Genomic DNA, 60,948 nt, shown 5'->3' with positions numbered 1-60,948 from the left:
CTCCTGTGAAGCGCTTCTGTGATATTTCCTCTGGAAATTTTCCCTACACATCTTCCCTAAAATTAGGTGACTAAAAGTGAACACAATATTCCAAGTGTGATCTAACCAGTACTCCATACAGCTGCAACATAACCTTGCAGCTCTTAAGCTCAATCTCCCTGCTAATGAAAGCCAACATACTGTACACCTCTGTAACAACCTTATCAACCTGGGTGGCAACTTTGAGCGATCTATGGACTTGGACTCCAAGATCCCTCTGTTCCACCACACTGTCAAGAATCCTGCCTTTAACCCCATAGGTTGAACAAACAAAGGAGTTTGGTGAAATGAGAATCATTAGATAAATGCTATTGAGCGAACTGATAGTGCTATGGGCTGGCAAATCTCTGGGTACAGGTGGACTTCATCATAGAATTTTAAAAGGTGGCTAATGAGTTCATATTTGCATTAATGTTAATCTTCCAAGATTTATTAGATCAGGCAAATTTTCCTCAGACTGGAGAGTAACATATTTAATACTTCTGTTCTAGAAGGGAAAGATACATCATGGAAAATGAATCCCTTGAGTCAATGGCAATTAAACGTTTGTTTTTGAATCAATTAAGGAGATTATAACCACCATGTCAAAAAACTCGTGGTAATTGAAAAGAATCAGCATGCTAATATGAAAACAAAATGCTGTTTCACCAATTTATTCATAGAATTCCGAGAGTGCGGAAAGAGACCATTTGGTCGATCAAGTCCTGCACCAACCCTCAAGTGCATCCCACCCAGATCCAGACTGCCACCCTACTCCAGTAACCCTGCATTTAGCATGGCTAACTCACCTAGCTTGTACATCCAAGGACATTACACAATCCAGCATGGCTAATTCACCCAACCTACACATCTTTGGACTGTGGAGCCCCCAGTGGAAACTCACAAAGACATAGACACAACATACAAACTCCAAACAGATAGTCGACTCAAGGCTGAAATCAAACAGGTGTCTCTGGCCGTGAGAGGGAGCCACTGTGCTACCATGCCGTCCTAAAGGAATTCTATGAAAGAGTATGTAAATTGAAGCCTGTGGATATACTGAACTTGAATATCCTAAAGGTGTTTGACATGTTTTCACGAAAAGCAAATTGCACAGAGGGGCTCATGGTGTAAAGTATAGTTATAGAACATCAACTGACTGGCAGAAAACAGGATATGCAAGAATGGTTCTTTTGTCAAATTGGATGTATATTTGAAAGTATGGTGGGGTTCCAACAGGCATCTCTGCTGGCTCCTCAACTTTCTACAATTATATAGATGACTTACAGGAGGGGATCAAAGGTATGTGGTTACATTTGCAGGAAACACAAAAATAGATTGAGAAGTACATTGTGGGGATGACATATCAAGGATGCAGATTGTTAGATTGGTTAAATAAATAAGCAAAACTCTTGCAAGTGGTGTACAATATGGTAAAATGCAATTTATTACCTATTTGGAGAACAACCGCATAATTCTGAGATGCAGAGGGATCCAGGGGCCTTGCAAAGTCACAAGTTAGAATGCAAGCGCAGCAAGTGATTAGAAAGGCCAATGACATAAATGTAAGGAGATTATGCCTCAGTTACAGAGCATTGGTGGGACTACATCTTGAACACGGTGCTCAGTTTTGATATCCTTACCTAAGGAAGAATGAAAATGCCTTAAAGGCAATTCACAGAAGGTAAACTGGATTGACACCCACAATGAACAGACTGTCTTATGGGAAATCATTAGTCAGGCAGGTCTGACTTTCAACCAGAGTTTGGAATAGCAAGGGGTGATTTGATTGAAGTTTCTATGAGCCTGAATGGTCTTCAAAAGATGGATGTTGAAGGATGTTTACTTACTGTTGTGAACGAACAATTAGATCACCCATTTATAGAGTCATAGAGATGTACAACATAGAAACAGATCCTTCGGTCCAACCCGGCCATGCTGACCAGATAACCCAACCCAATCTAGTCCCACCAGCCAGCACTCGGCCCATATCCCTCCAAACCATTCCTATTCATATACCCATCCAAATGCTGGGGGATTGAACATTACCAAGAATGACTATTGCAGTGGTCAGAGCTTGAACAGTTCATTTACAGAACAAGTCTAAACGGTCTTTACCCTGTAAAGGTGTTGTGTGCCAGTTTGATACCAGTTGTGCTGTGGGCTACCCTGGTAAGCCTTGCCCTATCCAAATAGGTCACACTGCAAAAGAGAAGATAGGGAAATGTTATCTTTCGGTTACAATTTGTTTCTTCAAAGTCACAATAGAATATTTGGCAGGGATGAAGTGGTCTGTTATGTGCTGACTTCAGCAAAAGACTTTTTGACCCCTAATGGCACCAATGTCTTCCCAATTATGGGATGGGTGGAACTGTTCTGGGACAATAACCGCATCTCTTACTGAAAGACCCATCTATTGAACAGCCTCAAGGAAGTCACAAAGAGAGGCAGGCCTCTTATTTGCAAGGTCCCTCCCTTACCTACACTAAACTTGGTTATTATTTTGAATAAATTAAGTACTCCTCGTGCTGTAACTGTAGGAACATAGTCTCCCCTGAGTTTTGCACAGAATGGAAGCATCCAAAAGCTCTACAAAACAGGAATATCACACTTTGGGATATGCAGCTCTCAGTGACTTTTTTTTGTAGAAGGATTTTCAGGAGTTATTAGCCATCAAAACCGTATTGATATTATTTGTGGTCTCACCCTTTTGGGTAATGAGACAACTGCTGCTTTATTGAGATCAGGATTTAAAATTTGAATTTAGGCTGTTAGGAGCAACAGGTGTATGTAGGTTTTTATTAACCACAAAATGGCATTTCAATTTTAAATAATATAACAAAATGGCTTCAGGTTATGATTTGACATTGAACTTGAATTGCTGCTTTGCTGAGTTGGTTGGATTTAGAAATAAAAGAGAACAATGGAGTTTGCATAATGTGAATCATAAGCAATTTGGTATTCGAACTAATCTTGAACTAGCAAGCATGGGATGATTTTGCACGTAAAACAATCTGTTTCCCAGGAAATATCATTGGACTAACCTGCTGTCAATCATGTCACCTTATTACATTTTATTGGTCTTTTCTTGTCATTAAGGCTGTGCTGTCTCAAAAATAAATAATGAGTAATTTTCAAATGTAATTGTGTAATTTTGCCACGGAACATAAAGTTTTTAACCTGTGTTGCTGGACAAATCTGTGCTAGGCTGCCTTATTTCATTCAGCTCCCAGTGATTCTTTTGACCGATCTCGGGGGTCCAGACCTTCACCCTAACCTGCAGAACCCCGAACACTATGGATACACTTACCTCGGCCAGTCCACTCTAACCTGCACATCTCTGGACACTGCGGGTAAATTAGCATGGTCAACATACACTAACCAGACCATCCTCGGGCATTATCAGTAATTTAGCATGGCTGAGCCCCCCTAACCTGCACATCACTACACTGTGTGGGGAATGAAGCTCGGCCAAGGCCGGGGCTGCCACGAGGTTGGAATTCTCTCCCGGAAATGACAGTTGATGGTGCCCTCACCAAGATGGCCGCCCGCGCTCCCCGCCCCAAGACAGCGCCTGACCCTCACAAAGATGGCGCCCGGTTGCCAGGCAACCCGAGAGCTCCTTCCCCGGTGAAGTAAACACTGGGCCTGTGGGGCTTTTATTCGCGGCCTGCGGCCTCCCCCTAGGAGTTTATAAACTCCCCAGTCTCCCTCCTCCCGCGGTTCCCAATCCTACCCTGTCTCACTGTCTCCTCTCCCCGGGGGCAGGAGCCAGGTCTTGGCGCTCGGACCTGGCGACCTCCCCGGGATGTTTCTGAAACCTGGTCCTGTTCTGAAGAAGGATCCCCGGACCCGAAACACGTCCTCACATTTCTCTCAACACGAGCTGCCGGACCTGCTCAGCTTTTCCAGCGGTTTCTGTTTCTGTTTCTGTTCCTGTTCCTTCAGCCGCCGGCGCCATTCCTCTCCCACACTCAGTCACACTGGCTTCGTCCGGCCGCGGGACCTACACTGCACATGCGCCAGCAAACAAGGGGCGGGGTCCCGGTGTGATGTCATCGCTGGCTGAGGGGGCGTGGTTGGGGAGACCACCAAACAATCGGAGACAATGGGGGCGGGGCGATCGTTTTTCCGGCCCCCAGCCGCCAGAAAGGTGTTATTTAAAAAAGTTTCAAAGTAGTTTTTTCAAAACTTTTCAGCCAGTTGTGAAATGTTATTCTAGACCTCTGGAAGGGTCAAACATTAGGAAAGTTTCAAACATAAACAAAGGGATACTAAAAAATATAAATAAAAATAGGGAAGTTAACTTACAAAAGAAACCTCGCACTAAATATCAAAAAGGATGGATAAAGCTTCTGTTGGTATGTTAATGGGAACAGAGTCGCTGAGCTAAGTGTGGTACCTTGGAAGATGAGAACTGTGAGTTCATGGGGGAACACTGAAGTGGCAGAGATGATCTCAGTTTTTATGTTGGCAGACAACAGAACTATTCCTATTAGAATTGGCAAGTCTGAGGCTATAGAAAGAGTAGAACTTAAACAATCAACATTGAGAGGGTAAAGGTACACAGCAAGCTATTTGGATTGAGGACAGACAAGTCGACTGGTGCTGATGGCCTACATCCTGGGTCCTGAAGGAAGTGGCAGTGGAGATAGTGAATTCATTAGTTACAAAATTCCAAAAATCTCTGAACATGGGAAAGATTCATTGCGTTTATTTAAGACTTGATATATATATGTTCTTGATTGTCAAGGGGATCAAAGGTTACGGGAAGAAAGCTGGAGAATGGAGTTGAGAAACATCTCAGCCATGATTGAATGGTGGAGCAGACTCGATGCACTGAATTGCCTAATTTCTGCCCCTGTGTCATATGATCTTATGGTTCGATTGGATTGGAAAAATGCTAATGTAACACTTGTATTCAAAATGGGAGGGAGGCCATATGTGGGAAATTGCAGACCAGTTCGTTGAACATTTGTTATAGAGTCATGGAGATGGAGGACCGGAAAATTTGTGGCTGTAAGAGCTGCTCCTTTTTTGAGGTATTTTCAGTGTTGGAGGCGATTTCCTTGAATTCCAGGAACAGCTATTAATGTTTTATATGTTGATGCATTGTTTTGGAACTTTGGAGTAAAAAAAATCAAGACAACAGCAATTTCAAAATGGAGAAAGACAGCCAAAGGCAGTGAGCACATGGTCTGTAAGGGAGAGAGAAAGAAACGTATATTACTAACGGACACAGCAGTGAATCTGCATAGTTACTGCCTCTGCTGTTTGAAATCATGTCTCTCTGAACATCTTGGAAAAATTTAAAAACAGCAAAATTCACAGCTGATCTTGGAGGAAAATGTGTAGGAGAGCTCACAGCACAGGAACAGATTAGTGCACACTTTTTAACGTGTAACCTTGCTGTAAGTCTGCAGTAGTGAATAGAGTGGGTTTTTTCTTGATTATATGGTTTGAGATTTTAGAAGTTCACCAGCGAGTCCACAACAGGGAATGGCCAATCACCTGCTCCAAGCACAGGAAGGGATTCATCAATTCCTCCAGCCTGCAGACGCACTAGCGGGTCCACACCAGGCACAGCATGCTCACCTACTCTCAGTGTGGGAAGGGCATCACCCCCTCCTCCAACCTACGGAGGCACCAGTGAGTTCATGTGCCAGCAAAGGGTGATTGAAGGAACAAGGGCTGAGTGCCATTATTGACTGGACTATCAACCCAGTTCTGGCGGAATTGGAATTCAGTCAGAAATCTGGAGTTCAGAATCTAACAATGAAATCATTTTCTGGGGAAAGAAAACCATCTGATTCACTCATGTTAGAGTCTGTCTGCAACCCAATCTTGAGTCAGACTGGTTCTGTTTCCAAAGCAGGGATTTCAAAGTTTGTGAGAAGATTTGTAGCTCGGGTGCTCGTTGTTGTGGTTCTGTTCGCCGAGCTGGGAATTTGTGTTGCAGATGTTTCGTCCCCTGTCTAGGTGACATCCTCAGTGCTCGGGATCCTACTATGACGCGCTTCTGTGATGTTTCCTCCGGCATTTATAGTGACAATCAGAAGCGGCAGATACAAATCACTATAAATGCCGGAGGAAACATCACAGAGGCGCTTCACAGGAGGCTCCCAAGCACTGAGGATGTCACTTAGACAGGGGACGAAACGTCTGCAACACAAATTCCCAGCTCAGCAAACAGAACCACAACAATTAGGGATTTATAACATGTCACATGGATTGACTGCCTGAAGATTGTGTGCTTTTTGGGCAAAATATAATGTATCTGCAAATAAAATTCTGCAATTGCAATTTCACCCCAGAAACTGATTGGTGTGCATGTTAGTGTGTGTGTATGTGTGCAAAGAGCATGTGTTTGCATACGACCGTGCTTGGTAACGTATGTGAGTAATGGGGTACAAGCCTGTGTGAGTGGGATCACTTGTGGTGTGACATGAAACCAAGGTCCCTGTTGAGGCCATCCTCATGGGTTCCGAACTTGGCTATCAGTTATACAACACACATTGGAGAGGGCAGGGTGGGGCTTGTCTTACAATTTGCAGAAGGTGGGATGCTCTGGATGCTGTGATCCAGGGCAAACACATCCTAGAGGACATTCGTTCAGAGAGATGGAGCTGGAAGCCAGGCTGCACACATGTTGAGGGTAAAGTGGGAAAGTTAACCAGGCACTTTATTCTGGGAGACGGTCATTCCCCTCCGGAGAGAGCCTTTTGTTTGCATCAGTGGATAGGGTCAGGAGGGTGTAAGTGCAGGTCTGGCAGGTAAAGGGGATCTGATAGAGGGCTGCAGGTGGGAGGAGCTAACTGGTTGGGCAGTGGGAGTAAAAACAACATTGGGGAGGGGGAGGTGGTGGTAAGGGACAGAACAGTGACAGGGATGGTCTCCGTTCTCTGCAGTTGTCAGCAGGAGCACAGATGGCATTGGTGTCTGTTTGGTGATGGTATTCAGGAACCGATGTGCTCAGGGCTGGAGAAGTGGGAAAGGGAGGTTGCAGTGGGTGTGGTTCAACAATGTCAGGAGGAGAGAGCCTCTGCTGAGGGCACATGAGAAGTTACAAACTACTAGGACAAAGCAGAACATCAAAGCTCTGGGTGGCTCAGTGGTTCGTACGACTGCCTGACAATGTCAGGGACCTGGATTCGGTTCCACTCTTGAGCAGCTGTCTGTGTGGACTTTAACACGTTCTCACTCTTCTGTCTGCGTGAGTTAACTCTGGGTGCTCCAGTTTCTTCTCACAGTCTAAATATCTGCAGTTCAGGGTGGATCGGCCGTGCTGAAGTGTCCACATATGTGCAACTGAGGGTCGGTTAACCATGGGGAACTGTAGGAAAAATGGGTGGGTCTGGCTGGGATACTGTTTGGAAGGTCAGTCTGAATTTTATGGCCAAATGGCCTGTCGGGATTATATGATTCTACTGCATTAGCCAAGCATCTATTGAGAAACGATTGCCTCAGGTCTGCTGTGGGTGGAGTGGGTTCCAATTCATGAGACACTGACACCAGTTCTGAGGAAGGTGGGATTTGTGCTGTCAGTCCCCCAACCATTTGGTCCCCATCCACTCTCTCTCCTCACACTCTGTACTCACCAATTCTCTGTGCTCAGCCTTCTTCTCTCTCTTCCCCTCATTTTCTGCACCCGACCCTCTGTCCCCTGTAATTTTCTCTCTCTCTCTTTCGCTCTACCCCGCTCTCCTGTCCATTCTCTCCCCCCTCTACCCCGCTCCCCCGTCCATTCTCTCCTCCTCTCTACCCCGCTCCCCTGTCCATTCTCTCCCCCTTCTACCATTCCCCCATGCTTTCTCATGCCCTCTTTGATTGCTGTATCTCTTTCTCAGGAATTGGAGAGAATCAATAGTGATGACTCTACCTGGAAGACAGGGGTGTGCAAGAAATGGCTGATCTTTAAAATTAAGAACAGCTAAAATATATTAAGTTTTTTTAAAAGCTGCAGTCATGTTTCTGAAACTTGCATTGAAATAGACGCATAGAGTCATACAGCACAGAAACAGATCCTTTAGTCCAACTCGCCCATGCCCTCCAGATATCCTAAATTAATCTCGTGACCCATTTGACAGCATTTCGCCCATATCTCTCTCACACCTTCCTATTCAGATACCCATCCTGATGCCTTTCAAATGCTGTCATTGTACCAGCCTCCACCACTTCCTCTGGGCAGCTCATTCCATACACACACCACACTCTACATGAAAGTTACCCCTGAGGTCCCTTTTAAATCTTTCCCCTCTCACCCTAAACATATGCCGTCTAGTTTTGGACTTCCTCTACCCTGAGGAAAAGACATACAAAGCCGGACGAAATTCAAAAGGAATAAACTGTCGAGCCGCAGGGAAAAATAAAATTGTGGCTGCAGCTTTTTTTCTCCTGTTCAAATCAGTCGGTAACGCCAGCACCTCCACAGAGCATACTGCGCATGTGCTGCAGTGTCAGCAAAAGCACTGCGCATGTGCTGCGGTGTCAACAAAAACACTGAGCATGCTCGTCGCTGTCCGCGGAAACGGCGCTTGACTTTCTTCTGAAGGACCAATGGTGAGAGCCGGAGGACCGGAAGGAGCCTGGTCCTCCTGCCAATCAGAACCGCCTCTTTGTCTGAATGCGGAAGTTGGGCCGTGAGTTTCTGAAGTTGCTGTTGTTCCTCTCTCTCTTTGAATGAACTTCACCCCAGACTGCAACTCTGCCCAACATCTGTGGGTACCGCACTCTCTTTTCACCCACTTTTTCACTTCTCTTTCGTTCTGGGATTCAGTTGCTGACTTTACACAAACTGAAGGGAAAGGGAGTGAATCCAGGGAGGGGACAGACTCTGGAAAAGTTGGTCCAGGTCTGTGTCCCCGTTGGCAAACGCACAGCAAATGCAGTATCACAATGTAAAGTTAAAGCCTATTGCTTTAAAAAAAAAGGCAGAAAGGAGGTGCATGGTTTAAATGATAATATATTGGTATGTGGAGAAAGTGAGGACTGGAGATCAGAGTCAAGTGTGGCTGGAAAACACAGCAGGTCAGGCAGCATCCGAGGAGCAGGAGAGTCGACGTTACGGGCACGAGCCCTTCATCAGGAATGATGTGTGGATGGACAAAGGGGGCTCAGTGTCTTTCTACACCAGTCACTGCCAGTTGTCAGACAGGTGCAACAAGCAATCAGCAAGGCAAGTAGTATATTAGCAAGAGGAATTGAGTTCAAAAATGGGGATGACTTCCTGCAATTGTGGGAGAGGGGGAGGGGGAGGGGGTGGGAGAGGGGGAGGGGGGGGGGAGGGGGAGGGTCATTGAATATATTCAAGGCTGAGGTCATCTGACTTTTGAACAACAAAGAAGTGGATGGTTATAGGGGAAGGCAAGAAAATGGTTTTGAGACCATTACAGAATCATACAGCACAGAAATAGACCCTTCAGTCCAACTACTCTATGCTATGTTTGCATACTAAACTAATCCCATCTGCCAGTGTTTGGCCCATATCCCTCTGTCACAAAGCTGGTCCTTCTTCTCAAGGATGCTGTGTCCTTGTTTTTTTTCAGAGTGGTGGTAAAATGGCCCCTGGCTCCAAAACGGATGGTTTAGTACAGAAATGAAAAGGGTATTGGTTGGCTTTTTTGTTTGTACGTCAACAGATGAGACTCTAGGCCCAAGCTTTTATGTTTTTGAAGTGACCTGCATAATGAAAGACGAGTGATCTGTCGTGAAAGCTGAGGCCTTGTTTGAGTGAGTTCAGCAGTGGACAGTGTAAAGAAAAATGGTTAAACTCTCTCTCCTTCTGCCCTTCTAACTTCGACCTGTCAGCCTCTGTTTCAGTTTTACTGTATGTTTAAGGGGTTTGTTTATTGGGACTGTTGTGTACATTTGGAACAGCATAATTAAGTCTAGTTTAGACAGACTGAGTTCTGTGGTTATTCTATATTCTGTTCTTTGTGTTTCATTCTGTATTCTTGTGAATACATTTATCTGTTTTAAATCCTGGTAGTCAACCTAGCTAACTTTGGGTAATTTTCACTGTGCACTTACTGAAACAAATAGCAAAGTCACGGTCTGTGCTGCCTGCTTAAGAATGTTTTGAGTGGTCTGGCCTAGTCCATAACATGTCGAAACCTTTCCATTCATGTCCCTATCCAAATGTCTTTTAAACTGTACCTGCATCCCCACTTTCTCTGGACATTCATTCCACATACGAACCATTCTCTATGGGAAAACAAAGGTGTCCCTCCTGTCTTTTTAAAATCTTTCTCCACTCACCTTCAAAATTTGCTCCCTAACCTTGAAACCCCACTCCAAGGAGAGGGCACCCATCATTCACCTCATCTATACCCCTCATGATTTTATAAAGCTTGATAAGATCACCTCTCAACCTCCTATGCTCCAGTGAAAAAGGTCCCACACTATCCACCAAGATGTAGGTATATTCATATCCAGTTCAATGTTGGTGCAGATCTGTTCAATGTTGATGCAGGCTTGAAAGACCAAATGGCCTACTCCTGCTCCCAGTTCTCTTTCGCTATGTCCAGGACAGCAAGAGACCATAAGACCGAGGAGAAGAAATTAGGTCATTCAGCCAATCAGGTCTGCTCCACCATTCAATCATGGCTGACAAGTTTCTCAAGCCCATTCTCTTGCTTTCTCCCTGCAACCCTCAATCTCCTTGATACACAAGAACCTATTTATCTGTCTTGAATATACTCAGTGACTTGCCCAACACAGCCTCTGTGGCAATGAATTCCATAGGTTTCACACTCTCTGGCTACAAAGGTTTCCCCTTTATCTGCATTCTAAAAGATCTTCCCTTTACTCTAAGGCTGTGCCCTTGGGACCTAGTCTCTCCTACCAATGGAAACATCTTCCCAACATCCACCCTGTCCAGGCCAATCAGTATTCTGTATGTTTCAATGAGATCCCCCAAGCATGGGCTGTAAATCAGCGTAAACCAGACCCTTCAGGATACAGCACGGATTAGGTTCAGCAAAGTGAGGATGGAGGGAGAATGTGTGGGATGGAGTTTTCAGCGTTTAGGAAATAAGAGTTCTGGTCTCCTTCCTATCGGAAAGATGTCATGAAACTTGAAAGGCTTCAGAAAAGATTTACAAGGATGTTGCCAGGGTTGGAGGATTTGAGCTATAGGGAGAGGTTGAATAAGCTGGTGCTGTTTTCCGTGGACGTTGGAGGCTGAGGGGTGACCATATAGAGGTTTATAAAATCATAAGCGGCATGGATAGGATGAACAGACAAAGTCTTTTCCCTGGGGTGGGGGAGTCCAGAACCAGAGGGCAAAGGTTTAGGGTGAGGGGAAAGATGTAAAAGAAACCTAAGAGGCAACTTTTTCACTCTGGTTTGTGTATGGAATGATCTGCCAGAGGATGTGGTGGAGGCTGGTACAATTGCAACATTTAAAAGGCATCTGGATGGGTATATGAATAGGAAGGGTTTGGAGGGATATGGGCCGGGTGCTGGCAGGTGGGACTAGATTGGGTTGGGATATCTGGTCGGGTTGGACCGAAGGGTCTGTTTCCATGCTGTACATCTGTATGACTCTGATGTTTCATTTTCATATCATTATTCAGCTTCATTTCCAAGTCATTGTAACCAAATGAAGTTTTCCTCAATACACACTTAAGGCTCTCTGGCTGCCTGATGTGTCCTGGATAATATGTGATCAGCAGGCATCCGGCAATCTACAGGAGTTGTCATTTTTTTTAGATTATTTACAGTGTGGAAAAAGGCCCTTCGGCCCAACAAGTTCACACCAACCCACCAAAGCGCAACCCACCCAGACCTATTCTCCCACATTTACCCCTACACCCAACACTACGGGCAATTTAGCATGGCCAGTTCACCTAACCTGCACATTTTTGGACTGTGGGAGGAAACCGGAGCACCTGGAGGAAACCCACGCAGACATGGGGAGAATGACTGTGTGGAGTTTGCACAGTCGCCTAAGGCGGGAATCGAACCCAGGTCTCTGGCACTGTGAGGTAGCAGTGCTAACCACCGTGCTGCCCACATTATATTTATTTGACTGTACTGACCGCGATCACTTATTTTGTGAATTTTGTTGCAGGAAGACATGGGGAAAGAAATCTGAAACCAAATATCACATCAACCTCTGATGGAGCCACTTGATTCATTGGGAAAGGAATCAAGGAAATCATACCAAACATCATCTTCACTATCCTATCTACCTGCAACTCTGAAGGAATTATGAATCTGTACTCCAAGGTCTCTTTGTTCAGCAACACTCCCTAGGACCTTACCATTAAGTCCTGCTCTGATTGGTTTTTCAAAAATGCAGCACCTCGCATTTATCTGAATTAAACTCCATCTGCCACTCCTCACCCATTGGCCCATCTGATCAAGATTCTGTTTTAATCAAAAGTAAACTTCTTCACTGTCCACTATACCTCCAATTTTGGTGTCCTCTGCAAACTTACTCTACCTATGTTCACAGCCAAACCACTGATATAAATGATGAAAAGTAATGGACCCAGCACCAATCCTCGTAGCACACACTGGTCACAGGCCTCCTGTCTGAAAAGCACCCCTCCACCACCACTCCCTGTCTTCTACCTTTGAGCTAGAACTTTGAAAAAAATAATTCTGAGGTTAAAATGCCTCCCCTCGTTGTGGTTCTGTTCGCCAAGCTGGGAATTCGTGTTGCAGACGTTTCGTCCCCTGTCTAGGTGACATCCTCAGTGCTTGGGAGCCTCCTGTGAAGTGCATCTGTGATCTTTCCTCCGGCATTTATAGTGATTTGTATCTGCCGCTTCCAGTTGTCAGTTCCAGCTGTCCGCTGCAGTGGACAGATACAAATCACTTTAAATGCCGGAGGAGACATCACAGAAGTGCTTCACAGGAGGCTCCCAAGCACTGAGGATGTCACCTAGACAGGGGATGAAACATCTGCAACACAAATTCCCAGCTCGGCGAACAGAACCACAACAACGAACACCCGAGCTACAAATCTTCTCCCAAACTTTGAATGCCTCTCCTCCTCTTCTCCTGCTCACAGTACGCTGGCTGTAGCCAGCCAGCTGAGAGTCAGTCCTCAACGGAGGAGATTCCAATCTCCTGGGTTTTTTTTTTAAACTGAGGTGGCTAAATCTCTTGGTTAAACTTTTTTTAAATCCCCTCACTAACGCTACTGCGATAGTGCTTATTTTTTCCCCAGCACCCATGTTGTGTGTGGGGAGGTGTGAGATAGCAGACACATTCAATTTTGCTCAAAGCACACAATCTGCAGGCAGTCAATCCATTAATATTTTATACATTCCAACTTTGGAAGTAGAACCAGTCTGACTCAACATTAGGAGACAGGCAGGCTCTAACCTCACACCTTTAATACATTCTCTGAGCTGAAATGTCACTTTCAAATTACATTGAGAACGTTCCTTATAAGTCATTCTGGGATTTACATATTAATGAACTGAAACCTGCAACCCATTCTAAAAGATGAAAGACTTGATAGCAATCTAGATTTGTTCAATTCAGTTGTATGATAGAATGTGTACTAAAAAATTAGTATGTCGTGTGATCCTGCTCCACAACTACCTGATGAAGGAACAGCACTCCGAAAGCTAGTCCTTCCAAATAATATCAGATTATATTCCAATACCTTTGTCTGATTTTTACCTTTGTTTCTCATGAACACAGCCCACAATTTTTCCCGCAGGCAGTAACCTTTACAATGCTGATGAAATGAGATGATGATGAGATGAAAAACTTCAGTTTTAATTTTAATTCTGTGTCTTATGATCCTGCTCCACAGCTACCCGATGAAGGAGCGGTGCTCCAAAAGCTAATACTTCCAAATAAACCTGTTGGACTATAACCTGGTGTTGTGAGACTTTTAATCTTTGTTTCGAGCCCACACCTCCCACTGCTGCCAGTAAACCTTACAATGCTGATGAAACAATGAATCCGCACTCCTGAAAAATTTACAATTTCTCACAATTCTGCCACTCATTCACTTCTGATCCAGGACATTGGAAACTTCGTGCTGGAGGGTGAAAGAAATTAGCAGCTTTAAAGCAAAAACGTGTTGAATCTCAGAGCTTTCAATGAGAGTCTGAGTCAGACGGTGAATTCCGGTAACGTTTATTGCAACCCTGCTTCATTACAGTTTCAATTTTTCCCAGAAAAAAAAGTGCACGAAAAGTAGCGTTTTTTAAATAAAAAGCTCAAGGTCAAAGTGCACACACTCCCCATCCCCCACTTTCTTTACTATTGGTCAGCACCAAATTATCCCTTTGGAACTGGATCCCTGGTACAGCCTTCACCTGGAGGAAGTATTGCCTCACTCAGCAGTTTCAGCCTACACCCTGTATACAAGTTAGTTTCTCCAGCTCATATACAGGAGGGGGATGCAATCAAGAGTCAACCACACTGCTGTGGCTCTGGAGTCAGGGGTAGGCCAGACCAGGTAAAGGATGCAGCTGGAATAACTGAGTGATTCCTTTCCTGCAAAGGTAGCTTCATTCTCTAAAAAAGGACATGAGTGAATAAGGTGGGGTTTTTCTTCCCCTGAAAATGGTTTCATCATTTGATTCTGAACTCCAGATTTCAATTGCGCCATCTACCACGGTGGGATTCAAACCTGGGAGACCCCAGAACGGGGTTGATAGTCTAGTCAAAAATGGTACTTATCTGTCACTCCTTCAATTTCCCTGTGATGGCACGTGAACTCGTTGATGTCTCTGGAGGTCGGAGGAGCAGGTGAAGCCCTTCCTGCACTTGGAGCAGGTGAATGGCCTCTCCCCAGTGTGGATCCGCTGGTGGGTCAGCAGGTGGGAAGAGTTGGTAAATCCCTTCCCACACTCGGGGCAGGTGAATGGCCTCTCCCCAGTGTGGACCCGCTTATGCTGCCGCAAATTGCTCATATGATTGAATCCTTTCCCGCACACAGAGCAGGTGAATGGCCTTTCCCCTGTGTGGATCTGCTGGTGGTTCAGCAAGCTGGAAGAATCAATGAATCCCTTCCCACACTCGGGGCAGGTGAATGGCCTCTCCCCCGTGTGGACCCGCTCGTGCTTCCTCAAGTTGCTCACACGACGGAAAGCCTTCCCGCACTCTGAGCAACCGAACGGCCTCTCCCCAGTGTGGACCCGCTGGTGGGTCAGCAGTGCAGATGAATGCGTGAACCCCTTCCTGCACACCAAGCAGGTGAAGGGCTTCTCTCCCGTGTGGACCCACTGGTGCGCCCGCAGGTTGGAAGAATTTGTGAATCCCTTCCCACACACTGAGCAGATGAACGGCTTCTCCCCGCTGTGAACACGTCTGTGAATTTCCAGCACTGAGGGGGAAGGGAATCCTTTCCCACAGTCCCCACATTTCCACGGTTTCCCCATGGGGAGAGTATTCCTTGTGTCACCTGGGTTTGAAATTACAAACAGAACTGGTACACAGTCTGTCCCCACCGTGAGGGGTGTGATTTTGATTCCCCCAAGCTGAGGAAATGGTTTGAAGCACTTTTTCCACAGTCAGCCCACTGAATCTCCCTCACTCGGGTGTCTTAGTATTCTTCCTGCCACACTAGTGTCCTGCAAAAATAAACTCACAAAATAAGTGATCACGGTCAGTACAGTTAAATAAAGATACATTGATGGCAATTCCTGTAGATTTCCAGGTGCCTGCTGATCACATATTATCCAGGTCACAGAAACCTGAAAACCCTCATGCAGCCAGATAGCCTTAAGTGTGTATGGAGGAAAACTTCATTCAGGGGACAATGACCTAGAACAAGCTGCCGACAAAGGTGCTGGATCAAGATATGAAAATAAAATGTCAAGACTGCTTGCAGAAAGAAAGCCAGTGAAGTTGCTGAATGAGTAAGGTGGGGGATGGGTCCCAGGAAAACAGTGAGGAAAGAGACTAACCCGAGAATCGTACAGTTGGGAAAGGGAGTGAATCAAACAGTCAGGGCAGGAAGGAATAATGCAGAGAACAATGTAGGACTGAAGTTATACTGCATTTACGTCAAAGCAAGAGACCTAACAGGGAAGGCAGATGAAATCAGGGTTTATGGTCAGAAACATGGGACTGGGACATCATAGCAACTACAGAAATGTGGCTCAGGGATGGACAGCTCAATGTTCCAGGATACAAATGCCATAGGAAAGATATGTGGGGTGGCGGGGAGGGGGGGCGCAAGAGAGGTGGGGAGTGGTGTTTTGATAAGGGATAGTATTGAGGGAGGATATTCCTGGGAATACATCCAGGGGAGTTATTTGGGTGGAACTGAGAAATAAGAAAGGGATGATCACCTTATGGGATTGTAATATAAACCTCTAATAATCAGCAGGAAATTGAGAAACAAAGTTGTAAGGAGATTTCAGTTATCTGTAAGAATACTAGGATGGTTATGGTCAGGGATTTTAACTTTCCAAACATTGACTAGGACTGCCAGCGTTCAGGGTTTAGATCAAGAGTTAAGCATGGACAAGACAATTTTCTGAGGCAGTATGTGGATGTTCCTACTAGAGAAGGTGCAAAACCTGACCTAAGGCAGGGCAGGTGACTGAGGTGTCAGTGCTGGACCACTTTGGGAAAAGGACAGACCGGATCTCAAAGTAAATTGGAGGGAGGCTAATTTTGATGGTATTGGGCAAAAACTTTCAAAAGTTGATTGGAGGCAGATGTTCACAGGTAAAGGGAAGGCTGGAAAATGGGAAGCCTTCAAATATGAGATAATAAGAGTCCAGAGACAGTATGTTCCTGTTAGGGTGAAAGAAAAGGCTGGTAGGTGTAGGGAATGCTGGATGACTAGAGAAATTGAGGAGTTGGCTAACAACAAGAAGGAAGCATATGACAAGTATGGACAGGACAAATCGAATGAATCCTTAGAACAGTATAAAGGCGGTAGGGGTATGCTTAAGAGGGAAATCAGGAGGGCAAGAAGGGGACATGAGATAGCTTTGGCAAATAGGGTTAAGGAGAATTAGAAGGGTTTTTATAAATTAAGGACAAAAGGGTAATTGGGAGAGAATACAGCCCCTCAAAGATCAACAAGGGCAGCCTATGTGTGGAGCCGGAGTAGATGAGGAAAATACTAAATGAGTATCAGTGTTTACTGTGAAGGAGGACATGGAAGATATAGAATGTGGGGACATAGATGGTGACGTCTTGAAAAATGTCCACATTACAGAGGAGGTAGAGCTGGATGTCTTGAAACACAAAAGTAGATAAATCCCCAGAAGCTAGGCAAGTGACTCTTGGGCCCCTTGCTGAGATATTTGTATCATCCTTAGTCACAGGTGAGGTGTTGGAAGACTGGAGAGTGGCTAACGTGGTGCCACTATTTAAGAACGGTGGTAAGGAGAAACCAGGGAACTATAGACCAGCGAGCCGACATCAGTGATAGGCAAGTTGTTGGAGGGAATGCTGAGAAACAGGATTTGCATGTATTTGGAAAGGCAAGGACTAATTAGGGATAGTCAGCATGGCTTTGTGCTTAGGAAATCAATCAAACAAAGTTCCTCATGGAAGATTCGTTAGCAAGGTAAGATCTTATGAAATACAGGGAGAACTAGTCAACCGGATACTGAACTGGCTTGAAGGTAAAAGAAAGAGGGTGGTGGTGGAGAGTTCCTTTTCAGACTGGAGCCTGTGACCAGTGGTGTGCCACAAGGATCGGTGCTGAATCCACTACTTTTTGTCATTTATAAAAATGATTTGGATGTGAACATAGTAGGTATAGTTAATAAGTTTGCAGATGACACCAAAATTGGAGATTCAGTGGACAGCGAAGAAGGTTGCCTCTGATTAAAATAGGATCTTGGGCTGAGGAGTGGCAGATGGAGTTTAATTCAGATAAATGCGAGGTGCTGCATTTTGGAATTGCAAATCAGATCAGGACTTATTCAACCTCAATGTCATGGAGATGTACAGCATGGAAACAGACCCTTCGGTCCAACTTGCCCATGCTGACCAGATATCCAGAATTAATCTAGCTGCATTTACCAGCCCCTCTCTCTCTCGACCTTTCCTATTCAAACACCCATCCAGAGGCATTGTAAATGTTATCATTGTACCAGCCTCCATAACTTCCTCTGGCAGCTCATTCAATACACGCACCACACTCTGCATGGAACTTTACATCATTCCCCTCTCATTCTCAACCTCTGCCCTCTACTTCTGGACTCCCCTACCCCAGGAAAGAGACCTTGTCTATTTACCCTATCCATGCCCCTCATGAATTTACAGTAAGATCACCCCTCAGCCTCCAACACTCCAGGGAAAACAGCCCAATCTATTCAGCCCCTTCCTGTAGCTCAAACCCTCCAACCCTGGAAACATCCTTGTAAAGCTTTTCTGAACCTTTCCATCCTTGCTATTCAAACACTAATTTTACACAGAGGGTGGTTCATGTGCGGAATGAACTTCCTGAGGCAGTGGTGGATGCCGGTAGAATTTAAAGACATTTATTTCAGTATATGAATAAGAAAGGTTTCAAGGGATACAGTCCAAGAGCAGGCAGGAGAGACTGGTTTAATGTGGGATTATGGTTGGCATGGACTGAAGGTCTGTTTCCATGCTGTATGACTCTATGGCAGGCTTTTAGTTCTTGACAGTGGAGTCACAGGTAGACAGGATAGTGAAGGTGGTGTTTGGTACACTTCACAGGACATCGGTTAGGCCACTTTTGTAGTATTGCATGCAATTCTGTTACCAGTGATCCCACCCTGACACGCCATGCACCAGAGATAATGACTAAAATTGACTGGGTCACAGAATAAAATCATAAAACCCCTACAGTGCATAGAAAGGCTATTTAGTCCATTGAATGCATTGGGTATAGGAATTGGGAGGTCATGATGCAGCTGTACAGGACATTGGTTAGGCCACTTTTGGAATATTGCATTCGATTTTGGTCTCCCTGTTATTGGGTAGGAAGGATGTTGTGAAACTCGAAAGGGTGCAGGACAGATTGATAAGGATGTCGCCAAGGTTGGAGGGTTTGTGGTATAAAGAGAGGCTGAATAATATGGGGCTGTTTCCCTGGAGCATCAGAGGCAGAGGGATAACCTTGTCAAGGTTTATAAAATCATGTGGGGCATGAATGGAATAAATAGGGAAGCACATTTCCCCAGGGTGGGGGTCTCCAAAACCAGAGAGGTTTAGGGTGGGAGGGGAAAGATTTAAAAGTGACCCAAGGGTCAATGTTTTCACACAGAGGGTGGTGCGTTTATGCACTGAGCTGCCAGAGGAAGTGGTCAGTACAATTACATTTAAAAGGCATCTAGATGGGTATGTGAATAGGAAGGGTTTGGAGGGATAAAGGCCAAATGCTGGCAAATGGACCTCGATTTACATAGGATATCTTGTCTGCAAGGATGTGTTGGATCGCAAAGTCTATTTCCATGCTGGATGTTTCCATAGGCGGCACGGTGGCACAGTGGTTAGCACTGCTGCCTCACAGGTGGGTTCAATTCCCGCCTCAGGCGACTGATGTGTGGAGTTTGCACATTCTCCCCGTGTCTGCGTGGGTTTCCTCCGGGTGCTCCGGTTTCCTCCCACAGTCCAAAGATGTGCGGGTCAGGTGAATTTGCTAAATTGCCCGTAGTGTAATGTAGGGATATGGGTGGGTTCGCTTCGGCGGGTCGGTGTGGACTTGTTGGGCCGAAGGGCCTGTTTCCACACTGTAAGTAATCTAATCTAATGTCTATTTGATAACACGTGCTTTATTTCTGTTGATGCAAATATTTTTATCAATCATGCCTGGGTGGTAATACTTAGAGTCAGAGATGTACAGCATGGAAACAGACCCTTCGGTCCACCCTGTCCATGCCGACCAGACATCCCAACACAAGCTAGTCCCACCTGCCAGCACCTGGCATAGATGTAAGGGAGCGAGAATTCCTGAATTAGGGCACTATAAGAACCCTCGGAGTCACCAATTTCTGGTTTACGTCCTAACGAACAAACATTAAGTACAAGCACCTGTTTATACTCAATTGTGTTTCATTTTTCTTGTTTTATTCCCTGCTACGATGATTCTCTCTGTCTGGATGGTTGACAGGCTGGGAGATTGTGGGTTGGGCCTTGATTGACTGAATGTTTTATTGTTCCGGAAGGTGTAAAAGGTTTCAGCAGAAACCCTGCAGAGCTGAGAACAGACCGACATTTTACTCTGTGGAAACAGGGAAATCAACAGACGACAGAGAAATCAGGACCTGAAATCCGAGCTGACACCAGACTACCATGCTATCAGTGCTTTGATTGGCAGTGCCTCTACCTTTACCTAGCTTCTCATTTGACTAGAATGCCATGTATCCCTTCAATATTCAGGATCAAATCCTTGGTACCCTGAAGCCATGTCTCTGTAAGGAGTTTTAGATCATAAATATTGTGTTCGATGTGTGCAGTCTATTCATTCACTTTTGTTATGATGCAGCACACCTTCAGACACACAGTCTTCAGTTTCAATTTTTGTGATCTTTAGAATCCAGCTTTGATTGCTGGTACATTTACTCTCCTTGTCCCTTTCTACCGTTCTCTGATGTTCATTTTCACATCACAACATTGTTCACCTGCCTTGATTTGCACTGGCCATGCTAAATTGCCCAGGGATGTGCAGGTTAGCTGGGTTACCCATGGGAAATGCAGGGTTACAGTTTCATAGTAACTGAAGCAGGAGTAGGCCATTTGGCCTGTCGAGCCTGCTCTGTCATTCATTAAGATCATGGCTGATCTATCCATCATCTCAGCTCCTCCTACCTGCATTATCCCAACTATCTTTATATCCCCACCATGCAAATACCTACTCACCTGTGTCTTGAATATTCTTAGTGAAGCTGTCTCTACCGGTTCCATAGGCAGAGAATTTCATGGAGTCACTATAGTGAATATAGCCCAGACCTCTCACTGCTGCCAGTAATGATTAGATTAGACTACTTTCAATGTGGAAACAGGCCCTTTGGCCCAACAAGTCCACACTGACCCTCCAAAGAGCAATACAATGCTGATGAAACAATGCAATTCCTGCAGTACTGAAACCCGTGAGGCTTCTAACGATACCAGTTACTGACTCACTGTTCCCTCTGATGCACAGCATTGAAAATACAATGTTGAAGGCTGAATGAAATGAGCAGTTTAACTCAAAAATCCACCTAATCCTTCACTAGGCTCCCCACTCAGCACACTTTACTTACTGCTGGTAAACCTTAAACCACTTCATTCCCACAGTGCAATGATTTCCCACTTTCCACCAGAATCCTGGACGCACTCAGTTGCTGTCTCACAATTGAAAGATTTCATTGTAACTTCCGAGTCCAGTAAAGGCAAAACATCTTTGAAAGCTGCTCTCAAAGTTCAGTCTTCACAATCACACTTCTGCTTTCACGGAAGATGATTAGAGTCATACAGCACAGAAACTGAGCCCTCAGTCCAATTCATCCATGCCGGCCAGATATCCTAAAATAATCTAGTCCCATTTGCCAGCATTTGGCCTGTATCCCTCTAAAGCCTTCTCATTCACATACCCATCCAGATGCCTTTTAAATGTTGTAATTGTAGCAGCCTCCATCACTTTCTCTGGCAGCTCATTCCAAACATGCACTACCCTCTGTGTGAAAGAGTTGCCCCTCGGGTCCGTTTTAAATTTCTCTCCCCTCACGTGAAACCTATGCCTTCCAGTTTTGGATTCCCCTGCCATGGGGAAAAGATTTTGGCTATTCACCCTATCCATACCCCTTATAAAATTCTGTAAGGTCACCCCTCAGCCTCTGATGCTGCAGGGAAATTATCCCTGGCCTATTCAGCATCTCCTTATCGCTCTAACCCTCCAACTCTGCCAACATCCTTGTAAATTTTGTCTGAACTCTTTCAAGTTTCACAACATTGTTCCATAGGAGGGGGCCCAGAATTGTGCACACTATTCCAAAAGTGGCCATGACAATGACCTCCCACCTCCTATACTCAATGCTCTGACCAGTAAAGGTCAGCACGGTGGCACAGTGGTTAGCACTGCTGCCTCACAGCGCCAGGGACCTGGTTCGATTCCCGCCTCAGGCAACTGACTGTGTGGAGTTTGCACGTTATCCTCGTGTCTACGTGGGTTTCCTCCGGTGCTCCGGTTTCCTCCACAGTCCAAAGATGTGCGGGTCAGGTGAATTGCCATGCTAAGTTGCCCGTAGTGTTAGGTAAGGGTATATGTAGGGGTATGGGTGGGTTGCGCTTCGGCGGGTTCGGTGTGGACTTGTTGGGCCGAAGGCCTGTTTCCACACTGTAAGTAATCTAATTAAAGGAAAACGTACCAAATGCCTTCTTCACTATCATGTCTCCCTGCAATTCCACTTTCAAGGAACTAGAACCTGCAAGGTCTCTTTGTTTAGCAACACTCCCCATTAACTGTGTAAGTCATGCCCTGATTTGCCTTACAAAATGCAACACCTCATTTATTGAAATTAAACTCATTCTGCCACTCCTTGGCCCATCAGCCCATCTTATCAATTCTAATTTATATTGAATTTTCTTTCCTCTCTCACCCCCGAAAAGCTGAAAAATCTCCATCCAACACACACTCCCTCCATTCTGACTTTGCTGAACGTAATTCCTGCTGTACCTCATCCTGAAGGGTCTGGTCCATGCTGATCAACAGGCCCACACTCGGGAGGGGGTGGGTGGAATCTAGTTGAAACAGACAGAATACTGAACGGCCTAGACAGAGTGCACATGGGGAAGATGTTTCCATTGGTAGGAGAGACTAGCACCTGAGGGCACAGCATTAGAATAAAAGGAAGACCTTTTAGAACAAAGATACAGAGAAATCATTTCAGCCAGAGAGTGGTGAACATGTGGAAGTCACTGCTACAGAAGGCTGTGGACGCTCGTCACTGAGTATATTTAAGATGGAGGTAGATAGGTTCTTGAGTATCAAGGGGGATATCGAGGGTTACGGGGAGAAAGTGGGAGAATGGGATGAGAAACTTACCAGCCATGATTTAATGGCAGAGCAGCCCCGATCGGCTGAGACATCTAATTTATTTTCCTGTTTTATGGTCTCTTGCTTTCCTGGACACAGAAAGAATTGGGAGCGGGAACAGGCTGTTTAGCCTGTACCAACATAAGTGGATATGAAGATACCTACACCGAGGTGGATAAGCTGGAAATATTTCAGTGCAGGACTTATACACTTTATGGTAAGGTCCTGGGGAGGGTTGCTGAACAAAGAGACCTTGGACTGCAGTTCATAGTTCCTTAAAGGTAAAGCCACAGATAGATAGGATAGTGAAGGCAGTATTTGGTATGCTGTCCTTTCTTGGTTAGAGCATTGAGTAAAGGTGTTGGGAGGTGATGTTGCATCTGTACAGGACATTGGTGAGGCCACATTTGAAATATTGCGTGCAACTCTGGTCTTCTTACCGTCAGAAGGATGTTGTGAAACTTGAAAGGGTTCAGAAAAGATTCACCAGAATGTTACCAGGTTTGAAAGATTTGAGCTCTTGGGTGAGGCTAAATAGGCTGGGGCTGTTTTCCTTGGAGTGTCAGAGGCTGAGGGGTGACCTTACAGAGGGGCATGGAGAGGGCAAATAGACAAAGTCTTCTCTGTGAGGTGGGGAGTCCAGAACTAAAAGTTTAGGGTGAGAGGGGAAAGATATAATAGGGAGCTAAGGGGGGCTTTTTCACAAGAGAGTGGTGCGTGTATGGAATGACCAGCCAGAGGAAGTGGTGGAGGCTGGTATAATTACAGCATGTAAAAGGCATCTGGATTGGTCTATAAATAGGAAGGGTTTAAAGGGGTATGGACCAAGTGCTGGCGAATAGGACTAGATTAGGATAATTGATCAGCATGGATTAGTTGGACTGAAGGGTCTGTTTCTGTAACCAATCTATACTGGTCTTAAAACCATTTTTTTTGCCTTCCCCCATAACCATCCACTTTGTTGTTCAAAAATCAGATGAACTCAGTCTTGGACGTATTCAATGACGCCCTAACTGCAGGAAGGCGTCCCCACCTCTCAGCTCAATTCCTCTTGCTAATACACCACTTGCCTTGCTGATTGCTTGCTGCATCTGTCTGACAACTGGCACCGATTGGTGCAGAATGACATCTACATCTGTACATTTACACATCATTTCTGATAAAAGGTTCCTGAATTTGCCCTGTGTTTTTCAATTGAGACACAGAACTGAACTAACTTTCCCAGAACCTGTCCCCTCCCTGGATTCACTCCATTTCGCTTCCGTTTCTGCAAGTCAACAGCTGAACCCGGAATGGAAAATGGGGTGAGAAAAGAGAGCACAATACTCACAGATGTTGGACAGAGGAAGAAGGTTGCAGTCTGGGCTGAAGCTCAATCTTAACTCAGAGAGAAGCAGCACCAACCCCAGAAGCACATGATCCTACTTCCGCATCCAGTCTATGGGTTTTCTGTGATTGGCAGGAGGACCAGTCCCCATCCGGTCCTCCAGAGCGTCCCATTGGTTCACCAAAACAAGACCGTGGGGCGTTTCCCCGTGCCGCATGAGCAACACGCGGAGTGGTTGCTGACACCGAGGAGCATGCGCAGTATGGAGATGCTGGTTATTACTGACAGAGTTTCAGAGTTATAAATCACACAATGCCAAGTTATAGTCCAACCGTTTATTTACTTATTTCCGATTTATTTGGAATCACTAGCTTTCGAAGCGCTGCTTCTTCATCGGGTGGTTGTGGAGCAGAATCATAATACACAGACTCTTGAGCAACAGGATTGCAGAGTCATGGGATGTAATATTAAACAAATGTAGCTTACTTCTATCATCTTTTAGAATGACCATGTTCGTTTTGATTCCTTCGTATGTAAATCCCAAAACTTTTTAAAAGTTATGTTCTCAAGATAGGTTTTCACAATAGGTGTCATCTCAATCAGATAATGCATTGAAGGTGTTAAGTTAAAGTCTGTCTGTGTCCCAATGTTACGTCAGACTGATTCTATTTCTAAAGTGGGAGGTACAGCGTTTTTGAGCAAAATAAAATGTAATTCTGCAAGTACAAATTCAACCCACAAACATATGTGTGTGTGTGTACAGGCGAAACCAAGTGATTGTGTCTGTGTGCGGGTGTAATGGGGTATAAGGCTGTGAGAGGGTGTGTGTGTGTGAGCATTTGAGAGAGAGTGGATGTGTATGAGAGAGGGTCTGCATGAGTGTGTTTGTGTGAATGCGTGCTTGTGTGCGTGTATGTGTGGGAGAGTGTTTAGTCTAGTGGGGTCACCTGTAGTGTGACATGAACCCAAAGTCCTGGTTGAGGCCATCCCCATAGGTACCAAACTTGGCTATCAGCCTCTGCCTAGCCACTTTCCATTGTTGCCTGTCCTGAAGTCTGCCTTGGAGGATGGTCACCTGAAGGTCCGAGGCTGAATGTCCTGGACTGCTGTAGTGTTCCCCGACTGGGAGGGAACATTCCTGGCTGATGATTGTACAGTGTCCATTCATCCGTTACTGTAGCCTCCACTCGGTCTCGCCAAGATACCATGCCTCAGGGCATCATTGCCTGCAGAGTATGAGATAAACAATGCTGGCTGAGTCACGTGAGTACCTGCCATTCTCATGGTGGGTGGTGTCCCCACGTGTCATGATGGTAACGTATCGTCACTCTAACACGTCTTGCATCGTCTGCCATGGCAGGGTTGTATCATGTTGCCCTGAAGGCCAGGCAGTTTGCTGTGAACAATGATCTGTTTAAGGTTTGGCGGTTGTTTGAAGTCGAGAAGTGGAGGTATGGGGAAGGACTTGGCGAGGTGCTCATCCGCATCAGTACTATGTTGCAGGCTGCAAAGAACATGACAGTGTGTTTCGGCTCCCAAGTAGGACTGGACAACAAAGAGAACCATATTGGTTGCAGCTCATGTCTGTCTCCGAAGATCATTACAGTTTCTCGCTGTGGCAGTTGATGAGTTGAGCATTGTACCCCGTTCTTATGAGAGCATCCTTGTGTACTTCCAAGTGTCTGTCACGTTCCTCCTCACCTGAACAGATCCTGTGTATGTGAAGGGCTTGTCCATAGAGGATAGTTATTTAATATGTTTCACTAGAGAAGTGTAGCACTGTCAGGTTATCCGTGGGTTTGCGGTACAGAGAAGTGCTGAGATACCCATCCTTGATAGAGACGCATGTGTCCAAAAATGAGACAGATATGAAAGAGTAGTCCATGGTGAGTGTGATGGTGGGATGAAACATGTTAATATCAGTGTCGTTAGTTCAGTGACTCCTCACCATGGGTCCAGAGGAAGAAAGATCATCAATATATCTGGGGTATAGTGTTGGTTGGAGGTCCTGTGCAGCAAAGAAACACATAAGACTATGGGGTAAATTTGCATTTGCAGAATTATATTTGTAGATACATTCTATTTTGTTCAAAAAGTGCACAATCTGCAGGCAATCACTCCATGTAATATTTTATCAATTCCTACTTTGGAAATAGAACCAGTCTGACTCAAGACAGGCTCAAACCTCACACCTTTCATGCATTGTCTGAGCTGAGATGTCACCTCTTTTTATAAAACCTTCAGTTATCTCGAGACTGTGACTTAAAAGAAGTTCTGGGATTTATATATTAATGAACTGAAATCTGAAACACATTCTAAAGATGAAACACTTCAAAGCAATCTAGGTTTGTTCAATATATCATTCAATGTCCTTTTGCTACAAATACTCTGTCTTATGATCCTGCTCCACAGCAACCAATGAAGGAGCAGCGCTCCAAAAGCTAATGCTTCCAAATAAACCTGTTGGACTATAACTTGGTGTTGTGTGATTTTTAACTTTGTTTCTAATGAAAACAGCCCACACCTCCCACTGGTGTCAGTAAACTTTACAATGCTGAGGAAATGATGAAACTGCAGTCCTGAAAAATGAACAATTTCGAATAATACGAGCTACACATTGACTGCTCCTTCAATTAGAAACCTCACACTGGAGATTGAAAGAAACGAGCAGCTTTCAAAGAAAAACCTGCTGGATCTCATAGCCTTCCATGTCTGAGTCCTTCGGTAAGTTCAGGTAACCTTTATCGTGGCAAAAGTGAGGATTGCAGATGCTAGAGATCAGAGTTTAGATTAGAGTGGTGCTAGAAAAGCACAGCAGGTCAGGCAGCATCCGAGGAGCATGAAAATCGACATTTCGGGCAAAAGCCCTTCATCAGGAATCAGCTTTTGCCTGGAATGTCGATTTTCCTGCTCCTCAGATGCTGCCTAACTTTTATTGTGACCCACTTTGTTACAGCTTCAGATCTCCCAGCAAAAAGGCAGAGAAAAGGTAGCTTATTTGCATTTTTAACAGCTCAAGGTCAAAGCGTACACATTCCCCTGCACCCCACTTCCTTCACTGTTGGTCAGCTGAGTTGTCCCTTTGTAATTGGATCCTTGGTACAGCCGTAACCCGGAGGAAGTATTGCTTCACTCAGCAATTGCAACCCATACCTTGTCTCCAAGTAAGATTCTCCCCGCTCATTTGCCGAGGGGCTGTCGAGAGTCAACCAGACTGCTGTGGGTCTGGAGTCACGTGTAGACCAGACCAGGTAAAGCCTGCAGCTGGGACGACTAAGTGAATCCTTTCCCACAACAGCAGTTTCCTTCCCTAAAACATGAGTGAATCAGATAGGGATGTTTTTCTCATCATGAGGTTCTGAACTCCAGGTTTCTGACTGACTTCCAACTCCACCATCTGCTATTCAAACCCAGGAGTCCCCAGAACTGAGTTATTAATGCAGTCGATAATAGCATTCGGCTGAAGCTCCTTCAATGGCAGGTGAACTCACTGGTGTCTCTGCAGGTGGGAGGAGCGGGTGAAGCCCTTCCTGCACGGTGAGCAAGTGAATGGCCTCTCTCCGGTGTGGACCCGCTGGTGGGCCAGCAGTGTAGATGACCGAGTGAACTCCCTCCCGCACATGGAGCACTTGAACGGCATCTCTTCCACATGGACCCGCTGGTGCGTCTGCAGATGGCCCATCTCACTAAATCCCTGTCCGCGTCTGTGGGTTTCCAGCATCGATAGGAAAGGGCATCTTCTCCCACAGTACCAACATTTCCACATGGGGGGAAGCTTTCCTTGTGTCACTCTGTGTTTCAAATTACAAACGGAAAGGGTACACAGTCTCTCCCCACCGTGAGGGGTGAGATTTTGATCCTCCAAGCTGAGTAAATGGTATGAAGCACTTTTCACAGTCAGCGCATTGAATCTCCCTCACTCAGGTGTCTCAGTATTCTTCCTGCCACACCAGTGTCCAAAATCTTTCAAGCAAACAAAAGCAAACATGTCTTCTCGATGTGAATGGCTGCTGATATTAAAGTCCCAGTGAATCAAGTGGCTCTGCCAGAAGTTGATGTGTCTTTTGGTTTCAGATTTCTTTCCCCATGTCTTCCTGCAAATAAAATCACAAAATAATTGATCACGGTCAGTCCAGTCAAATGAACATAACATCGGTGACAATTCCTGTAGATTGCCAGATACCTGCTGATCATATATTATCCATGACACAAAAACCCGAAAACCCTCACGCAGCCAGGTAGCGTGAAGTATATATTAAGAGGAAAACTTCATTTAGGTGACAATGACCTGGAACAACCTTCCTACAAAGGGGCTGGAAATGGAGCTGAGTCAAGGTTTTGAAAATGACATGTCAAGGATCCTTCAGAAAAGAAAGCCAGTAAAGTTGCTGAATGACTTCCTGCTGACCTATTAAATAAAAATTATTACAAGAAATACAGGATGTAATTCCATTACAACATTAGAAGGTGAACATTCATAGCCATGCAGCCTGTACAACAGTGAATATCAGATATACACTATATGAAGCAATCATAAAATCCCTGCAGTGCAGAAAAAGGCCATTTGGCCCATTGAATCCATTGGGTGTAGGAGTTGGGAGGTCACGGTGCAGCTGTCTAGGACACTGGTTAGGCCGCTTTTGAAATATTGCATTCGATTCTGGTTTCCCTGCTATAGGACAGGAAGGATGTTGTAAAACTTGAAAGGGTGAAGGACAGATTGATAAGGATGTCGCCAGTGTTGGTTAATTTGTGGTATAAGGAGAGGCTGAATAGGATGGGGCTGTTGCCCCTGGAGTGTCGGGGCTGAGGGTGACCGGGTAGAGGTTCATACAATCCTGAAGGGTGGGTAGAGTAAATAGGCCAGAGTGGTGGTGGAGGCTGGTACAATTACAGCATTTAAAAGGCACCTGGATGGGTGTGTGAATAGGAAGGGTTTGGAGGGATATGGGCCAAATGCTGGCAAATGGGTCACTAGACTTATATAGGATAGCATGGATGTGTTGGATCAAAAAGTCTATTTCCGTGTTGTATATTTCTATGTCTATTAGATAACAGACGTTTTATTTCTGTTGATGAAAGTATTGTTATAAGTCATAGCTGGGTACTAATACTTAGATGTAAGGGAGTGGGAATTCCACAAGTAGGGCATGATAAGAATCCTGGGAGACTCCAATTCTGGTTTACTATCTAATGAACAACCTTTAAGCATGAGCACCAAATGTGCATTTATGTCTAATTTTGTTTCATTTTTCTTGTTTTATCCCCTGCTATTGTTAAAGTACAGATTTGACATGGCCTAGGGAAGCCCTTATGGACTCAGACCCGTAAGCCTCTCTTTCTTGGTTCGTCCCAAAGATCGTACTCTTTGGAAGTCTGGAATAAAAACCTCTTACAGACAGTTTAGTTTAATCTTAGTCATCCCCTTTATTCACTAGTAGCATCACTGTTACAATGTAACACTGATACCCAAACGCTAAACTAACTAGGTTCTAATAACCTAGCAGTGTAGGGTAGCAGCTCTTCAAGTGCCCCAGCAGGCTACTCCAATGTACTGATACAAAGTGGCTTCCTTTATACAAAAGTTTATAAAAACATTGCATGTTCTTAATTAGACAGATAACAGTGAAAGACAATAATTCATAAGGAAGAGAAGTTAATTGACAGATCTGTGTGTGCTTGACTGATCACTCCTACAGGCCTTGAGCTATCCATCAGGTGGGAAAAACCTACCCAGCTGAGTTAGGCGTCTGGTGCCGAGATAAGTTCCTATAAAGAAGTGCCAGTCTAAACTAAGTGGGAGATGTCATAAGGTAACCTTGCACAGCTCGCATGTCTGATACAATAATTTTTTATTTCAAAAATATATTCATAAAATAATTTGATGGTTTGTACAGTTGGTCATGCCATACATATGTAAACATTTACATACAAAGATCAGAATTTATCATTTTTATATACAGGTCTGTACATTTTTCAATCATATGCCCATATATTGAGCTGAGGTGTCAGCAGAGCCCAAATGACTGCATGGGCCCCCTGTTCTTCATTAGGCAGGCAGACGTTACACAGTGGTCTTTCCCCACTGCGCCTTAGTGGCAGTTGCCCCAAGCTTCAGCGCATCCCTCAACACGTAGTCCTGGACCTTGGAATGTGCCAGTCTGCAACACTCAGTCGGGGTCAACTCCTTCAGCTGGAAGATCAACAGGTTTCAGACCACCCAGAGAGCGTCCTTCACCAAGTTGATGATCCTCCAGGCACAGTTGATATTTGTCTCGGTGTGCGTCCCGGGGAACAGGCCGTAGAGCACGGAGTCCCGCGTCACGGCGCTGCTCGGAACGAACCTCGACAAACACCACTTGCATTCCTCTCCAGACTTCATCTGCGTAGGCACATTCCAGAAGGAGGTGTGTGACAGTCTCGTTCCCCCCCACCCCTCCACCCCCGCAGCCGCTTCGAGGGCAGCGTGCGGTGCGGCAGAGAGTCCGGGCGTGCATAAAGGATCTCACAGGTAGAACCCTTCTCACCACCAGCCAAGCCATGTCTTGGTGCTGGTTGGAAAGTTCTGGCGATGAGGCATTCTGCCAAATGGCTTTGACAGTCTGCTCAGGGAACCGCTCGATAGGATCCACCCTCTCCTTTTCCAAAGGGTCTCAGGGACACTACGTGCTGACCACTTCCTGATGGACTTGTGGTCAAAGGTGTTTTTCTTCATAAACTTCTCCACGAAGGACAGGTGATACGGAACGGTCCAACTACTCGGAGCGTTCCGCGGCAGCGAGGCCAGGCCCATCCTTCGCAACACCGGGGACAGGTAGAACCTCAGTACGTAGTGACACTTGGTGTTTGCGTACCAGGGATCCACGCACAGCTTGATGCAGCCACACACAAAGGTGGCCATCAGGGTGAGGGTGGCATTGGGTGTATTTTTTCCCCCGTTGCCCAGATCTTTGTACAGCGAGTCCCTTCAGACCCAGTCCATCTCCATATAAACTGGAAGATGGCCCGGGTGACTGCAGCGGCACAGATTCTGGGAATAGGCCAGATCTGTGCCATGTATAATAGCAATGACAGTGCCTCACACCTGATGACCAGGTTTTTTTCCGTGATGGAGAGCGACCGTAGCTTCCATCTGCCCAGTTTCTGCCTCACTTTGCTGATACGCTCCTCCCAAGACTTGGCACGCGCCCCAGCCCCCCCGAAACAAATACCCAGCACCTTCAGGTGGTCGGTCCTGACGGTGAAGGGGATCGAGCATTGGTCGGCCCAGTTCCTGAAGAGCATGGCCTCGCTCTTGCCTCGGTTTACCTTGGCCCTCGAGGCCCATTCGAACTGGTCACAAATGCACATGAGTCTGCGCACGGACAACGGATCCGAGCAGAAAATGGCAACGTCATCCATGTACAGGGAGGCCTTAACCTGCAGGCCCCCGCTACTAGGAATAGTCACCCCTCTCAGGCTTGCATCCTTCCTGATAGACTTGGCAAATGGCTCTATGCAGCACACAAACAAGGCAGGAGAGAGAGGGCAGCCCTGCCTGACTCCAGATCGGACTGGGAAGCTATCTGATTCCCAGCCATTGATTGAGACTGCACTGATGATGTTGGTGTAGAGCAGTCTGATCCAATTGCAGATTCCCTCCCCAAAGCCCATTTTGGAGAGAACATCTTTCATATACCTGTGTGATATCCTGTCAAAGGCTTTCTCCTGGTCCAGGCTGATCAGGCAAGTGTCCAACCCTCTGTCCTGCTTGTAGGCGATCGTATTCCTGAGGAGTGCGATACTCTCAGTGATCTTCCTGCCTGGCACAGCACAGGTTTGGTCAGGGTGAATCACCGACCCCAGAGCAGACCTGACCCGGTTGGCGATTACCTTTGACAGGATTTTGTAATCCGCATTCAACAGTGAAATTGGTCTCCAATTTTTGAGTTCCTCCCTCTCCCCCTTCCGCTTGTAGATGAAGGTGATGATGCCTTTCCTCATGGATTCACTCATGGTACCTGCTCGAAGCATACTGACATACACCTCCGCAGGTCCTGGCCAATCAAGTCCCACAGAGCGGAATAGAGCTCGACCGGTAAGCCGTAGCTTCTGGGAGTTTTATTCTTTTCGAAGGACTCGAGGGCCTTGGTCAGCTCGTCCAGAGAGTTCAGGTTACCTTCATTGCAACCCAACTTTGTTACAGCTCCAGATCACCTCAGCAAAAAGGTGTTGAAAAAGTAGCTGCTTTTTAAACAGCTCAAGATCAAAGCCCAACCCCCCACTTTCTTTACTATTGGTTACCACTGACTTGTCCCTTTGTAATTGGATCTTTGTTACAGCCTTAACCCGGAGGAAGTATTGCCTCACTCAGCGATTTCAACCCATACCCTGTCTCCAAGTAAGTTTCTCCCCGCCCATCTGCGGGGAGGGAAAGAAGTGGGTGGAAGCAGGTGGAGTCAACTACACTGCTGTAGGTCTGCAGTCACGTGTAGGCCAGACCAGGGAAAGGATGCAGCTGGGACGACTGAGTGAATCCTTTCCCACAACAGCAGTTTCCTTCCCTAAAAAGGATGTGACTGAATCAGAATGGGGCTTCCCCCCCACCCCGCCCGATGGTTTCATTGTTAGATTCTGACCTCCAGATTTCTGACCGAATTCCAAATCCGCGATCTGCTGCGGTGGGATTCAAACCTGGGAGTTCCAGAACTGGGTTGATAGCCCAGTCCATAATGGCACTCGGCAGTCGCTCCTTCAATCCCCCTGTGATGGCACATGAACTCCTTGGTGCCTCCGCAGGGTGGCTGCCCGGGTAAAGCCCTTCCCACACTCGGGGCAGCTGAAGGGCCTCTCCCCGTGTGGACCCGCCGGTGCTTCACCAGGGCGGAGGAATCGCTGAAGGCCTTCCCACATTCGGGACAGCTGAAGGGCTTCTCCCCCGTGTGGACACGCTGGTGCTTCAGCAGGTCGGAGGAATTGCTAAAGGCCTTCCCACACTCGGGGCAGGGGAATGGCCTCTTCCCCGTGTGGACCCGTTGGTGCTTCAGTAGGGTGGAGGAATCGCTGAAGGCATTTCCGCACTCGGGACAGCTGAAGGGCTTCTCCCCGGTGTGGACCCGCTGGTGCGTGCGCAAGTTGCCCTTCTGAGTGAATCCCTTCCCACACTCAGGGCAGCAGAAAGGCTTCTCACCGATGTGGATCCGCTGGTGGATCAGCAGGACGGACATCTGGGTAAAGCCCTTCCCACACTCGGGGCAGCTGAAGGGCCTCTCCCCTGTGTGAACCCGCTGGTGCTTCAGCAGGGTGGAGGAATTGCTGAAGAGCTTGCCGCACTCTGTGCAGGGGAACGGCCTCTCCTGTGTGTGGACCCACTTGTGGGTCTGAAGGGAAGAGGAATCGTTGAAGGCCTTCCCACACTCGGGGCAGCTGAAAGGCTTCTCCCCAGTGTGGACCCGCTGGTGCATCCGCAACTTGCCCTCCTGAGTGAATCCCTTCCTGCACTCGGAACAAGTGAATGGCCTCTCCCCAGTGTGGACCCGCCAATGGGTCAGGAGGGTGGAGGAGGTGCTGAAGGCCTTCCCACACACAGTGCAGGAGAACGGCCTCTCCCCCGTGTGGACCCGTCGATGGGTCTGCAGGTCAGAAGAATAACTGAAGTCCTTCCCACAATCAGGGCAGCTGAAGGGCCTCTCCCCTGTGTGGACCCACCGGTGCCTCATAAGGGCAGAGGAATTGCTGAAGGCCTTCCCACACTTGGGGCAGATGAATGGCCTCTCTCCGGTGTGACTGCGCCGATGAATCTCCAGGGCAGATGGAGCACGGAAGCCTTTCCCGCAGTCACCACACTTCCACGATTCCTCCACGGGGTGGGATTCCTCAGGTTTCTCCATGGCCGCAGCTTCAGCTGTACACAAATGCGTGTAGAGCCCCTCCTCACCGTGAATTCCTCTTTCCAGGCTGTAGAGCTGTTTCTGGCTTCACACTCAAGTGCACTGCAACAGTAGGGTCTCTCATCCAGTCCCACTGATGCTGAAAACGTACTTAAACAGGAACCAAAAAACTTTGCTCCTTCTCACAGAATCACAGTAAAAAATTATTACAGTCTCGATGGATTGAATGACTGTCAGACATTGACGACAAAGTGAGGATTGTAGTTACTGGACAGTCGGTGCTGGAAAAGCACAGCTGGTCAGGCAGCATCCGAAGAGCAGGAAAGTTGACGTTTCAGGCATAAGCCCTTCTTCAGTTAATTTTGAAACTTTTGTCCTCAGATCGTCAAATACTCTGTAAAAAGAGATTACAAAAGTCATCAGCGTCAGTCCAGGGTAGAAATTCAGAACAAGCAACTCTACTTTTGGGGGAACATTCGTTTCCTTCGTTATTCCGCAAAATTGAAAGCACCATCTCACTCTCCCTCCCGCTCCCCCTCTGTTCTCACATTAACGTCCCTGGGAAGTGGGGGGGGGGGGGGGGGGGGGGGAGCATTAACACCGACACCAGAGAGAAACTGAACATACAGACGTGGCAAATGTTAGTAGAAAGCCAGAGTCATAGAGATAAACAGCACAGAAACAGACCCTTCGGTCAATCTCTTCCATGCCAACCAGATACTCAAAATCAATCTAGTCCCATTTGTCAGCACTTGGTCCATATCCCTCTGAACCCTTCCTATTCAAACACCCATCCAGATGCCTTTTAAATGCCGTAATTGTACCAGCATCCACCATTTCCTCTGGCAGCTCATTCCTTACACGCATCATACTCTGCATGAAAAAGTTGCCCCTTAGATCCCTTTTAAGTCTTCCCCCCAACCCCGCCTTAAACCTATTACCCCCTAGTCCTGTACTTCCCCATCCCCAGGAAAAGACCTTGTCTATTTGACCCTATCCATGCCCCTCATGCTTTTATAAAAAGTCTGTAATGTCACCCTCCAGACTCTGGCGCGATGGGGAAAACAGCCCCATCCCATCCCTCCGTCCCTCCTCACCCGGGTAATTCAGACACATACCTGAGTTTGCAGAGTGTGCCCCCTCCCTGGAATCACTCCAGTTGCTTCAAGTGAACAGATGTTACCCCCACTCCCTCCCAGGATGAAGAGTTGCCCAGAGGGAGGGAGTTTCACTCTGAAACTGACAGGGCCACTTCCGCGTTGTGACGTCATAGATGAAGCGAGGGGGCGGGGAAAGGCCGACAACAGCTCCGCGCACTGCGCCTGCGCAGCCCTGCAGTTTGCAACAGGGTAATCCCTTCCTTTCAGAGAATTCCCAGAGTGTGGAAGCAGGCCACTCGGCCCAAGGAGTCCATACCGACCCTCCGAAGGGTAACCCACCTACACCCATCCCCCTACCACCCTGAATAATGCACCTAACGTGCACATCCCTGGGCACTACGGGTAATTTAGCTTGGCCAATCCAACCTAACCTGGACAAAGTTAAAAATCAAACACCCAACAGGTTTATTTGGAAGGACTGGTGTTAACAGCGCGGCTCCTTCATCAGGTGATTGTGGAGAATAAGATCACAAGGCACAGAATTCATGGAAAAAACATTACAGCATCCTGCCATTGAAATTACATATTGAACAGACCGGGATTAAGTCTTTCATCGTTTCGAATGGGTTGCAGGTATCAATAATGTGTAAATCCTAGAACATCCTGCCAATTACGTGTGTGCATGCATGCATGAGGGAGAAAAAAGTCTCTTTCTGTGCTGTATATCTCTGTGTCTATATGATAACAGATGCTTTATTTAGGTTGGTGTAAATATTGTTGTAAATAATAGCTAATAGTTAGATGTAAGGGAGAGAGTATTCCTCAAGTAGGGCACTATAAGAATCCTGGGAAAGCTCTATTTCTGGTTTACTTCCCAATGAACAAACATTTGGGGGCAGCATGGTGGCTCAGTGGTTAGTACTGCTACCTCACAGCACTAGGGACCCGGGTTCAATTCCCGCCTCAGGGAGTTTGCACATTCTCCCCGGGTCTGAGCGGATTTCCACCGAGTGCTCCAGTTTCTCCCACAGGCCAAAAATGTGCAGGTCAGGTGAATTGGTCATGCTAAATTTAGATTAGATAACTTACAGTGTGGAAACAGGTCCTTCAGTCCAACAAATCCACCACCGAAGCACAACCCACCCAGACCCATTCTCCTACATTTACCCCTTCACCTAACACTACGGGCAATTTAGCATGGCCAATTCACCTGACCTGCACATTTTTGGACTGTGGGAGGAAACCGGAGCACCCGGAGGAATCCCACGCAGATACGAGGAGAATGTGCAAACTCCCTGAGGCGGGAATCGAACCCGGGTCTCTGGCGCTGTCAGGCAGCAGTGCTATCCACTGTGCTACCGTGCCACCCACGATGCCCATACTGTTAGGTGCATTAGGTAGGGGTAAATGTAGAGAAATGGGTCTGGGTTGGTTACTCTTCGGAGGATCAGTTTGAATTTTTTGGGTGGAAGGGCCTGTTTCCATACTATAGGAATCTAATCTAATTAAGCAGAAGCACCTATATATTTTTAACTTTGTTTCATTTTTCTTGTTTGATTCCATGCAATGACTACACTCTTGTGTCTGATTGGTTTGAGAGATTGGGAGACTGTTGGTTGGGTCTCAATTGACTGAATGTTTTATTGTTCCAGAAGTGTAAAGGGGTGGGGGTGGGGGTGGATGGGGTCAAAGCTTCAGCAGAAATCCAGCAGAGCTGAGAGCAGACCCACATCTTACTCTGTTGGAACAGGAAAATCAACAGAAGACAGAAACCAGGACCTGCAATCCAAGCTGACACCAGATTCCCCTGTGATCTGTGCTTTCATTAGCACCTCTCCCATTATCCTGCTTTCCATTTGACGACCCCCTCAATGTTCAGAATCCAATCCTTGTCATCCTGAAGCCATGTCTCTGTGAGGAATCTCAGATCATAATTATTCTCTTCAATGTGTGCAGTTGATTCATTCGCTTTTGTTACAATGCAGCACACATTCAGACACACCGTTTTTATTTTCAATTTTTGTGATCTTTAGAATCCAGTTTTGATTGCTGGTATATTTACTCTCGTTGTCCCTTTCTATCATTCTCTGATGTTAATTCTCCAGATCACGACATTGCTCACTGGCCTTGATTTGGATTGGCCGTGCTAAATTGCCCATAGATTCACTACTCTCCAGGAAAAGCAGTTCCTCCTCATCTCTCTCCTAAATCTACTCCCCCTCATCTTGAAGCCTGGTCTCATCTACCATCAGAAATGACTGGATAGGGTAGGGCTTCATCCCCACAATTCAATGAATTTCCACTTTCCAGGATGTATTCACTCACTCAGTTGCTGTCTCACAAATGAAAGATTTCATTGCAACTTCTTCTGTTCCAAATCAAGGCAAAACATCTTTGAAAGCTGCTCTGAAAGTCCAGTCTTCACAACCACACTTCTGCTTTCACCAAAGACGATTACAGTCATACAGCACGGAAACAGACCCTTCGACCCAACTCATCTGTGCCAACAAGTCGTCCTAAATTAATCTAAATCATTTGCCAGCATTTGGCCCATATCCCCCTAAACCCTTCCTCTTCATATTCCCATCCAGATACCTTTTAAATTTTGTAGGAATTGTATCAGCCTCTACCACCCTCCGTGAAAAAGTTGCTCCTCAGGTCCCTTTTAAATCATTCCCTCTCACCGCAAACATATGCTGCCTAGTTTTGAACTCCCCTAACCTGGGTACTCACCCTATCCTGCCCCTTATAAACATCTATAAGGTCACCCCTCAACCTCCAATGCTCCACGGAAAATATCCCTGGCCTATTTAGCCTCTTCCTGTGTCTCAAACACTCCAACTCTGGCAACAGCCTTGAAAATCCTTTCTGAACCCTTTCAAAGTTTCACAACATCTTTCCTGTAGTAGGGAGACCAGAACTGAACACAGTATTCTAAAAGTGGCCTAACCAATGTCCTGTACAGCCACTCCATGACCTCCTAAGACTCACTTTCAAGGAACTATGAACCTGCACTCCAAGGTCTCTCTGTTCTGTGACACTCCCCTTCACTGTGTCAGTCCTGCCTGGATTGCTTGACCAAAATGCAACACTTCACATTTCTCTAAATTAAACTCCATCTGCCACTCCTCAGCCCATTGGCCCATCCGATCAATTCTAATTTACAGCAAACTCTTTTTCCTCTCTAATTCCCTGGAAGCTGAAAATCTCCATCCCACGCAATCTCCCTCCATTCTCACTTTGTTGAACCTAATTCCTGCTGCATCTCATCCTGAAGGGTCTGGTTCATGCTGATTAACAGGTGTCACAAAGCTAGTTCCTTTTTTGGACTAAAAGCTTTTCCCTGGCTCAAGGAGACGCTGTCCATGACTTTTTTCAGAGAGGTAATAAACCGGCCAGGTTCTGATCAGTCTGGTTTGAACAGAGATGAAAAGAATTTTGAGAGACCTTTTGCTTATATCTAAACAGATGTGACTTCAGGCCAAATTGGTCATGTTTTAGAAGTGACCTGAGCAGTTTTAGTTCAGTCTTGAACTGGTTGCAAGTTCAACAGGGAGCTGTGTGGAAACTCTCTCTCTCTCTTTCCTGTCTCTCAACTTCAACCTATAAGCATGTGTCCCATTTATAATGGGTTTCAAAGGGAGTTGGCTTATTGGGACTGTTGTGTATATTCAGAACAGCATAACTGAGTCTAGTTGGATAGGCTGAGTTCTGTAGGCGTTCTTTATTCTGATCTTTGTGTTGCATTGTGTAATTTTGAGAATACATTTTTGACTGTTTTAAAATCTAGTAGTCAACTGAGCTCATTTACTCCAGATAATTTTCACTAGACACTGACTAAACCAAATTACAAAGTTATGGTCTGGGGCTGCCTGCTTAAAATGTTTTGAGTGGTCTGGATTAGTCCTTAACACAGGCCCACACACTCACTCAGGGGAGATTTAATGGAAACATACAGAACATTGAAAGGCCTAAACAAAGTGGGCATTGGGAAGATGTTTCCATTAGTGGGAGAGACCAGGACCTGAAAGAGACTAGAAAAGGGAAGACCTTTTAGAAGGGAGATAAGGAGAAACTTTTCAGCCTGAGAGTGGTGAATCCATGGAATTCATTGCCACATGAGGCTGTGGAGGCCAGTTCACTGAGGATATTTAAGACTGAGATAGATAAGTTCTTGAGTATCAAGGGTTACAGGAAGGAAGTGGGAGAATGGGGTTGAGAAACATATCAGCCACGATTGTGTGGTATGAGCAGACCTGATGGGCTGAATGGCCTACTTTCTGCTCCTCTGTCTTATGGTCTCTTGCTGTCTTGGACACAGAGTGAGAGAATTGGGAGCAGGAGTAGGCCATTTGGTCTTTTGAGCATGCACCAGCACCGAACAGATCATAACTGGATATGAATATACCTACATCTAGGTGGATAGGCTGGGACATTTTTCACTGAAGCACAGGAAGTTGAGAGGTTACCTATGAAGTTTATAAAACCAAGAAGGGTGTCAATGAGGTGAGTGGCTGGTGCTGTTTCCTTCAGGTGGGGATTTCAAGATTAGGGAGCAAACTTTTAAGGAGAGAGGAGAAAGATTTTAAAAAAGACATGAGGAACACCTTTTTTTGAAAAAGAGTGGTTTGTGTGTGGAATCAATGTCCTGAGGAAGTGATGGATATAGGTACAGTAATAACATTTAAAAGACATTTGGATAAGTACATGAGTAGGAAAGGTTCAAAGGGATATGAGCCAAACTACGTGGGACTAGTTTAGTTTATAATATAGCCAGCATGGACTAGCTGGACTGAAGTGTCTGTTTCTGTGCTGTATGACTCTGTAACTGTTCTGGTCTTAAAACCATTATTTTTGCCTTCCCCCATCACCATCCACTTCTTTGTTGTTCAGAAATCAGATGAACACAGGCTTGAATATATTCAATGACTGCCTGATCACAGAAAGCCATCCCAACTTCTGAATTCCTGCTAATATACCACTTGCCTTGCTGATTGCTTGCTACACCCTGTCTGACAACTGGCAGTGACTGGTGTGGAAGGTTGCTGAGACCCCATTGTACATCCACACATCATTCCTGATGAAGGGCTCGTGACCAAATCACCAACACTCCTGCTCCTCGGATGCTGCCTGACCTGCTGTGCTTTTCCAGCACCACACTTTTCGACTAATCTCCAGCATGTGCAGCCCTCACTTTCTCCACATCCCAGATTATAAGCATCTAAACAATGACCTTTTTTCCGCATTTTCTTCCACAGCAAAGGCAAAATCATCACATTGTGTTAATGCGTTTGCCAATGGAGACAGACCTGAACCAACATTTGCAGAGTCTGTTCCCCCAACCCCCCATTCACCCCATTTCCTTTCAGTTGCTGCAAGTCAACAATTGAAGCTCAGAATTTAGAAAAGAAACGGAAAATGGGATGAGAAAAGAGAGTGCCGTACTCACAGATGTTGGACAGAGGAAGGAGGTTGCAATCTAGAGTGAAGTTCAATCTTCATTCAGAGAGAGGAGCAACAACAGCAACTTCCGAAGCTCATGTTCCAACTTCCGTATTCGGACAATAGGGGCGCTCTGATTGGCAGGAGGACCAGTCTCTTTCCGGTCCTCCAGTGCTTCCTATTGGTCCATCAAAAGAAGGACGCGAGCCGTGTGCGCGGACACCGAGCAGCTGGCGGCGCAGTTTTTTTGCTGACTCCGAGGAGCATGCGCAGTGCTTGCTGACAGAGAGGCTGGAGATCCTGGGAGCTGGTATTACTGACAGGTTTGAAGTGTCCAAATGCCAGGAGGAGAAAAAAAGGCTGGAGCCACTTTCTTTTCCCCATCTGTGGCTCGACTTCTTAGTCCTACTGCATTTGTTTGGCTGCTCAACTTTTGTATATCTTTTCCCCAAGGTTGGGGTCCTAAGGCTTAGGGCAAAGGTTTAGGGTAAATGGGGAAAAATTTGGAGGGACCTCGGATTAGAAATAAAAACAGTGTGAAAGTTAATTGGCCTCAAGAAACGCCCTCTCTTACACCCCAACAAAAATAGATTGTTCACAGCCTATTGATCACTCAGTGGGAAGACTGTTGTGAAACTTGAAAGGGATAAAAAAAGACTTATAAGGATGTTGTTAGGGTTGGAGCTCCAGGGAGAGGCTGAATAGGCTGGGGCTGTTTTCCCTGGAGTATTGGAGGCTGAGGGGGTAACCTTATAGAGGTTTATAAAATCATGAGGGGCATAGATAATGTAAATAGACAAGGTATTTCCCCTGGGGTGGCAAGGTCCAGAAGTAGAAGACATTAGTTTTAGGGTGAGAGGGGAAAAGTATCCTATGGGGCAACTTGTTTCACGCAGAGAGTGGTCCGTGTATTGAATGAGCTGCCAGAGGAAGTGGTACAATTACAACATTTATAAGGATGGGGACATGAACAGGAAGGTTTACAGTGATATGTGGAAAGTGCTGGCAAATGAGACTACATTAATTTAGGACATCTGGTCAGCCCAGACCAAAGGCTTTCTTTCTGTGCTCTACAACTCTATGATTCTTTTTCGACGTAGTCAGAGCCAATTTCACAAGACTAGGAATAGGCCATTCACCCATTACAGCCCGTCCTCAACTGTGGCCTAACTGCACATATTTCAATGCGAGTTTCAAAAGATGTCTGCAGCTTTTTTATGAAATTGAACATGCTTTAATAATGTTTCTCAATATATCATTTTAGCTATTCTTAATTTTAATAATAAGCCATTTCCCAGGTAGAGTCATCACCATCCATTCTCTCTCCCTCTTCTTATCAGTTCCTGAATCCTGGCACCAGACAGACAATAATATCATCTGGCCTCCTGCTGGCAACTGCAGAGAACGGAGACAATCCCTGACGCAATCAGAAAGCTGTCCTGAGGGGAATGACCATCTCCCAGAATAAAGTGTCCGGTTAAGATCCCCCCACCCACCACCGTGTCTGCAGCCTGGCTTCCAGCTGAATCTGTCTGAGCCGAAGGTCCTCCAGCGTGTGTTTACCCTGGATGATACCATCCAGAGCCTCCCACCTTCTGAGAGACAAGTGCCACTCTGTCCTCTCCGATGTGTGTTGTGTCACTGCTTAACTGTTTTCAGTGGCCGAGCAGAGGTTGATGGCCAAGTTCAGAACCCATGAGGATAACCTTGGGTGACCCCACTACACCCTCACACTCACACAGACCCTCTCTCATACACATGGTCTCTCTCAGACACACACACAAATCCACCAATGCACACACCCGCTTACAGGCTCATACTCCATCATACACACGTGCAAAAATACACGCACTCACACTACTCTCTCATACACGCACATACATACAAGTCCATGGGATGAATTTGCGTTTGCAGTATTATATTTGCAGATAGATTCAATGTGTGCTTTTTGTGGAAACATCGGCAGGCAGTTAATGAAGGCAATCAATCCATGTCATATTTTATCAACTCATACTTTGGAAATAGAACCAGTCTGATTCAAGATTGGGATACAGACAGACCGAACCTCACACCTTTCATGCATTGTCTGAGCTGAGATGTCACCTATTTTTATAAAACCTTAAGTCATCTTGAGAACATGAATTAAAAGTAGTTCTGAGATTTACATATTAATGAACAGAAACCTGCAGCATATTCTAAAGATGGAAGACTTAACAGCAATCAAGGTTTGTTCAATATAACCCATCAGTTGCATGAAACTGATCTTTTACTATAAAATCTGTGTCTTAGGATCCTGCCCCACAGCTACCTGATGAAGGAGCAGCGCTCTGAAAGCTAGTGCTTCCAAATAAAACTGTTGGACTATAACCTGGTGTTGTGAGATTTTAACTTTGTGCACACCAGTCCAACACTGACACCTCCACAACGTTTCTAGTGAACACAGCCCACACTTCCACCAGGAAACTTTACAATGCTGATAAAACAACGCAGTACCTGCATCCCTAAAAAATTTACAATTTCTAATGATACCAGCTACTCATTCACTGCTCCATCTGATACATGACATTGGAAACTTAGTGCAGGAGGCTGAACGAATAGAGCAGCTTTAAACAAAAACCATCTGGAGCTCAAAGCTTTCAATGAGAGTCTGAGCCCGATGGTAAGTTCAGGTAACCCTTTATTGCAACCCAACTTTGTTACAGCTTCAGATCCCCTCAGCAAAAAGGTGTAGAAAAAGTATCTTTTTTTTTTAAAACAGCTCAAGGTCTAAGTGCACACACTTCTCCCCCTGCCCCCTCACCCCCACTTTCTTTACTATTTGTCAGCACAGAGCTGTCCTTTTGTAATTGGATCCTTGGCATAACCATAAATTAGAAGAAGTATTGCCTCATGCACCAATTTAAACCCATACCTTGTCTCCAGCCGTCACTGCTTTAAACCCCCTGCGATGGCATGTGATCTCCGCAGGTGACTCTGCAGGTGGGAGGAGCGGCTAAAGCTCTTCCCGCACTGATAGCAGGTGAATGGCCTCTCCCCTGTGTGGACCCGCCGGTGCCTCAGCAGGTCAGAGGCCTGGGTAAAGCCCTTCCTGCACTCTGGGCAGCTGAAGGGCCTCTCCCCCGTGTGGAACCGCTGGTGCTTCAGTCTGTCAGAGGAACTGTTGAAGGCCTTCCTGCACTCTGTGCACGGGAATGGCCTCTCCCCCGTGTGGACCCGCTGGTGGGTCAGCAGGGCGAAGGAATTGCTGAAGCCCTTCCCACATTCGGTGCAGATGAACAGCCTCTCCCCAGTGTGGAGCTGCCGGTGGGCCAACAGGGTGGAGGCCTGGGTAAAGCCCTTCCCGCATGTGGAGCACCTGAAGGGCTGCTCCCCCGTGTGGACTCGCCGGTGCCTCAACAGGTCGGAGCAATTGCTGAAGGCCTTCCCGCAATCGGGGCAGCTGAAGGGCCTCTCCCCCGTGTGGACCCGCTGGTGCCTCACCAGGTCGGAGGAATTGCTGAAGGCCTTCCCGCAGTTGGTGCAGGGGAATGGCCTCTCCCCGGTGTGACTGCGACGATGAATCTCCAGAGCAGATGGGAAACGGAAATTTTTTCCACAGTCTCCACACTTCCACGGTTTCTCCATGGGGCAGGATTCCTCGGGTTTCTCCATGGCCGAAGCTTCAGCCACACACAACACGTGTAGAGCTCTTCCCCGGCCTTATAACTATTTCAGGCTCCACACTCAGTGCACTCCAACAGTAGGGTCTCTCATCCAGTCCCACTGATGCTGAAAACGGACTGAAACAGGAACCAAAAAGCTTTGCTCCTTCTCACAGAATCAGTCAAAAATTGTTGCGGTCCCGATGGATTGAGTGACTGTCAGACATTGACATCAAAGTGAGGACTGCAGACGCTGGAGAGTCAGTATCGAAAAGTGCGATGCTGAAAAAACACAGCAAGTCAGGCAGCACCTGAGGAGCAGGAGAGTCGACATTTTGGGCATAAGCCCTTCATCTGTTGATTTTGAAACTTCCGTCTTCAGATCTTCAAATACTCTGTAAAAGGAGATTACAAAATTCATTCCTGTCAGTCCAGAATAAAAATTCAGAACAAGCAATTTGTTTGTGTTGTTATTCCACAAAATTGAAAGCACTATCCACTCTCTCTCTCTCTCTCTCTCTCTCTCTCTCTCTCCCGCCCTCCGCTCTAACTCCTTCTCCTGAAGGTGTTGATTCAGGATCGTATAGGGGCAGAAAAGCAAAAACGTCAAGATAGACATCTGAGTTTTGGATAACTCCACCTGAAATTTAATATCTTTCACAACACTGGGATATTGCGGAGAGTGAGCAGGTCTGATTTTGGGAAGCAAAAAAAATGTCAATACAGGGTGAGCCTGCAATGCAGGTTTTTGATGAACAACCAGACACAAAATGGAAAAATATTACAATGTCCTGGCATTGAAATGATATATTTAACAAACCTGGATCGTTAATTCTTTCATCTTTTACAATGGATTGCAGATATCATTAATATGTAAATCTCAGAACTTCCTGTAAGGCACCTTCTCAGGATAAATTTAAGGCTTTAGAACAAAAGGAGACACCTCTGCTCAAACAATACATTAAAGGCGTGAGGTCAGAATCTGTCTGTATCCCAGTCTAGAGTCAGACTGGTTCTATTTCCAATGTGAAATTTACAAAATATTACATGTATTAACTGCCTGCAGATTGTGCATTTCTTTGAGGAAAATAGAATGCATATGCAAATATCATTCTGCAAACAAATTCACCCCCATGGACTTGTGCAGGTGTGTGCGTGACAGAGAGAAAAAGTCTGTTTCTATGCTGTATATCTCTGTCAATTTGACAACAGAAATTTTTTTTTGTTGATATTGTTGTAAATCATGTACTAATAGCTCGATGTAAGGGTGAGAGAATTCCTCAAATAAGGCACTGTAGGAATCCTGGGAGAGTAGTATTTCTGGTTTACTTCCTATTGAACAATATTAAGCACAAGCACCTACTTATTTCTAATTTTGGTTCACATTTCTTGTTTTATTCCCTGCCGTGACTACACTCAGTGTCTGGATGGTTAACAGGCTGGGAGATTGGGGGTCTGGATGGTTATCAGGCTGGGAGATTGGGGGTCTGGATTGACTTATTGTTCCAGAAGGTGTAAAAAAAAAGGGGGGGCAAAGCATCAGCAGAAATCCAGGAGGGGTGAGAAATCAGGACCTGAAATCTGAGGTGACACCAGATTACCCTGTGATCAGTGCTTTGATTACCTGTGCTAACCCTCTACCTTTATCTTGCTTTCCATTTGATCACCTCCTCAATATTGAGGATCCAATCCTTGTCATCCTGGAGCCATATCTCTGTAAGGAGTCCCATATTTTAATTATTCCCTTCAATGTGTGCAGTCAATTCATTCGCTTTTGTTGCAATGCAGCACACATTCAGACATACCATTTTTAGTTTCAATTTTTGTGATCTTTAGAATCCAATTTTGATTACCGGTACATTTACTCTCCGTATCTTTCTGTCATTCTCAGATCTTCATTTTTCACATCACTGTATTGCTCACTGGCCTTGATTTGGATTGGCCATGCTAAATTGCCCATAGTGTCCAGAGATGTGCAGGTTAGGTGGGTTAGCCATGGGAAATGCAGGGTTAGAGTTTCATAGTAATAGAAGCAGGAGTAGGTCATTTGGCCCGTCGAGCCTGCTTCGCCATTCATTTAGATCATGACTGATCTCTCCAATGTCTCAGCTTCTCCTCCCTGCATTGTCCCAACTACCCTTAATACCTTTACCATGCAAAAACCCATCTAACTGTGTCCTGAATATACTTAATTAAGCTGCCTCTACTGCTTCCCTGGGCAGAGAATTACATAGATTCACTATTCTCTGGGAAAAGCAGTTCCTCCTCATCTACTCCAACTAATCTTGAGGTCTGGTCTCACCCACCAGCAGAAATGACTGGATAGGGTAGGGTTTCATCCCCACAGTGCAATAAAATCCCACTTTTCACCAAAATCTCAGATGTACTCACTCACTCAGGTGCTGTCTCATAAATGAAAGATTTCATTGTACCTTCTGCTCCCAGTAAGGACAAAACATCTTTGAAGGCTGCTCTGAAAGTCCAGTCTTCACAATGACACTTCTGGTTTCACCAAAGACCCAGAGAGTCATACAGCACAGAAACAGACCCTTCAGTCCAATTCGTATGTGCCGCCCAGATATCCTAACTTAATCTAGTCCCATTTCCCAGCATTTGGCCCATACCCCTCTAAACGCTTCCTATTCTTGTACCCATCCAGATGCCTTTTAAATGCTGTAATTGTATCAGGCTCCACCCCTTCCTACGACAGCTCATTCAATACATGCACCACCTTCTGCGTGAAACATGTCCCTTTTAAATCATTCCCCTCTCACCTCAAACGTATGCTCTCTAGTTTTGCATTCACCCTATCCATGCCGCTTATAAGGTCACCCAAGCATCTGATGCTCCAGGAAAATATCCCTGACCGATTCAGCCTCTCTCTGTAGATCAAACCCTCCAACTCTGGCAACAGCCTTTTAAGTCTTTTCTGACCCGTTTCAAAGTTTCACATCATATTTCCTGTAGCAGGGAAACCAGAACTGAATGCAGTATTTTAAAAGTGGCCTAACCAATGTCCTGTACAGCCACAACATGACCTCCCAACTCCGATACTCAATGCTCTGACTAATAAAGGAAAGCTTACAAAATGCCTTCTTCACTATTCTGGCTACCTGAGACTGCACTTTCAAGGAACAATGAACCTGCACTCCAAGGTCTCTTTGTTCTGAAACACTCCCTTAACTGTCCTGCCTGGATTGCCTTACCAAAATGCAAACATCACATTTCCCTAAATTAATCTCCATCTGCCACTCCCTGGCCCATTGCCCCATCCAATCAATTCTAATTTATAGTGAACTCTCTGTAAGTCTTATTCCCTGGAAGTTCAAAATCTCCATCCCACACACTCCCTCCTTTCTCAATTTGTTGAACCTAATCCCTGCTGTACCTCATCCTGAAGGGTCTGGTTCATGCTGATTAACAGGGCCACACTCAGGGGAATCTAACTGAAACAAACAGAATACTCAATGGCCTGGATGAGTTGATGCTGTGAAGATGTTTCCATTGGAAGGAGAGACTAGCAGCCGAGGGCACAGCCTTAGAGTTAAGGGAAGGCCTTTCAGAACAGAGATTAGGAGAAATTTCTTTAGCTAGAGAGTGGTGAACTGGTGGACCTCATTGCCACAGAAGGCTGTGGAGGCCAGGTAACTGAGGATATTTAACACTGAGACAGAAACAGTTCTTGAGTATCAAGGGGATCGAAGGTTACAGGGAGAAAACAGGAGAATGGGGCTGAGACACTTATCAGCCGCGATTGAATGGTCTGGGCAGACCCAGTGGGCTGAATGGCTTTAATTTCTACTCCTATGAATAGGAAAGGTTCAGAGATATATAGGCCAAACAAGGTAGGACTAGTTTAGTTTATGAATATAGTCAGCATGAAATCAAGTATCTGTTTCTGTGCTGTACGATTCTGTAACTGTTCTTAAAACCATTTTTTTCTGTTCCCTCATAACCATCCACTTCATTGTTGTTCAAAAATCAGATGAACTCAGCCTTGAATATATTCAATGACCCCTTAACCGCAGGAAGGCCTACCCCACTTCTGAACTCAATTCCCCTTGCTAATACACCTTGCCCTGCTGACTGCTTAGTGCACCTGTCTGACAACTGGTATTGACTGGTGTAGAAAGACACTGAAACCTCTTTGTACATCCACATAACATTCCTGATGAACGGCTCGTGTCCAAAACGTCGACTCTCCTGGTCCTTGGATGCTGTCTGACCCGCTGTTCTTTTCCAGGGCCACACTTGTCAACTCTGATCTCCAGCATCTGCACTCCTCACTTTCTCCATATCCCAAAATATCACCATTAAAACAATGCACCTCCTTTCTGCTTTTGTTTTCCCACAGCAAAGGTTACATTATCACATTGTGGTCATGCATTTGCCAATTGAGACACAGATCTGGACCAACATTTCTAGACAAAAGTAAGTACTGCAGATGCCGGAGATTAGAGTCGAGAGTGTGGTGCTGGAAAAGCACGCGGGTCAGGCAGCATCCGAGGAGCAGGAAAATTCCTGATGAAGGACTTTTGCCTGAAACGTCGATTTTCCTGCTCCTCGGATGCTGCCTGACCTGCTATGCTTTTCCAGCTCCACACTCTCGACCAATATTTCTACACTCTGTCCCCCTCCCTGAATTCACTCCCTTTCCTTTCAGTTGCTGCAAGTCAACAATTGAACGCCAGAATGAAAAAAAAGTGGAACAGGCGGTGAGAAAAGAGAGTGCTGTACTCACAGATGTTGGACAGAGGAAGAAAGTTGCAGTTTGGGGTAAAGCTCAATCTTCATTCAGAGAGACAGGAGCAGCACCTGCTTCAGAACCTCATTGTCCAACTTCCGCATTCAGACAATAGCGGTGCTCTGATTGGCAGGAGGACAAGACACCTTCCGGTCCTCCCGAGTTCACTATTGGTCCATCAAAAGTAGGTTATGAGCCGTTTGTGCGTACAGCCAGGAGCGTGCACAGTCTTTTGCTGACACCAGCGGACATGCGCACTGCTTGCTAACACCGAGGTGCATGCGCATTATGCTCTTCAGAGATGCTTACGTTACTGACAGGTTTGAAGTGTCCAAATGTCGATCACTAACTGGAGGGCATAGGTTTAGGTTGGGTGGGGAAAGATGAGGGATGAAAAAGTGTTGCTGGAAAAGTGCAGCAGGTCAGGCAGTTTCCAAGGAGCAGGAGAATTGATGTTTCGGGCATGAGCCCTTCTTCAGGAATCGTGAGGGAAAAATCTTCTGGAAAGATGAGGGACCAAAGGATTAGAAAAAACGTGAGACATTTAATTTGCCTCAAGAAATGCCAGAACTAGAGGACATTAGTGTAGGGTGAGTGGGGAAAGGTTTAAAACGGACCTAAGGAGTAACTTGACTCAGGACTGGGATACAGACTTGAACCTCACACCTTTCTTGCATTGTCTGAGCTGAGATGTCACCTAATTTTATAAAATCTTATGTCATCGGGAGAACGTGACTTAAAAGTAGTTCTGGGATATACATGTTAATGAACCGAAACTGCAACCCATTCTAAAAAATGAAAGACTGAATTGCAACTGGACTTGTTCAGGAAATCAACTGCATGACACTGTAATGTTTTGTGATAAATTCTATGTCTTACGATCCTGCTCAACAGCTACCCGATGAAGGAGCAGCACTCCGAAAGCTAGCGCTTCCAAATAAATCTGTTGTGACTATAACCTGGAGTTGTGTAGATTTTAACTTTATCCACCTCAGTCCAACACCAGCAACTCCACATCATTTCTCATTAACACAGCCCACACCTCCTGGTGCTGCCAGTAAACTTTACAATGCTGATAAAATGACACAGTACCTGCACTCCTGAAATATTTGCAATTTCCAACAATACTAGCTACTCATTCACTGCTCCATCTGATACACGACATTGGAAACTTAGTGCAGGAGGCTGAAAGAAATGAGCAGCTTTAAAACAAAAACCATTTGGAGCTCAAAGCCTGCAATGAGAGCCTGAGCCCGGCGGTAAGTTCAGGTAACCCTTTATTGTGACCCAACTTTGTTACAGCTTCAGAATGTCCCCAGAAAAAAGGCGTAGAAAAAGTAGCTTTTTATTTAAAAACAGCTCAAAGTCAAAGCGCACACACGCCCTTTCTTAGCCTGTAGGAAGTATTGCCTCATTCAGCAATTTCAACGTATACTCTGTATCCAAGTAGGTTTCTCCCTGTTCATTTGCTGGGGAGAGGGAGGGGCCCAGTGGTGGAGAGAACGGGGGGGGGGGGTGCAGTGTGGAGCCAACCATAGGCCAGAAAGGGTAAAGGATGCTGCTGGAACGACTGAGTGAATCCTTTCCCACAACGGTAGTTTCCTTCCCGAAAAATGACGTGAGTGAATCAGATGGGGGTTTTATCGCCCTTCACCCCCACCCCACCCCAACTTCCCCCCCCCCCAAAAAATGGCTTCATCGTTAGACTTGGAACTCTAGATTACTGACTGAATTCCAATTTCACCATCTGCCAGGGCAGGATTCAAACCCAGGAGACCCCGGAACTGGGTTAATACTCCAGTCGATAATGGCACTCAGCTATCACTCCTTCAATGCCCTGCTATGGCACGTGAACTTGCTGGTGCCTCTGCAGCTGGGAGGAGCAGGTGAACACCTTACTGCACCTGGGGCAACTGAAGGGCCTCTCCCCCATGTGGACCTGCTGGTGTTTCTGAAGTGTGATGGCCTGGGTAAAGCACTTCCCGCACTCGGGACAACTAAAGGGCCTCTCCCCCGTGTGGATCCGCTGGTGTGTCTGGAGGTTGGAGGCCCGGGCAAAGCCCTTCCCGCACTCGGGGCACCTGAAGGGCCTCTCCCCGGTGTGGGACCGCTGGTGTCTCAGCCGGGCAGAGGCCTGGGTAAAGCACTTCCCACATTCACAACAGCTGAAGGGCCTCTCCCCCGTGTGGACCCGCTGGGGGGTCTGCAGGGTGGAGGAATCGCTGAAGCCTTTACCGCACTCTGGGCAGCTGAAGGGCCGCTCCCCTGTGTGGAGCCGCTGGTGGATCAGCAGGGCAGAGGCCTGGGTAAAGGCCTTCCTGCACTCGGAGCAACTGAAGGGCCTTTCCCCTGTGTGGACCCGCCGGTGTGTCAGAAGGTGGGAGGAATCACTGAAGGCCTTCCCGCAGTCGGGGCAGGAGAGTGGTCTCTCCCCCTTGTGGATTCGCTGGTGCCTCAGCAGGGCAAAGGAATTGCTGAAGACCTTCCCACACTCAGGGCAGCTGAAAGGCCTCTCCCCCGTGTGGATCCGCCGGTGGGTCAGCAGGGCAGATGCCTGGGTGAAGCCCTTCCTGCACTCGGGGCAGCTGAAGGGCCTCTCACCGGTGTGACTGCGCCGATGAGTCTCCAGAGCAGACGGGGCACAGAAGCCTTTCCCACAGTCGCCACACTTCCACGGTTTCTTCACAGAGCGGGATTCCTCAGGTTTCTCCATGGCCGAAACTTCAGCCGCACACAAACGTGGGTACAGCCCCACCCTGCCGTGAATTTGTCTTTCCAGGCCGTATAACTGTTTCAGGCTCCACTCTCACTGCGCTGCAACGTAGGGTCTCTCATCCAGTACCACAGATTCCGAAAATGTACTTGAGCAGGAAGCAAATGCTTTGCTCCTCTCACAGAATCACAGTCAAAAATCGTTGCAGTCCCGATATCCCAGTGTTACTGTCAGACATTTATGTGAAAGTGAGGATTGCAGTTACTGGAGAGTTAAGAGTTCAAAAGTGTGACGCTGGAAAAGCACTGTAGGTCAGGCAGCATCCAAGGAGCAGAAGCGTCAATGCTTCGGGCATAAGGCCTTCATCTGTCGATTTTGAAATTTCCATCTTCAGATCTTCTAATACTCTGTAAAAGGAGATTACAAAAGTCATTACATTCAGTGCAGGGTGACAATTCAGAACAAGCAATTCTACTTTCTGCAGAATATACTTTTCTTTTGTTATTCCACAAAATTGAAAGCACCATCCCACTCTCTCTCCGCCTCTGTTCTCACTTCGCTCTAATTCTCAAGGTGCTGATTCAGGATCTTACAGATGCAACCAACAGAGTCATAGAGATGTACAGCATGGAAACAGACCCGAACCCAGGGAAAAGACTTTGTCTATTTATCTTATACATGCCCCTCATAAATTTGTAAACCTCTATAGGTTACCTCTCAGGCTCCAACACTCCAGGGAAAACAGCTCCAGTCTGTTCAGCCTCTCCCTATAGCTCAAATCCTCCAACCCTGGCAACATCCTTGTAAATCGTTTCTGAACCCTTTCATGTTTCACAACATCTTTTCATTGAAAGGAGACCAGAATTGCATGCAATATTCCAACAGTGGTCTGACCGATGTTCTGTACAGCCACAACATGACCTCCCAAGAGTTCAAAATTTACATGAAAGAAGTCTTCGATAAGCATTTGGTACTTCAAGTTTGACAAGGCACTGATGAAATGCATCCAACAATCTTGAAGGAAGGGACGATATAAATTATGGCTTCCACAATTTCTCAGTCTTCCATGGACTTGGAGGTGGTGCTAGAAGTCTGGAGAACTGCAAACATTGCAGCCTGGTTTAAGAAAGGTTGTAATGCTAACCTCAGTGATTATAGAGTCATAGAGATGTACAGCATGGAAACAGACCCTTCGGTCCAACCCGTCCATGCCGACCAGATATTCCAACCCAATCTAGTCCCACCTGCCAGTTTAAATTTGGTGGAGAAGCTTCCAGTAATACTTATTCTGGTCAAAATTAGTAGTCACATGGAGAAAGGTGGATTGAGTAGGAAGAGTCTGCAAGGTATTTCTGACAGGGACACTGCATTTAACTAACTTGTTGGAGATTTGTGAAGACGTTACAGGCTTGATAAGGATAACACTTCAGCTCTCTTCTTTGTTATCCATCCTGGCCGTCTTGGGGAGCCTGGTACCCCTATAGCCTTGACGTTATTATGAATGGCATGCGTTTGAGGCGATTAAAGCACCAAAGTGTGACTTCAGATTACTTGGCTACATTGGTGTCTCGGTTTTGCTATCCTATCTTTCCCATAAAGGCTGACACCGACTGTGAGCAGGAGTCTGCTGGGCACCACCTTCATTAACCAAAAGGGAAAGAGCTATTGATTCAGCACCTCAGTAAATCTTGAGGCAGTCTTGGCTCCTATGCACATGTTGGGATGCATGCAAGGAGATGTTTATATTTTGCTTCTGTACTTAGAATTCATAAATTGAAGCCAATGTACATTTAAAAAATATTCAAGATTAAAAGTACAGAGGAGATCAATATTATACAACAATCCAACAACCCCGTCCCAAGACAACATGTGCCTGACCCTCACAAAGCTGGCGGCTGGTTGCCCGGACAACCCGAGAGCTCCTTCCCCGGTGAAGTAAACACTGGGCCTGTGGGGCTTTTATTCGCGGCCTGCGGCCTCCCCCTAGGAGTTTATAAACTCCCCAGTCTCCCTCCTCCCGCGGTTCCCAATCCTACCCTGTCTCACTGTCTCCTCTCCCCGGGGGCAGGAGCCAGGTCTTGGCGCTCGGACCTGGCGACCTCCCCGGGATGTTTCTGAAACCTGGTCCTGTTCTGAAGAAGGATCCCCGGACCCGAAACACGTCCTCACATTTCTCTCAACACGAGCTGCCGGACCTGCTCAGCTTTTCCAGCGGTTTCTGTTCTTGTTCCTTCAGCCGCCGGCGCCATTCCTCTCCCACACTCAGTCACACTGTCTTTGTCCGGCCGCGGGACCTACACTGCACATGCGCCAACACGCAGGGGGCGTGGTCCAGACCACGTCGTCACCAACTGAGGGGGCGTGGTTGGGGGAGCCCTCCAACCAATAGGGGACAATGGGGGTTGGTTTTCCCCGCCCCCAGCCTCCTGAAAGGTGTGTTTCTTTTTAATTTCCAGCCTGTTCAGGAATGTTACTCCAGACCTTTGGAAAGCTGAAACATCGGGAAACTTCCAGACACAAACAAAGGGATTTTAAAAAATGAATAGAAATAGGTAAGGTAAATTACAAAGAAGGTAAAAACAATGACTGCAAATGCTGGAAACCAGATTCGTATTGGAACAAGCAAGTCAAAGGCTGTAGAAAAGGTAGAACTTAAACAATCAGCGTCGATAGGTACACCATAAAGATTGAGGGCAAACAAATCCCCTGCGGCTGATGGCCTACCTCCTAGGGTACTAAAGGAAGTGGAAGTGGAGATTGTGGATTCATTAGTTACAATATTCCGAAATTCCCGAGACATGAGAAAGATACATTGAGTTTATTTAGTAAGAGATAGGTAGGTTCTTGACTGTCAAGGTGATCAAAGGTTATGGGGAGAAAGGACTTGAGAAACGTTTCAGCCATGATTGAATGACTTAGTTTCTGCTCCTATATCTTATGGTTCCAGTGGATTGGAAAAATACTAATGTAATGCCTGTATTCAGAAAGGGAGGCAGGCAATATGTGGGAAATTGCAGACCAGTTAGTTTAACATCTGTTGTTGAGAAGGTGTTAGACTCAATTATCAAGGAAGCACTATCAGGACGTTTGAAAAGTCAAAACTCTATCCATCAGAGTCAGCATGGTTTTATGATGGGCAAATCAGATTTGACTAAGTTCTTCATAGATGATCAAAGTGGATAATAGGGATCCTGTAGTTGTAATATATCTGGCTTTTCAGAAGGTATTTGCTAAAGTGCCACTCAAAGCATTATTCGCAAGGTTAGATCATATGCGATACGGGCTGATTTATCAGCTTGGATAGGTGACTGGCTGAAGGGCAGAAGACAGACAGTCTGAATTGATGGCTTTTTTTCTGGATGGCAAGATGTGGCAAGTCAGGTGCCACAGGGTTGGGTCCTTGGACCCCAGCTATTTTCAATCTACATTAGTGACAGGGATACAGGGATAAAAGGCTCATTTGCCAAATTTGTAGATGACACATAAAGAGGCGCGATGGTAAATTGCAATGAGGAAATACAAACCTTTCAAATGGATCTAGATAGGTTAGGAGAGTGGGTCAAAATGTGGCAGATGGGGTTTAAGGTGGATAAGTGAGAGGTCATGCATTTTGGTCAAAAAAAACCATCAAAGCAACCTATTATCTAATAGAGGGTTTGGGATGATCTGGTGCAGAGAGATCTGGGTATCCTCATTAATGAGTCACAGAAAACTAGCTTGCAGGTACAGTAGATAATAAAGTAAGTGAATACAGCATTCACTTTTATTGCTAAAGGAATAGAACATAAAGGGAAGGAAGTGTTGCTGCAACCAAACATAGCATTGCTGAAACTGCACCTGGAGGGTTGTGCCCAGTTTTAAACTCATTTCCCCTTATATGGCTATGGTAGGGGATTTAACTTTCCAACCATAGACTGAGACTGCCATCGGTTTAATGGTTTAGATGGAGACGAATTTGTTGAGCGTGTTCAAGAAAGATTTGTGATTTAGTATGTGGATATACCTATGGAGAAGGTGCAAAACTTGACCTACTCTTGGGAAATAAGGCAGGACAGCTGACTGAGGTGTCAGTGGGGCTGCACTTTGGGGCCAGCGACCATAATTACATTAATTTTAAAATAGTGAAGGAAAAGGATAAATCAAATCTAAAAGTTGAAATTCTAAATTAGAGAATGTCTCATTTTGACAGTGTTAGGCAAGAACTTTCAAAAGCTGTTGGGGAGGTAAAGAGACGGCTGGAAAATGGAAGCCTTCAGAAATGAGATAACGAGAGTCCAGACACAGTATATTCCTGTTAGGGTGAAAGGAATGTCTGGTAGGTGTAGGGAATGTTGGATGACTGGAGAAATTGAGTGTTTGGTAAAGAAAAAGAAGGAAGCATAGGTCAGGTATTGACAGGATAGATTGAGTGAATCCTTAGAATATAAAGGTAGTAGGAATGTACTTAAAAGGGAAATCTGGAGGACAAAAACTGGACATGAGATAACTTTGGCAAATAGGGTTAAGGAGAATCCAAAGAGTTTTTACAAATGCATTAAGGACAAAAGGGTCACTAGGGACAGAATAGGGCACATCAACGATGAGTAAGGCAGCCAATGTGTGGAACTGCAGGAGATGGGGAAGATATTAATCGAGTGTTTTGCATCAATGTTTACTCTGGAGAAGGACATGAAAAATATAGAATGTAGGGGAAATAGATTATAACATTTAAAAAATGTCCATATCACAGCGGAGGTGGTGCTGGATGTCATGAATTACGAAGGTGGATAAATCTCCAGGACCTGATCAGGTGTACCCGAGAACTCTGTGGGAGGCTACGGGAAGTGATTGTCGGGCCCCTTGCTGAAATATTTGTATCATTGATAGTCACAGGTAAGGTACCGGAAAATATTAACGTGGTACCACTATTTAAGAAAAGGTGATAAGGAAAAGCCAGGGAACCTGACATTGGTGGTGGACAGGTTGTTGGAGTGAAACCTGAGAGACAGGATTTACACACATTTGGAAAGGCAAGGACTGATTAGGGATAGTCGGCATGGCTTTGTGCATGGGAAATCATGTCTGACAAACTTGATTTGTTACTTCTTCAAAGCACTCAAAGAAGATTGATGAGAGCAGAGCAAAGGACATGATCTATATGGACTTCAGTAAGCTGTTTGACAAGGTTCCTCTAGGGAGACTGGTTAGCAAGGTTAGACCTTATGGAATACAGAAAGAAATAGCCATTTGGATACAGAACTGGCTCGAAGTTAGAAGGTGGTGGTGGAGGCTTGTTTTTCAAACTGGAGGCTTATGACCAGTGGAGTGCCACAACGATCGGTGCTAGGTCCACTACTTTCTGTATTTTTTTTATGCAAATGACTTGGATGTGAACATAGGATGTATAGTTAGTAGGTTTGCTGATGACACCAAAATTGGAAGTGTTGTGAACAACGAGGAAGGTTACTTCAGATTACAATGGGATCTTGATCAGATGTACCAATGGACTGAAGAGTGGCTGATGGAGTTTAATTTAGATAAATGCGAGGTGCTGCATTTTGGAAAAACAAATCAGAGCAGCACATCTACACTTAATGGTAAGGCTCAAGGGAGAGTTGTTGAACAAAGAGACCTTGGAGTGCAGGTTCACAGTTTCTTGAAAGTGAAGTTGCAGGTAGATAGGATCGTGAAGGTGGTGTTTGGTATACTTTCCTTTATTGGTCAGAGTATTGAGTATAGGATTTGAGAGGTCATGTCGTGGCTGTACAGGAGAATGTTTAGGCCACTTTTGGAATAAGTGTACAATTCTGGCATCCTTCCTCTTGGAAGGATGTTGTGAAACTTGAAAGGCTTCAGAAAAGATTTACAAGGATGTTGTCAGGGTGGAGGATTTGAGCTACAGGGAGAAGTTGACTCGGCTGAGGCTGTTCTCCCTGGAGTGGAGGTGGCTGAGGGGTGACCTGAAAGGTTTATAAAATCATGAAAATCACAGATAGAGCGAATAGCCAAGGTCTTTTCCCCCAAGATGGAGGAGTCCAAAACTAGAAGGCATAAGTTTCAGATGAGAGGGGACAAGAATTAAAAAGGAACTAAGGGGCAACGTTTTCACGCAGAAGGTAGACCGTGTATGGAATGAGCAGCCAGAGGTAGTGGTGGAGATGGGTACAATTACAACATTTAAAAGGTGTCTAGATGAATAGTTAGGATTTAAAGGAATATGGAGCAAATGCTGGAACTTGGGACTGGGCCAAATTGGAACATCTGGTCGGCATGGATGAGTTGAACTGAAGTGTCTGTTTCTGTGCGGTGTGACTCCAGAAGTCTATAACTGCTATGACCGAAACTAGACCTTTTTAACTGATAATCTTCCTGCTGGATTTTTTTAGTGCACCCAGTTTCAGTCGATTTCTGGGAGGTAAAATTGGCATATGTCCTGTATCCTGGAAATTCTGAAAAATAAAAATAAATAATTCTCCCTGTGAATGGTACAATCCACACCCCGTGATGTGAATGGTACAATCCTCCCCTTCCCTTTCCCTCCTCCACACACCTCCACCTTTGAATGATACAATCGTGCCCCTCTGAATGGTATAATCCTTTACTCCCCCACAGACTTTACCACATTGGTCACAGAAGGGGCAAATGGAATACATTCTCCTGACCTGTCCCAGCATTCTCAGCATTGACCCCTTTGGAACTCCAAAGACCCCTTTATGCCAACTCTTTGCCTTCTGCCAGTCAGCCAATCCTCGATCCGTGCCAGTACCTTGCTCCTACACCAGGGACTCATCTTATTTAGCAGCCTCCTGCACGGCACCTTGTCAAAGGCCTTCTGGAAATCCAAATCGCTCACGTCCACTGGCTCTCCCTTTGTCTAACTTACTCATTACATGCTTAAAGAATCCTAATAGATTTGTCAGACATGACCTCCTCTTGTCAAAGCCATGCAGACTCGGGCCTGTTTTAACATGCACCTCCACATACTTCCCACTCTCACCCTTCATAAAACCTGTTAAATTTACCCATTTTTACCATAAATACGTTGTTCCACTCTTTAAAATGAATTCAAGTTTAAAGATTTCATATTATGTATGTACACTACCTTTGCCCCTCGTAATATTTTATCCTTCTGAAGAAGACCTTCTAAAAAGATTAGCACAAGGTATGAAACTGACTGTGTGACTGCATCAAGTAAAGGAGATGGTAAGAATGAGAAAGGAGTGGCTAAATATCTAAACCTACCCATGCAATGGTCAAGAAGGCACAACAACGCCTTTTCTTCCTCAAGATGCTTAAGAAATTCGGCACATCCATAATGACACTCACCAACATTTACAGATACACCATAGAAAGCCATGTATCTGGTTGCATCTTGCCCTGCTACGGCAACTGCTCTGCCCAGGACCAGAAGAAACTACAGAAGGTTGTGTGCACAGCACAATCCATCACGGAAGCCAACCTCCCATCCATGGAATCCATCTGCACTTCTCGTTGTCGTGGAAAGGCTGCCAACCTCAAAGACCCCTCCCACCCTGGGAATGATCTCCTGCACCATCCTCTGTCAGGCAGAAGATACAGAAGCTTGAACACTGTACCAACAGGTTCAAGAATAGCTTCTTCCCTGCCATTATTAGCCTGCTGAATGGAGCTCTCCAATTTGAAATCTAATGTTGACCTTGCTTCTGTGCACCTACTGTGCAGCTGTAACCCTGTACGCCTCACTCTGTCTAAGCGCAGTATGACCTGCATGTCCTCGTTTGCTCAGATCTGACTGTACAGCTGATAAAACAAAACTTTTGACTCTACTTAGGTACATAGCACAGTACAGGCCCTTCGACACTCGATGCAGTACTGGCCCTTTATCCTACTCTAGGATCAGACTGACCTACATACCATTTATTGTACTAACTTTCATGTACCTATCCAAGAGTCAATTAAATGTCCCTAATGTATCTGACTCTACTACCACTGTTGACAGTGCATTTCACACAGCCACCACTATCTGAGTAGAGAACCTACTCTGACATCTCCCAAAACCTTCCTCCAATTACCTTAATATTATGCAGAGTGTGGGGTGCTGGAAAACCATAGCAGGTCAGGCAGCAGCCAAGGAGCAGGAGAATTGACGTTTTGGGCATAAGCCCTTCATCAGGAACGAGGCTTGTGGGCTGGGGGTGCTGAGAGATAAATGGAAAGTGGGTGAGGTTGGGGGAGAAGGTAGCTGAGAATGCCATAGTTAGATGAAGGTGTGTGTGTGTTGAGGGGGGGGTGGAGTAGGGGGGGCAGATATATAGGACAAATGATGGACAGGTCAGAAGGGCAGCGCCGAGTTGGAGGCTTGGGACTGAGATAAAGTGGGGGAGGTGAGGAAACTGTTCAAATCCACATTTGGCCAGTGTGGTTGCAGGATCGCAAGGCAGAATATGAGGCGTTCCTCCTTCAGGCATCGGGTAATAACGATTTGGCGATGGATAGGTTGGAGAAGTGGGTGGAGCTGATAGATTGAAAAGTTGATGGACAGGTCAAGAGGGCGGTGCTGAGTTGAAGGCATGGGACTTGGATAAAGTGGGGGGGTGGGGGAAGAGGAATGATGTCTAGCATCTGCAGTCCTCATTTTCTCCTCAAAATTATAGACATTTGTAAGGGGCATGGATAGGGTGAATACCCAAGGTCTTTCCCCAGGTCGGGGAGTCCAGCACTGAAGGGGCATAGGTTGAAGGTGAGTGGGGAAAGGGACCTGAGGGGCCATATTGTCACGCAGGGGGTGGTGTGTGTATGGTATGACCTGCCAGCAGAAGTGGTGGAGGCTGGTACAATGACAACATTTAAAAGGCATCTGGATGGGGATATGAAAAGGAAGGGTATAGATGAACATAGGCCAAATGCTAGCAAATGGGTCACTAGATTCATTTAAGATATGGACTGAGGGGTTTGTTTCCGGCTCTACAACTCGATGACTATGTCTACATAGTTGAAACCAATTTCACAAAATGAGGAATAGGCCATTCACCCCTTCCAGCCTGTCCTGAGCTGTGGCCTAACTGCACGTATTCCAGTGCAAGTTTCAGAAAGATTTCAGCAGCTCTTTTAAAAAATTGAAGTGCGTTTAGACTTCAATGATGTTTCTGAATATATCATTTTAGCTATTCTCAATTTTAAAGATAAGACCTTCCCAGTGCTGCCAG

General features: G+C 45.9%; 3 protein-coding genes and 1 long non-coding RNA gene across 9 annotated transcripts; all 4 read right to left on the bottom strand.

Annotated features, from left to right (window-relative positions):
- Positions 1–1,364: 1,364 nt before the first annotated feature.
- On the bottom strand, positions 1,365–3,947 carry LOC132807533 (uncharacterized). Of its 2 annotated transcripts, none has more exons than XR_009641973.1 (3): positions 3,888–3,947; positions 2,137–2,220; positions 1,365–1,661 (listed from the first exon to the last, which is right to left on the bottom strand). It is a non-coding gene; the product is annotated as an uncharacterized LOC132807533 (long non-coding RNA). The 2 variants fall into 2 exon arrangements; XR_009641972.1 differs by lacking the exon at positions 3,888–3,947 and adding an exon at positions 3,755–3,871.
- Positions 3,948–14,193: 10,246 nt separating this feature from the next.
- LOC132807528 (zinc finger protein 239-like) lies at positions 14,194–40,741 on the bottom strand. Of its 3 annotated transcripts, XM_060821638.1 has the most exons (3): positions 40,694–40,741; positions 27,429–28,369; positions 14,194–15,566 (listed from the first exon to the last, which is right to left on the bottom strand). In XM_060821638.1, exon 3 carries the CDS (start codon positions 15,372–15,374, stop codon positions 14,685–14,687), a length of 690 nt encoding a protein of 229 aa, XP_060677621.1. In that variant the 5' UTR covers positions 15,375–15,566; positions 27,429–28,369; positions 40,694–40,741; the 3' UTR covers positions 14,194–14,684. The 3 variants fall into 3 exon arrangements, with proteins under 3 accessions (XP_060677621.1, XP_060677622.1, XP_060677623.1); XM_060821639.1 differs by lacking the exons at positions 27,429–28,369; positions 40,694–40,741 and adding an exon at positions 24,279–24,354; XM_060821640.1 differs by lacking the exons at positions 27,429–28,369; positions 40,694–40,741 and adding an exon at positions 19,966–20,026.
- Positions 31,852–44,602, bottom strand: LOC132807530 (oocyte zinc finger protein XlCOF6-like). Its single transcript, XM_060821641.1, has 2 exons — positions 43,639–44,602; positions 31,852–34,129 (listed from the first exon to the last, which is right to left on the bottom strand). Exons 1-2 carry the CDS (start codon positions 44,335–44,337, stop codon positions 32,882–32,884), a joined length of 1,947 nt encoding a protein of 648 aa, XP_060677624.1. The 5' UTR covers positions 44,338–44,602; the 3' UTR covers positions 31,852–32,881.
- Positions 44,603–50,335: 5,733 nt separating this feature from the next.
- LOC132807526 (zinc finger protein 572-like) lies at positions 50,336–54,069 on the bottom strand. 3 transcript variants are annotated; one of them, XM_060821634.1, is made up of 2 exons: positions 53,821–54,069; positions 50,336–52,191 (listed from the first exon to the last, which is right to left on the bottom strand). In XM_060821634.1, the coding sequence occupies exon 2, from the start codon at positions 51,782–51,784 to the stop codon at positions 50,912–50,914; it is 873 nt and encodes a 290-aa protein (XP_060677617.1). In that variant the 5' UTR covers positions 51,785–52,191; positions 53,821–54,069; the 3' UTR covers positions 50,336–50,911. The 3 variants fall into 3 exon arrangements, with proteins under 3 accessions (XP_060677617.1, XP_060677615.1, XP_060677616.1); XM_060821632.1 differs by having other exon boundaries at positions 53,954–54,069; XM_060821633.1 differs by having other exon boundaries at positions 53,980–54,069.
- Positions 54,070–60,948: the final 6,879 nt, after the last annotated feature.

The sequence above is a fragment of the Hemiscyllium ocellatum genome, assembly GCF_020745735.1.
Source record: "Hemiscyllium ocellatum isolate sHemOce1 chromosome 27 unlocalized genomic scaffold, sHemOce1.pat.X.cur. SUPER_27_unloc_18, whole genome shotgun sequence".
Taxonomy (NCBI): domain Eukaryota; kingdom Metazoa; phylum Chordata; class Chondrichthyes; order Orectolobiformes; family Hemiscylliidae; genus Hemiscyllium; species Hemiscyllium ocellatum.
This window is presented reverse-complemented; position numbering and strand designations above follow the sequence as displayed.

Bases quoted from the DNA above. Each gene is read 5' to 3' on its own strand.
- LOC132807530 (XM_060821641.1), bottom strand. From the start codon at position 44,337: ATGGAGAAACCCGAGGAATCCTGCCCCATGGAGAAACCGTGGAAGTGT. The intron at 34,130-43,638 runs GCCATCGCAGGG...GAGAAACCTGAG, and splicing joins GTCACCTGCGGAGATCACAT to GAATCCCACCCCGTGGAGGA.
- LOC132807528 (XM_060821638.1), bottom strand. From the start codon at position 15,374: ATGGGGAAACCGTGGAAATGTGGGGACTGTGGGAAAGGATTCCCTTCC.
- LOC132807526 (XM_060821634.1), bottom strand. From the start codon at position 51,784: ATGGAGAAACCTGAGGAATCCCGCTCTGTGAAGAAACCGTGGAAGTGT.